Below are 61743 nucleotides of genomic sequence, written 5' to 3' on the forward strand. Positions count from 1 at the left end.
ATAATCTGGTCTTATGAATTCTGCTAATAATTATAACAATGCTGATATCCACTCACCCTGTCAACCTTGTGAAACAAGGTTTTTTACCTTCAACAATATGAATATGTCGCACCCTGAAATTGCTGCATGCGGCAGATACCCCAGTCCACCTGCCCCCCCCACCCTCCACTTCCCCGTACATGCAGCTCTGATTACAGAAAACGTATAATGCCAAAAGAACCGACTCTTGTGATTCATCATTACAGTGCATGACATTAGCAATTTGCTGAAAGCCAAAAAAAACTTCTTCTAAAGGCACTTTCCAGACAGCAATAACAGACTGAATAGTACTGTAATGACTGTATAGTGAGTGCTTTTGGGGTTCCATTTTGTGAGAAATAGAACAACAACTGCTTTTGTTGATGTTTTATGTAATACATAATTGCAGCAATAATGCAAGGTGATAAGAGCGATGGCAGTGGTGAAAGAATCACAGTAAGCTTTAGAGAGAGCCTGTATGGGTGGACACTCAGGTATGTGACCCTGTGGTAGGGTGAAGGAGGTCAGAAAACAGCTGGTTACATTAGTCTTAATGGTCTCTTCAGTGGATGGACGGGAGAAGGAAGTGAAACCATCAAAGGTTGATTAAGGCCCACATGCCACAATAAATTGAGTGGGAACACCAGTAATCAAGAGGCAATGATTGAGCTCTGCAGTGAAGTTTTCAACAGCTTTACCATAGACAGTGATCATAGTTCCACCTCACAAGTCAAGATTATATGTGCAAACAACACCAAACATTCTTTTATAGTCAGTGCAATAGTTAAAATAGCTCTGATAGCTGCAGATGGAATTGACCCACATTGCCAAGAAAAATGTCTCCAGGAGGGCAATGAAAAAGACAGGGGAGATGCATAAGAGAGTTTGTAGTTCAGCCAGGTGGCAGAAAAGTGCTACACTTCCACTGGAGTACTATGCTATCAGTGTTCCATGGAGGCATGAAGGAACCAAGGAGACAGGTCATGTTGCAGGGCTGCCTGCTCCCTCTGGTTGTGAGGATGTGTCATCAATACACATTTGTTTTGAATCATGGTTTGTAGAGGTGTCCAGAAACACATAGTCCACCATGGACGCTACGAACATGCACAGTCTGGCTCCATGGTAGCCATCTGGATGTCCACTATTTATTGTCCTTGTCCTTGTACTCACCCTCCTAATCCTCCTCATGGTACTCATGTTACTCATCCTCCTCATTCTCAGAAGGTTTTGCCTTCTTCAAGGGCTTGTATGCCCCAGTTTATGGGACAGAGGAGGAACACAAAGTCCTACAACCTGCAACATGTGGCTCCTTCAACCACTGACTGGCTTCTGGTTGCAGGTCAGGAGAGTCCTGGGAAGGGAGCATCCAAAGAGATCCCTCCCTTACAGGGAATGCTGGAGGAGAGTGTTGTTTATCCAGCCAAGGGTTGGAGACTGATGTTCACAGTGGGTAGGAAGTCAGCACTCCCAAACTTTGTGTGGGCAGCTGTAAGAGGAGGACCTTGAGCCTCATGGCGAAGTAGAAGACATGGAGAGTGAGAGTACGGGCATAACAGAGGATGAAGTTATAGCCCTAGCCTACAAGCTAACCACAGTCTTACATGTAGGATGTATAGCACCATATTTCTTCTTGGCATCTTGTCAGTTTGTAAGTCAATCTAAGGGCTCGTATTCTGGAATTTTCTTTTCCCACTGGACAAATATAGAGCCCAGTGAACAAAGGGAATCATGCTCCCCATAAGTGACACAGCCACAGTGATAGCGCAAAGTGTGCTCGAATCTAACTTACATCGACGATCAGTATAAATGGAACTGCCACTGCAACACAAAAACATTTGTTCAAATTGCAAACATTTGTTCAAATTGCAAACATTTGTTCAAATTGCAAACATTTGTAGCACCTTGTGGGAGGAGGAACATACACCTTGTCACTGCAGTGATACACCATCAACGTTCTCAGGCAACAAATCGACTTCAAAAGCAAAGATGAAGTTTCCAGTATCCACTGTGTTGTCTTACATCCTCCACAACCAACATCATAGGTATACTGCAGTGAAGACTAGACATCAATATCAGTTTAATGTGTGGGCTGGAATCTTAGGTCTGGTAGGACTGTATGTTTTCCTAGTACAGCTTACAGTTGCTGCCTACTTGATGACAGGCCCTGGCTAATGAGGAACATGTGACTTATGTCTGATGGAGCACCATTACATTCCAGTCTCAGTGTTCTGATTGTATTGAATGGATGGACAGGTGGAGAGAACCAGTTCTGTGGCCTGCACGTTCTTCAAACTGTAATCTTTTGCAGTATTATCTCTGGGGATAGCTTAAAAACTGGTTCATCCACCTGATCACAATGCACAAATGATACATCAATGTGACACAGAAGACCACAAAAGCATTCAAAACTATTTGAAATTGTGCAACAGTTCACTATTTGATGAGTACATACATATTCAGAAAGAAGCAGGTGATATTTAAGCATTTATTATAAGTCTCTATTTTGCTACAAAAATTTCGTTAGTAACTCAAAAACAACAGTTTTTTGAAATGTGTATACATAACCTGTTTTATTTCTTTTTCCATAATACACCTTTCCCCAAAGTTTTTGGAAGTAGCTATGCAGGTAAGTTAAAGACATCAATACAAATATATTTTGCTGCAGATAGAGAATTGAATAATTTTTACTAAGTATGTAGGTGAACTGAATATATTTAAGTACTGAATTGGAATAGTGTAGTTTTTCATGTGGTGTTATGGTGTTGGGTAGTTGTACCAAGTTCCTGAGGTCATCAATACCATTTCTTTTCTTTGTAGGGTTTCTATATTGTATAATTTTCTGAGGGATGTTTATTATTCTTATGTTAGTTTGTCTCCATCCAAAACTCTCAGTCCCTTGTGGCAGTCTCATACATTAAATTAATGGATGTTATGGACTGAAATGATTTTCAAGTGGACAATATTTGTTTCTTCATGCCATAACAGCGAGGGTGTGATGTACCTATCACAGTTTTTAATTTGTTTTCTCTTCCTTTGCGAAGTTTATGTGTCTGTATTCCTTACAGAAATGTGTTACATAGGTATCATATGACCTGTCAGAACGAGTTTAATGCTTAAGAACTAAATATGTGATTAAGAGGGTGTCCTATATGTAGGATGTCTGTCGTGTATCATAATTACATTTGTGGGACACACTTATAGGGAAATTGATGACATTTCAAAGTAAATAGAAGTTAGCGCTACATGAAACAAACGTTTCAGCAATCACGTAGTATTATATATCATGAACACTTTTACATGTACACCACGTTTCACTTTACATATCTTTTGGTTTTTGCATGGGAAAGGTTGCAGTCAGACTGTTTCTCTTGGACCATCACACAGTGATCTCTTCTGTGAATTCTGGAGTCTTGATGCTCTGTCTTTGATGGCTTCCTTTTACACATGCATATTTAGGCATTTGTTTCCAGGGAGGAAGTTACAATATGGCATCAAAATTCAAGATGCACCAGTTTCTCATTATCTATGTACATGTCACGCATTTTGTTCAGCTGTATGACTGCAGTGCACTATTAAAGTGAAGTATCATTTTTTTCCCTCTGACAAATGTTCTGTACAGGCTTATGTTATCATCAGCACAATTAAGTCCTCCTGCATTTTCATAGCAAAGATAAATCATTTGAGGTTGTTAGATCATTATTTTTTCTTTTCACTCTTCAAAAATATTTTTCACTTTGTGAAGTGGTTTTACTGTTGTGGAGCTGGAAAAATTGTGACCACGCTATTCCAATTTCATCTGGTAACTACTATATTGCTTGGCTTGTGACTCTCGAAATTAATTGTTTCCAGAGCTGATTTCTTCCTCTTCTTCTTGTTCAGTAGGGGCATCTGAGATCAGCTTCCATTCGATTGTCCATGCATCTTGGATTCCTTTATCATATAATTTAATAAGGAAGGAAAATGATGTGATGCAATTGTCAAAACCAGGGGAAAATAGTATTTCCCCAAACTCAGCAACACTGAATAATACTGACAAATGATACTTGCTCCTAAGCCCAAGTGTTTGTAGTTCTGCAGTATGGTGGTACTTTAATTTGGGCAAGGATACATATTTTTTAAAGTATCAAGTCCTCGCAGCTTCAGTCCAAGTTTTGTAGCCACACTATACTTTTTTTTCTACAATGAACTGCCTGCACCAATTTTTACTGAAATATGGCACCATTCTTTTATCAGTGCTCTGATTTCCTTCATGGAATGTATTGATTGTTTTGGAATCATTTGACAAGCAAGTGAAATAACTGCCTCATGTCAGTCAGCCTGTTTGGCTTATTTAGATCATCACTGTCACGTAAGTAATAAGTCTACTTTAGTTACTATGATTTTGAATCCACAATGGGAAAAAAGATGCAGCAACATGTTCTGCCGCAATTCTTCAGTATAACTGCTAACTGAAATTACTTCAATAAATGACCTAATTTCAATTGAAGTCACATCACTAAGTCTAATAAACTGGAAACATATTGGTATGTGACTGTAACAGTCATTATTAAAAAATGACCAGTCATTTGAAAAGGTCTTGAATTGTTGGGAACATAATATTGTTGACACCAATCTTAATTAAACTCAGCCAAGTTACCTTTCTCCCAGTACCACTATTTTCATTCTGTCTGCTTTCCCTTGCACTTACCATTTCTCCTCTTGCTCTGTTCATTCTCAGTGTGTTCACATTCAATGACTAGTTGTTCTCTTTTAACACATTCAATTACTCGATCTTCTTTACCAGTTCTCAATTGTTTCCCTTGAAAATTATCTAAATCTGCAATAGTTTCATCACCTGAATCATCACCAGTCACACCATTTCAGGAATAAGCCAGACAGAGTGCTGTTAGTGAAAGTTGCCTGATGCTGTTCATAGTGTCATCACTCTATACATCATTTCCAAGGATTCTCTCAAACTGATCCAAATTGAAACACATATATAACAAAAATTATAGTACATTAACATTTACTATAAATGAACTCCCTTTTTGTGACTGGGACACTATATATAGTAGGGCAATATATGACACTGAACGCTGTGTATCACTGTTGGCAACATACTATTTTAACACAACATAATAAATTGTTTTGTTTTCAGGTTTTGGATATAAAACTAACAGATTCAAACAAATAAAGTGTTTATTACACAAATGTGTTTGTACAGAATGAGGTACGATTCTGCCTGTTTCGAAGCATGACACACACACACACACACACACACACACACACACACACACACACACACACACACACACGCGCGCGGAAATTACTCAAATATGATTTATGATGCCAGTGAACTCCACTGGAACAAAGCTACATGTAAAACATTGCTATGAAATAGAGGAACACAAAATACTAGATCCAAAGGGAATGACAAGCTTACCTAAGATAACATGTAGCTTAAACAACAGATGTCCGTGCACTACAAGTTATCATCAGGTGCCACAGTCATGCCACAGGTAAGGTCTGGTGGGTATGGTGGCAAAGCTGCGGGGCCAGCCGTACCAGGTGCGATCGGCCAGTCCACTCGGGCGCAAAAAACTACTGGGGTCATATTAATCCAAGTCAGAACTACAAAAAACAGACAAAGAGAGGAGTTAAACAACTATATGTCAGCCCCAAATGGTCAGAATAAGAGACCACTAGAAATGGACATGTAAAAAAGGCTAAAAAAACACCATACAGAAATGTATGTCATAAACTAAAAATTAAATGGTCTTCGACTTATTGCTTTGCAGATAAAATGTAAAAGGCAGTTACAGCCCGCAAACAACGATGGCTAAAAAGGCACTAATGATATGCTGCTGAATTACAATAATCTCATCCCCACTGGTGAGATGGTGAGAAAACACCATCCATGATGCTGGGAGAGGCTTCATAAACTGAAGAGTGTTCCCATGAAGCGAGCACCATTTGTGATGGAAAAGGGACACCACTGCCCGACAAACGACAACAAAGACCATCGGAGGGAATATAGTAACTAGTGGGCTGATGTATGAGGACTGCAGCTGCAACTAACACGTGCAATTAGCTGGGCGCAAGGCATTTCACTCGCAAAGACCTGTGTTCACAAGGCACAGTGCTCATGAGGTACTGCGCTCCGAAGGCAGTGCAGTTTGACAGAACCATCAGGTGTGGTTGTGAGGCAGTGTACTCGGCCAGACACAAGAGATTCAGTGGAGATGCTGTGCAGGAAGCCATGACATTCAGGGTGGGTCGTGAGGCTGTGCAGTCGAAAGGCCTTACGGTGCGGTTGTGGCAGTGTGGTCAGCCCAGACAATGGGGTGGGGTCAAAGGCAGCGCAACGGCCATGCCCTTCCGGTGTGGTTGTGAAGCAGTGGAGTCCGCCAGTCCCTTCAGGTGCGGTCATGAGGCAGTGTGATCAGCCAGGCCCATCAGGTGAGCTTGTGAGGTGATGAAGTCGACCAGCCCCATCAGGTGGGGTCGTTGGGCTGTGTGGTCATGTGGTCAGGCTAGGCCCATGTGGGGGAGCACAGTGAGACGGTGCACTCAGCACAGCGCATCATGTGGTGTATGAGTTAATGCAGACGGCATGGCCCACCTGGTGGAGTCTAAGGCGGTGAAGCCAACACGGCCCATTAAGTGAGAATGTGGAGCAGTGGGGTTGTAAAGCAGTGGGCTCTGCGAAGCCCATAAAGTGAGGTTGTGAGGGGGGCATTTGGTGAGGCCCATCAGGTAAGGACATGATGATGCACAATTGGCCAGGTCCATCAGGTGGGATCATGACAAGGTGCAGTCGTCCAGACCCATTAGGTGGGGTCGTGAGGTGGCACGGTCGGCCAGGCAAATCAGGTAGGGACAAGAGGCAGTGCGGTCGGTGAGGCACATCTGGAAGGGTTGTGACGCAGTGTGACCAGCCAGCCCCATCAATTGGCATCATGCTTCAGTGCGGCACTGCAATCAAACTAGTATATAGGATGAAGTCATGAGGCGGTGCAGTACTGCACTCATCTAGGCCCATCAGTTGGGCCCGTCATGTGGTCTGGCAGTGTGGACGGCTGGGCCAATCATGTGGGGTCGTGAGGTTAAGAGTTGGCATGGCATATCAGGTGTGGACACGAGGCAGAGCAGTCAGCATCGCCCAACAGGTATGGTTGTGGGGCAGTACGGCAGTGTGGTCTGCAGGCACATCAATTGCGACATGAGGCACAGTGGTCAGCCAGGCCCATCAGGTAGGGTTGTGCGACGGAGTGGTTGGCAAGGCAAACCCTGTGCAGTACTGTGGCAGACTAGTGGGCCAGGCAAGTTCAGTGGGGGAACTAGGCATAACGGTTGGCCAGGATAAGGAGATGTGGCCGCTAGGCAAAGTATTGGGCAGAGACCATCAGGTGGGGTTGCGAGGACGTGCATTTGGCCAAGCCGATCGGGGGGGGGGGGGGGGGGGGGGCGTGAGGCAGGGTGGTCAGCACGGCCCATTAAATAGGGTGGTTACATGGAATGGCAGTGCAGTCAGGAGACCCATCAAGAGTGGTCGTGAGCTGGTGACACAGTGTGCTTGGCCAGACCCATCAGGTGGGGCAGTGAGTCAGTCCTGCAGTGCAATCGGTCAGACCCATCGTTTGTGGTCTTGAGGTGGAGCAGCAGAGCGGTGTCACAGGCCCATCATGTGTTGTCTTTATGTGCTGCTGTGAACGAGGGAAAACTGGAGGTGCGCCAAGGCAGATCACTCCTACAGGACTATCAGGAGCGGTCGCAAGTAACAGTGATCAGCCATGCCCATCAGGTGAGGCAGAGAGACAGAGCAGTCAGCCAGTCCGATCGAGAGGCATTGTGATCAGCCAGGCTCATCAAATGTTGTCACAATCCAGACCAGTCAGCCTGGCCAATCAAGTACGATTGGGAGACATGGCGGTCAGCCAGGCCCAACAGTTGCTGTCAGGAAGCAGAATAGTCAGCCAGGCCCAACAGTTGCTGTCAGGAAGCAGAATAGTCAGCCAGGCCCAACAGTTGCTGTCAGGAAGCAGAATAGTCAGCCAGGCCCAACAGTTGCTGTCAGGAAGCAGAGTAGTCAGCCAGGCCCAACAGTTGCTGTCAGGAAGCAGAGTAGTCAGCCAGGCCCAACAGTTGCTGTCAGGAAGCAGAGTAGTCAGCCAGGCCCAACAGTTGCTGTCAGGAAGCAGAATAGTCAGCCAGGCCCAACAGTTGCTGTCAGGAAGCAGAATAGTCAGCCAGGCCCAACAGTTGCTGTCAGGAAGCAGAATAGTCAGCCAGGCCCAACAGTTGCTGTCAGGAAGCAGAATAGTCAGCCAGGCCCAACAGTTGCTGTCAGGAAGCAGAATAGACAGCCAGGCCCAACAGATGCACTCATGAGGAGGTGCAGCAGTGTGGTATGCAAGGTCCATCAGGTAAGGCCGTATGGCAAACCGTTCAGACAGTCAAATCCCATGAGTTTGGAGGCTGTACGGTCGGCGGGCCGTGTCCTGACGCAGTGCGGTCGGCGAGGCCCGTCGGGCTGTGTCCTGACGCAGTGTGTTCGGCGAGGCCCGTCGGTACGTGTCCTGATGCAGTGAGGTCGGCCAGGCCTGTCGGGCATCTGATTGTGGATGCCACCTGGCCCATAGGCTGTATTGTGGCACTGTGCCAGGGCGCTGTGGAGTTCCCACAGACTAAATGGGCGTTATACGCCTCAGGGCGGCGAGAAGCAAAAGAAAGCCGTTTTTCTATCGCACAGCGTTTTAGCGCGTGAAATGTAGGTGGGTAATGCCCCGATGCAGAGGCCCGAAAATAGTGCTGTGCAAAATGCTCGGCGATTGCATTGGCATCGGTGGATAGCGCCCCGTTGATGGTAAGCTCTGGAACACCTGTAGAGTGCTGCAATTCAAAGATGCATCCAATGTTCATCCACACCTGGGAGGCCTTTTGATCAGCTGCCGGGCCTGAGCACGGAGAAGTTTGAATAAAATGAGGTTCTCCAAAGATGGGTACCGCTTATGTTGCTGAAGAGCCTGCCGACGTTCTGTAATGGCTGCAGCGACCACCGGAGACCATGAAGGCACTGACTTTCGCTGGGGGCACCCTAACGAGCGAGCAATGGCATGTTCCACAGCGGAAACAATCGCAATCGCTGCAGTCAGTGCCCCAAGCGCCACATCGATGGTACCCTGGGGAAGAGATTCTACAGCGGCAGTAGAGGAGAATGTGTCCCAGTTTGCCTTGCTAAATACCCATCTAGGCAAGCGTTCATGGGAGCGACGCTGGGGTAGTGAAAGAGAGTTGGGAAAAAGGTCACTACCACACAAGTCGTCATGGACTCTCCAGTGGACCGATGGTACAAGCCCTCGGCTGCACAAAGACAGGTCTATGGCCAAGAGCATGCCACGCGCCACACTGAAATGTATGGCGGCGCCAGTTTTTAAGAGGCAGAGGTCGAATTGGGAGATGAGATTCTCAACCTCTCTGCCTCGGGCAGTAACCTTTGTTCCACCCCAAAGGCGATTGTGGGCATTAAAATCCCCCAGGAGAAGAAAAGGCGTGGGGAGTTGGTCGACAAGTGCAGCCAATACAGTCAGGGAGACTGTACCACCTGAAGGGAGATAGACACTGCAGACGGTTATGACCTGGGTAGTCTTTACGTGGATGGCCACAGCTTCCAATGATATTTCGAAGGCCCCAGAGCACTATATAAACAGGTAAGGACATACATGCAGGATCCACCTGACACACTATTGTAAGTGCTATGATTGCAGTAATAACCCCTTTATCCACGAGGACAGGGGTCCGCATTGCTGGGAACCATGTTTCATTGAGGGCAATGCAGAAAGCAGGTGTCATGCTTAGAAGCTGCCGTAGCTCAGAAAGATGGCTAAGATAACTGCCACAATTCCATTGGAGGATTGTACAAAGCGTGTGCTGTAGGGGCATCAAGGCACAGAAAAAGCAAATTACTTCACAGAGTCATATGTTGCCTCCGACTAAGTGACAGAGCAGGCTGTTGCCCCTCCGGCCGAGCAGCCAGGCGGGGGCTGGTGCCCCTCCGGCCGAGCAGCCAGGCGGGGGCTGGTGCCCCTCCGGCCGAGCAGCCAGGCGGGGGCTGGTGCCCCTCCGGCCGAGCAGCCAGGCGGGGGCTGGTGCCCCTCCGGCCGAGCAGCCAGGCGGGGGCTGGTGCCCCTCCGGCCGAGCAGCCAGGCGGGGGCTGGTGCCCCTCCGGCCGAGCAGCCAGGCGGGGGCTGGTGCCCCTCCGGCCGAGCAGCCAGGCGGGGGCTGGTGCCCCTCCGGCCGAGCAGCCAGGCGGGGGCTGGTGCCCCTCCGGCCGAGCAGCCAGGCGGGGGCTGGTGCCCCTCCGGCCGAGCAGCCAGGCGGGGGCTGGTGCCCCTCCGGCCGAGCAGACAGGCGGGGGCTGGTGCCCCTCCGGCCGAGCAGCCAGGCGGGGGCTGGTGCCCCTCCGGCCGAGCAGCCAGGCGGGGGCTGGTGCCCCTCCGGCCGAGCAGCCAGGCGGGGGCTGGTGCCCCTCCGGCCGAGCAGCCAGGCGGGGGCTGGTGCCCCTCCAGCCGAGCAGCCAGGCGGGGGCTGGTGCCCCTCCGGCCGTGCAGCCAGACGGGGGCTGGTGCCCCTCCAGCCGAGCAGCCAGATGGGGGCTGGTGCCCCTCCAGCCGAGCAGCCAGACGGGGGCTGGTGCCCCTCCAGCCGAGCAGCCAGACGGGGGCTGGTGCCCCTCCAGCCGAGCAGCCAGACGGGGGCTGGTGCCCCTCCAGCCGAGCAGCCAGACGGGGGCTGGTGCCCCTCCAGCCGAGCAGCCAGACGGGGGCTGGTGCCCCTCCAGCCGAGCAGCCAGACGGGGGCTGGTGCCCCTCCAGCCGAGCAGCCAGACGGGGGCTGGTGCCCCTCCAGCCGAGCAGCCAGACGGGGGCTGGTGCCCCTCCAGCCGAGCAGCCAGACGGGGGCTGGTGCCCCTCCAGCCGAGCAGCCAGACGGGGGCTGGTGCCCCTCCAGCCGAGCAGCCACAGGGGGCTGGTGCCCCTCCAGCCGAGCAGCCACAGGGGGCTGGTGCCCCTCCAGCCGAGCAGCCACAGGGGGCTGGTGCCCCTCCAGCCGAGCAGCCACAGGGGGCTGGTGCCCCTCCAGCCGAGCAGCCACAGGGGGCTGGTGCCCCTCCAGCCGAGCAGCCACAGGGGGCTGGTGCCCCTCCAGCCGAGCAGCCACAGGGGGCTGGTGCCCCTCCAGCCGAGCAGCCACAGGGGGCTGGTGCCCCTCCAGCCGAGCAGCCACAGGGGGCTGGTGCCCCTCCAGCCGAGCAGCCACAGGGGGCTGGTGCCCCTCCAGCCGAGCAGCCACAGGGGGCTGGTGCCCCTCCAGCCGAGCAGCCACAGGGGGCTGGTGCCCCTCCAGCCGAGCAGCCGCAGGGGGCTGGTGCCCCTCCAGCCGAGCAGCCACAGGGGGCTGGTGCCCCTCCAGCCGAGCAGCCACAGGGGGCTGGTGCCCCTCCAGCCGAACAGCCAGAGGGGGCTGGTGCCTCTCCAGAGGAGCAGCCACAGGGGGCTGGTGCCTCTCCAGAGGATCAGCCACAGGGGGCTGGTGCCTCTCCAGCCGAGCAGCCAGAGGGGGCTGGTGCCTCTCCAGCCGAGCAGCCAGAGGGGGCTGGTGCCTCTCCAGCCGAGCAGCCAGAGGGGGCTGGTGCCTCTCCAGCCGAGCAGCCAGAGGGGGCTGGTGCCTCTCCAGCCGAGCAGCCAGAGGGGGCTGGTGCCTCTCCAGCTGAGAGGTGTGGATGGATGTCCATAGTTGTTCAGGATCCTCTGCTCCCAAATCGGGTGTTTTGGGAGCAGTGGAAGAGAGCGTTGCCCCTACCAGCATTGGGGCTGGCGTAACTTTACTGTTCTGTGGGCCAACTGAGAAGGGAGTCTTGCAGTAACTGGTGGCGGTACAGTTGCAGCAGCATAACTCCTCAACAGAGATGTGGGGTTGAGCTGTTCTAGCTTCTTCCTTGCCTCTTAGTAAGTTAAATGGTCCAGGGTCTTAATTTCTTGTATCTTCGGCTCTCTTTGGTAGTCAGCACAGTCTGGCGAGCAGTGAGAATGATGCTTCCCGCAGTTAATGCAGGTGGGAGGCGGAGCACATGGAGCATTAGGATGTGAAGATTGTCCACAATCACGCCACGTGGGGCTGGCAGTACATCTGGAGGACATATGTCCTAATTTCCAGCACCGGAAGGATCACATAGGGGGCGGGACATAGGGCTTGACATCGCACCGGTAAATCATGACCTTGACCTTCTCAGGCAAGCAGTCACCCTAAAATGCCAGGATGAAGGCACCCTATTATCCTTGGGCCCCATAAAGACACTACGGATGAAGTGCACACCTCGTCGTGCCAGGTTCTCCCGCAGCTCATCATCAGACTGTAGCAGAAGATCTCTATGAAAGGTAATCCCCTGGGCCAAACTTAAGGACTTATGGGGAGTGACGTTAATGGGGATGTCACCGAGCTTGTCACAGGCAAGTAACGCCTCTGACTGTGTAGGTTATACGTCTTGTATCAGAATAGTCCAATTCCTCTTACTGGAAAAAGATGCCACTTTCCCAATCTTATCTTCAAAATGGTGAACAATGAAGAGAGGCCTAGTTTTGGTTGTGGTGGTTGTTGGAATGTTTAAGGGGGACTAAACAGCTAAGGTCATCAGTCCCCCATTCCAAAAACAGGCGAGACGAAAATGTGCAGAGCAGGTAAAACCCCCAAGGTATAGGAGACTCCCACCCCCCCCCCCCCCTCCCCAGTCACTGAAAGATCGCAAATGCCGCAAAGAACACTACAGACAAGAAGAGGACAGATGAACACCACACAGTAAGAAACAGAAGAAAAGAAGAGGGCCGGAGACTGGTTGACCGACCATGAGAACAAAACAAAGGGAAAGAGTAAACCATCCGACTACACACTAAAGTTTGCAACCAACGAAGAGTGACTCGAGGACAAGAGACACAGAAAGGGAAAGGTGCAAAAACCTCCTAAATGGAACCATAAAAAGGACTACCATGGATAAAATTTAAAACATCGTCAGCCATGGAGGCATCGTCGCACACAACCAAAGGCAAAGTGTCTGGGAGATTAAAAGACTGCTGGAGGGTACGCAATATGGGACACTCCAACAAGATGTGGGCGACCGTCAGCCGGGACCCACACCGGCACCGGGGGGGATGGGGGGGGGGGGGGGGGGGGGGGGATGCTCCTGACGCAGAAACAGCCGTGCGTCAGTTAGGTATGTCCGATGCGGAGCCGACACAGGAAAACAGAGTCCTTGCGAAAAGCCCACAGGGAGGACCGCCACACATCGGTCGTCTCCTTAACAGAACGCAGTTTATTCGGCGATGTCAGGCTACGCCACTCATCATGCCACATCCCAACCACTTTATGGTGCAACAACAGCTGCAGATCATGAGTTGGGAGGCCGATCTCAAAAGCGGGGGCGTCAATCCCCCTTTTGTCCAGCCTGTCGACACATTCGTTCCCCGGGATGCCAACGTGACCTGGCGTCCAAACAAAGACCACTGAGCGACCAGAGCGAGTAATGGCTAAAACAGACTCCTGAATAAAGGATACCAGAGGAGAAGAGAGATAGCAGCAGTCGATAGCCTGGAGGCTGCTCAGAGTGTCACTGCAGATGACAATGGACGTACCTGAGCATGAACGCATATGCTCAAGAGCGCGCAAATGGCCACCAGCTCTGCAGTAAAAATACTGCAGCCAGCTGGCAAGGAGCGCTGTTCAACATGGGCAGCGTGAGCAAAAGCGTAGGCAGTACGAAGATCAACCAGGGAACCATCAGTGTAGACAGTCTCTCGGCCTGAAAATGAGGCGAGGAGCGGAAGAAAATGGCGACGGAGGGCCACAGGCGGGACCGAGTCCTTGGGTCCTCCTGCCAAGTACAGACGGACAGACGGCAGGGGCATACACCAGGGAAGCGTGGGTGCATGGACCCGGAAGGGAGGCAGAAGAGAGAATTACCCCAGTTCTGACAGCATGGACTGGACGCTAACAGCAATGGAAAGCCCAGACCTAGGTCGCCGTTAGGGCATCAAAGACAAGTCCTAAGAAGCGGCTAGTGTCCACCACTTCAAACAGGTGGCCATCGAGGTAAAGTTCAGGAGGAGGGTGGACCGACCAACGCCTGCAGAAGTGCATAACTCGAGTATTGGTTGCTGAGAACTGAAAACCATGAGTCAGAGCCCATGATGCTCCCTTGCGAATGGCTACTTGGAGCCCGCGTTTGGCGGCTCCTGTAGTCGTTGATCTAAATGAGATGCTGAAGTCGTTGGCATACAAAGAAGGAGACACCGACGACCCCACGGCTGCAGCCAGACCATTAATAGCCACTAGAAATAAGGAGACGCTCAACACTGAGCCCTGCGGGACCCATGGAACCCATTTTCCTGTATATAAGATGAACTAGAGGCGGCACTGAGTCGCACCCGGAAAGAGTGGCGCAGTAAAAAGTTTTGAAGAAAAGTTGGGAGCTGACCACGAAGACCCCACTCATGCAATGTAGCAAGGATGTAATGCCTCCATACGGTGTCATATGCCTTCCGCTGATAAAAAAATACAGCAATGAGATGCTGACGGCGGGCAAAGGCCATACGGATAGCAGATTGCAGCTGCACCAAATTGTCCACAGCAGACCGGCGCCGACAGAAGATACCCTGGGATGGAGTGAGGAGACCGCATGACTCAAGGACCCAACAGACACGCTGCCCCACCATACGTTCGAGCAATTTGCACAAAAGGTTGGTGAGGGTAATGGGACAATAGCTGTCCACCGCCGGAGGGTCTGCACCGAGCTTCAAGATGGGGACAGTAACACCCTCTCGCCATTGCGACGGAAACACGCCCTCGCTCCAAATGCGGTTAAAGATGGTGAGGATGTGTCTCTGGCAGTCCCTGGAGAGATGCTTCAGCATCTGCGCGTAGATGCAATCTGGTCCTGGTGCTGTATCAGGGCAATCGTTGAGGGCAGCAAGGAATTCCCTCTCACTGAAAGGAATATTTTATTTTTCAGAACGACGGGCGCAGAAGGATAATGGCGTTCGCTTGGCTCGCTCCTTTAAGGAGCGAAAGGCAGGGAGGTAAGTTGCAGTCGCAGAGCTGGTAGCAAAGTGTGTGGCAAGGTGGTCAGCAATGGCGGCAGCGTTCGTGCAGACAGCGCCGTCCAGGGAGATTCCATTGACACCAATAGGGGTCTGGTAGCCATAAATCGGCTGGATGCGGGACCACACGAGCGAGGGGGAGACACAGGAGCCCAAGGATGAGAGATACCTCTCCCAGCACTCCTGCTTACGCCGGGCAATAAGACGACGGGCCAAGGCACGTAGCCTCTTAAAGGCGATGAGGGCCTCCAGAGACGGGTGCCGCTTATGACGCTGGAGAGCTTGCCTACGGTCGTGAATAGCCTCAGAAATCTCCGGCGACCACCGCGGGACAGCCATCCTGTGAAGGAGTCCAGAAGAGCCGGGGATGGCAGCCTCAGCCACAGAAATGATTGACGTGGTCAAGACACGGACAACCTCGTCAATGTCACCATGTGGGGGAGAAGAAATGGTGGCAGTGGAAGTGAAAGCCGGCCAGTCAGCCCTGTTGAGAGCCCAGTGGGGCAGGCGCCCAGAAGAATGACACTGGGGCAGTGACAAATAGATGGGAAAATGGTCACTACCACACAGGTCAGGATGCATCCCCAGTGGAGAGATGGGATAAGTTTGGGGCTGCAAAGAGAGAGATCAATGGCCGAGAATGAGCCATGGGCCATACTGAAATGCCTGGGAGCACCAGTGTTCAAGAGGCTAAGGTCGAGCTGAGCCAACACATTCTCCACGGCACGACCGCGGTCATCGGAGACAGTCCCACCCCATGGAGTATTGTGGGCATTGAAATCGCCCAGAAGCAGCAATGGGGGCTGGGAGTTGAGCCATGTCGTGGGAGCTCCCCATCCAGAGGAATGAAAACAGAGCAAACAGTAATAGCCAGCGAGAGCACTACCCTGACAGCGACTGCCTCTAAAGGCGTCAGAAGGGGTACGGGCGAGCTACAGACAGAGTAGTGAACAATGAGCCAAACTCCACCTGACGATCGTTGACAGGCCGCGCAGTTTTATAGTATACCCAATAACCGCGAAGGGCGGGGGTCCACATTGCTGGAAACCAAGTTTCCTGCAGAGCAATGCAGAGAACAGGGGAAACACTCAGAAGCATCCGGAGCTCAGGCAGGTGGCGGAAATTACCTCCACAATTCCACTGGAGAATGGAAGCAGGAAGGGACTAGCAGGGCGTGAAGGCGACTAAGAGGCAGACGGCGTCTCAGAGCCAACGGCTGCCACTGGGGAGCGTCAGCTGCGTCCATAGGAAAGGCCCCCGACGGTTCTGTGAGGGCGAGATCTGCGCCAGAGGCGAGGATCTCCACCTCATCCCCAGAGCCAGAACTATGTACAGCAGGCAGTACTGAAACCGCCGGAACGTCCTTCTTCTTGGACACGTTCCGTTCCTTCTTCTCGCATCTGTCCTTTGGGTTAGAGGGCTGGGAGAGCTTCCCTGAAGGAGCGGCGGAGGCTGACGACGACACAGAAGCCCTACGACCAGCAGGTGCCGAAACCTTCAGCCACTGGCTGACATCCGGCTGGGTAGGAGAAGAAGCGAAGGAAGGGAGAGCCCCCAAGGGACCCCTTCCGCGAGAGAGGAACCGGCCGAGGCAACGACTTCGGAGAAGTCGGGGGAGGGATCGAGCCCCCCAGTTTTTGAGCAGATGTCACTCCCGAAGTATGTGCGGGGGGAGTGACAGAAGATGGTTTGCCCCAACTGCTAAGGGGGCAACAGAGGAAGGCTTGCCCCCAGACGCTGAGGGGGGGGGGGGGGGGGGGGGGGGACACACAGAGATGCAAAGACCCGAGGGCCCATTGAAGGCAGAACAGAAGAGGCGACAACAGCCGCCCACGAGGGCGACGATAATGTGGCTGCAGCATAAGAAGTTCGAAGAGGGACAGTATGCAACCTTTCAAATTTCAGTTTTGCCACACCCCCAAGTAAGCCGGTCCAGGGTCTTAATTCCATTATTTTCCGCTCCTTATGAAGAACAGGGCAGTCCGCCGAGCATGGAGAGTGGTGTTCCCCACAGTAGGCACATACAGGCGGAGGCACAAATGGAGAATCTGGATGAGAGGGGCGTCAATCTCGACATGTGGCGCTGCATGGGCAACGGGAGGACATATGCCCAAACTTCCAGCACTGGAAGCACCACATGGCGGGAGGGACATATGGCTTGACGTCACAACGGTAAACCATTACCTTGACTTTCTCTGGCAATACAGCACCCTCGAAGGCCAAGATAAAGGCACCGGTGGCCACCCTGTTAGTCTTGGGTCCTCTTTGTACACGACGGACAAAATGTACAGCACGTCATTCCGAGTCTGCTCTCAGCTCGTCGTCGTATTGTAACAATAGGTCACGATGGTAAATAATCCCCTGAACCATATTTAAGCTACTGTGGGGAGTGACGGTAACAGGGACGTCACCCAGCTTATCACACAAGAGCAATGCCCGTGACTGTGCTGAGGAGGATGTCTTGAGCAGGATGGACCCATTCCTCATTTTAGACAACCCTGCCACTTCCCCAAACTTATCCTCCACATGTTCCACAAGAAACAGAGGCTTTGTCATAAGAAAGGAGTCTCCATCAGTCCTGCTGCAGACAAGGTATTGTGGTACGTAAGGCTCCGGCTTGGCACTAGATCTGCGTGCCTCCCACGGCGCAGCCAATGAGGGGAACGACTGAGGGTCGTATTGTGCAGCATCAAAGTCAACTATGTATCGCCTAGAGACGCTGGTGACCATGCGACCACCAGCTTAGTGTGATTTATTGCGCTTCATTGCGCCACATCCGCCCAGACGCCACCTACTCCAAACAAGGGCTCTCCCCAAGGACGCCACCCAGCCAAAGCAACGGGTACCTGGCTGATATCCCATTGACCGGAGTCCCCGTGCCCTGACAAAATGGGCATGCATGGAGAGGAAACGGCTCTGGCATCTGTAGTGTGGTCCCTGCGTGCTCAGGGGGCTACCACCAAGAGGGTACATGACGACCCCACCACAACGGACTGGCTACCGTGCTGGATTTTAGGTGTTGAAATGGTCCACAGTTGTCGTGGGCGGTAAGAAGGGGATTGCGCACAAGACGAGAAGGAGGCAACCCAGAAGACACAGGGTGTAAATCCCACCACACAACAATAGATAGCATGCAAGATTGTGGTGCACGATGGACCAATAGAAAAACGCCACGTAAGGCATCCTTCCCAAATGGCACGCACTAACAATTGAAATTTTGAAATTGGAGGTCAAACCTGAGAGCGGACCATCACATAGGGACGAAACTTTTGAGACTCCTTTTAGTCGCCTCTTATGACAGGCAGGAATACCGCGGGCCTATACTTACCCCCGAACCAACAGGGGGGGAGAGGCTTAGTCCCAAAGACGAACCCCCATTGGTATTGCGGTGAATCTGGCTAATGTCTGTCCGCAGCCCTGTATATCTCCCATGGCGTGGCTAGGGAATCTAACGATTTGGGGTTATATCTGACAGCATTAAATTCTGTCTTTCAACGTTTAGAGACGTTGGCGTTCGTTCCCTCACTGGACTGAAACTTCACCCTCTTCACTGAGGGGCATCTGCGCTGATGCCACCCTCTGCGACGAGGTGCTCTCCCATTTGCGTCACACAGCCACAGCAAAGGACACCTGGCAGGATGGCCATTGCCGGGAGTACTGATACCCCAGGGAGATGAGCATCTAGCCTTTGGCTTATGTGGGGAGGTGTCTGCTCAGGCATCGGCAGTACGATCCCTGTGTTGTTAGGGGGCTACAACATAGAGGGTACATGACAACCCCACCAAAACGGACTGGTTACCGTGCTGGATTCTGGGTGCCATGGGTAGTCCATAGTGATCGTGGGTGCAGATGGTGACACACTAAGGGCGTTACGTACACAATCCAACAGCTGTGTATGTCCAAAATGAAGGATGGAGGGTGCAGTGACGACACCAAGACAATAAAGTGTGCCAAGGTCTTGTGGCACAGAGGACTCAAGGTGCACCACGTAAGGTGTCCTTCCTCAAAAGATTTGTAGTTCCGCTGAATTTGGAAAAATGGAGGTCAAACCCCAATGGGGACCATCTTATTAAAAGCTAAAACAGTTGAGACTCCTTTTAGTCGCCTCTTACGACAGGCAGGAATACCGTGGGACTATGCTTACCCCCGAACCTGCACGGGGACAGGTTCATTTGTAATGCAGTGCTATCCACCAAGCCCATCTGATGCAGTCATAATACAGTACTGTCCGCTAGGCCCATCAGGTGCGGTTGTAAGGCAACAATGTCAGCCAGGCCCGTGAAGCAGTGCTGTCGGCCAGGCCCATCGGGTGCAGACGAGAGGCAGTTGCGTTCGGCCAGGCCCATCGGGTGCAGACGAGAGGCAGTTGCGTTCGGCCAGGCCCATCGGGTGCAGACGAGAGGCAGTTGCGTTCGGCCAGGCCCATCGGGTGCAGACGAGAGGCAGTTGCGTTCGGCCAGGCCCATCGGGTGCAGACGAGAGGCAGTTGCGTTCGGCCAGGCCCATCGGGTGCAGACGAGAGGCAGTTGCGTTCGGCCAGGCCCATCGGGTGCAGACGAGAGGCAGTTGCGTTCGGCCAGGCCCATCGGGTGCAGACGAGAGGCAGTTGCGTTCGGCCAGGCCCATCGGGTGCAGACGAGAGGCAGTTGCGTTCGGCCAGGCCCATCGGGTGCAGACGAGAGGCAGTTGCGTTCGGCCAGGCCCATCGGGTGCAGACGAGAGGCAGTTGCGTTCGGCCAGGCCCATCGGGTGCAGACGAGAGGCAGTTGCGTTCGGCCAGGCCCATCGGGTGCAGACGAGAGGCTGTTGCGTTCGGCCAGGCCCATCGGGTGCAGACGAGAGGCAGTTGCGTTCGGCCAGGCCCATCGGGTCCAGACGAGAGGCAGTTGCGTTCGGCCAGGCCCATCGGGTCCAGACGAGAGGCAGTTGCGTTCGGCCAGGCCCATCGGGTCCAGACGAGAGGCAGTTGCGTTCGGCCAGGCCCATCGGGTCCAGACGAGAGGCAGTTGCGTTCGGCCAGGCCCATCGGGTCCAGACGAGAGGCAGTTGCGTTTGGCCAGGCCCATCGGGTGCAGACGAGAGGCAGTTGCGTTCGGCCAGGCCCATCGGGTGCAGACGAGAGGCAGTTGCGTTCGGCCAGGCCCATCGGGTGCATACGAGAGGCAGTTGCGTTCGGCCAGGCCCATCGGGTGCAGACGAGAGGCAGTCGCGTTCGGCCAGGCCCATCGGGTGCAGACGAGAGGCAGTCGCGTTCGGCCAGGCCCATCGGGTGCAGACGAGAGGCAGTCGCGTTCGGCCAGGCCCATCGGGTGCAGACGAGAGGCAGTTGCGTTCGGCCAGGCCCATCGGGTGCAGACGAGAGGCAGTTGCGTTCGGCCAGGCCCATCGGGTGCAGACGAGAGGCAGTTGCGTTCGGCCAGGTTGGTTGGTTGGTTGGTTTGTGGGGGTTAAAGGGACCAGACTACTTAGGTCATCGGTCCCTTGTTCCACGACCATAATAATACACGAAGAAAGGTCCAACAAGCAATAAACACATAACGGAGACGACAAGGGACGACACAGTACAAGAAAGACATAGACGAAGACCAGAGAAAAGAGATTAAAAGACACACAGAGTGCGACGGTCATTGGCCGACCATGAAAATAAAACTGGAAAGGCCAACAACCAAGGGACACATTAAAACACCACAAACTAAAACCCCAGGCCAAAAGCCACAGTCGACACTAAAAAAAATAAAAAGGGACTCTCATATTGAATGATAAAAACCCCCTGCTCGAATAAAACGGAGAACTAAGTCAGCCATAGTAGAGTCATCGGTTAAAAGAGCAGGGAGTGTATCAGGCAGCGCGAACGTCTGCCTGAGGGCAGTTGAAAGTGGGCAGTCGAGTAAGACGTGTACCACGGTCAGGGCCAATCCGCAGCGACAGAGAGGCGGGTCGTCACGGCACAAGAGATACGCGTGCGTGAGCCGGGTATGTCCTATGCGGAGCCGGCAGAGGACGACAGCGTCCTTGCGAGACCCCCGCATGGAGGAGCGCCACACACTGGTTGTCTCCTTGACTGCCCGAAGTTTGTTGGGAGAGGGCAGGGTGCGCCACTCATCACGCCAAGCAGCAAGGACCTTCTGCCGCAATACGGATCGGACGTCACTCTCTAAAAGACCGATCTCCATGGCCGGGGAACTGACCGCCTGTTTCGCCAGTTCGTCAACCCGCTCGTTACCCGGGATGCCGACGTGACCCGGGGACCAAACAAAGGTGACAGAGCGGCCGCAACGGACGAGAGTATGGAGGGACTCCTGGATGGCCATCACCAGACGGGAACGAGGGAAACACTGGTCAAGAGCTCGTAAACCGCTCAGGGAGTCACTACAGATGACAAAGGACTCACCTGAGCGGGAGCGGAGAAACTCTAGGGCACGATAGATGGCAACCAACTCGGCAGTGTATACACTGGAGCCAGCTGCCAATGACCGTTGCTCACAAAATCCCGTAGAGTGAGAGCGTAACCAGTGTGACCAGAGACTACCGAACCGTCGGTGTAGGCCACCGCCGCGTTCGGAAACTCGGCCAGGATGGAAAGAAAGCGGCGGCGGAGGGCCTCCGGAGGCACTGAGACCTTCGGACCGTGTGCCAAGTCGAGCCGAAGGCACGGTCGGGGCACACTCCACGGGGGCAGACGGAGATTGGCCCGGAAAACAGGCGGCAGAGGAAAAAAGTCAAGGCCACGGAGAAGGTCCCGGAGGCGAACCGCAATGGGACACCCTGACCGGGGCCGCCTGTCTGGAACATGGACGATCGAGCGCGGGAACAGGAGACGGTAGTTTGGATGCCCTGGCATGCTATACACGTGCGCGGCATAGGCGGCCAGAAGGCGGTCACGCTGGAACCGCAATGGAGGGACACCAGCCTCCACAAGTATGCTGTCGACGGGGCTTGTCCGGAACGCTCCCGTGGCGAGGCGGATCCCGCAGTGGTGTATGGGATCCAGCAATCGCAACGCTGAAGGCGAGGCAGAACCGTATGCCACACACCCATAATCAAGGCGGGACTGGATCAGCGCTTGATATAGGTGGAGGAGGGTGGACCGGTCGGCACCCCACCTGGTGTGGCTTAAGCAACGGAGAGCGTTTAAGTGCCGCCAGCATGTTTGCTTCAGCTGCCTAATATGGGGCAGCCAAGTCAACCGGGTATCGAACACCAGTCCCAAGAACCGATGCGTCGCGACCACAGCAAGAGGTTCACCGTCAAGGTAAAGGCGCGGCTCAGAGTGAACCGTGCGACGCCGGCAGAAATGCATAACGCAGGTCTTCGCGGCCGAAAACTGGAAGCCGTGCGCTACAGCCCATGACTGCGCCTTGCGGATGGCACCTTGCAGCTGCCGTTCAGCAGCGGCGATGCCACTGGAGCTGTAATATAGGCAGAAGTCGTCCGCATATAAAGAAGCCGCGACGGACGACCCCACCGCCTCAACAAGCCCATTGATGGCAATTAAAAACAGGGACACACTGAGGACAGACCCCTGTGGGACCCCGTTCTCCTGGACCCGGGAGGAACTATGCGACGCAGCTACTTGCACGCGGAAGGAACGATACGAAAGAAAATTCTGAATAAAAATCGGGAGCGGGCCCCTAAGGCCCCACCCATGAAGTGTGGCCAGGATGTGATGGCGCCAAGTCGTATCGTATGCCTTCCGCATGTCGAAGAAGACGGCAACCAGATGTTGGCGGCGTGCAAAGGCTGTACGGATGGCAGACTCCAGGGAGACCAGATTATCAACGGCAGAGCGGCCTTTAAGGAACCCACCCTGAGACGGAGCCAGAAGGCCCCGAGACTCGAGGAGCCAACTCAACCTCCGGCTCACCATACGTTCCAGCAACTTGCAAGGAACGTTGGTGAGGCTTATGGGGCGATAGCTGTCCACCTCCAGCGGGTTCTTGCCAGGTTTCAATACGGGGAGGACTATGCTTTCCCGCCATTGAGACGGGAAAACACCCTCGACCCAGACGCGATTGAAAAGATCTAGGAGGCGTCGCTGGCAAGGCACTGAGAGGTGTTTCAGCATCTGGCTGTGAATGCGGTCTGGTCCAGGAGCCGTATCAGGGCAAGCAGAAAGTGCGCTCTGGAATTCCCATTCGCTGAAAGGAGCATTGTACGACTCCGCGCGGCGCGTGTGAAAGGAAAGCCTCCGACTTTCCAACCGCTCTTTCCGGGAGCGGAAGGCCAACGGGTAGTTCGTTGACGCGGAACACTGAGCAAAATGCTCTGCCAACCGGTCCGCAATCGTGTCGGAGTCGGTGCACACTGCTCCATTCAGCGAAAGCCCAGGGACAGAGACAGGTGGCCGATAGCCTTGGAGTCGCCGAATCTTGGCCCAAACCTGCGATGCAGAGGTACGGACGCCAATGGTGGAAACATAACGTTCCCAGCACTCCTGCTTCCGTTGGCGAATAAGGCGTCGGGCTCGGGCGCGGAACTGTTTAAAAGCAATGAGGGTCTCCAACGACGGGTGCCGCTTATGGCGCTGAAGAGCCCGCCGGCGATCTCGAATCGCCTCTGCGATCTCGGGCGACCAGTCCTTCGCCGAGGTGCCCCGGATGGACAGGGAATCGCAGATGCCGCCGCAGAAACGATGCTGGTGGTGACCGACTGAACCACCGCATCAATCGGATCAGTGGAAGGAGGTGCGATCACTGCGACAGATGTAAATAAGTCCCAATCAGCCTTATTCAGAGCCCATCTGGAGGGGCGTTCAGAAGAGTGACGCTGTGGCAGTGACAGAAAGATGGGGAAATGGTCACTACCACATAAGTCGTCATGGACCCTCCAGTGGATGGATGGTGAAAGTCCGGGGCTGCAAATAGAAAGGTCAATGGCCGAAAACGAGCCATGGACCGCACTAAAGTGGGTCGCCTCTCCCGTGTTTAAAAGGCAGAGGTCAAGCTGTGACAGAAGAGTCTCGACATCTCTGCCCCGGCCAGTAATCGCGGCGCTACCCCACAAGGGGTTATGGGCGTTAAAGTCGCCCAGCAACACAAAGGGAGGCGGCAGTTGTCCTATCAATGCAGCCAACACATGACGAGAGACATCACCATCCGGCGGAAGGTACAAACTGCAGACAGTAATAGGCTGAGGCGTCCACATCCTTACAGCGACAGCCTCTAAGGGTGTATGAAGAGGCACACACTCGCTGTAGATAGAGTTAAGGACGTAGACGCAGACTCCACCAGACACCCTCTCATAAGCTGCCCGGTTCTTATAATAACCCCGATACCCTCGTAGGGCAGGGGTCCGCATTGCCGGAAACCACGTTTCCTGGAGGGCAATGCAGAAGAAAGGGTGACGGCTGACGAGTTGGCGGAGCTCAGCAAGGTGGTGGAAAAAACCGCTGCAGTTCCACTGGAGAATCACTTTGTCCATGGGCGAAATAGGCGTGAAGGGACCGAGGAGGCAGATCACGTCACTGGGTCACCTGCTGTCACCGATCGAGGACCAGTACAATCGGCGTCCTTGGCGTCTGAGGGTATGGCGAGATCCAGGTCCTCAGCGGACGCCATGATCTCCACCTCATCCTCAGACGCAGAGCCTGTATGGAGCGGTGGGGCGGATGCCACCGCGCGTTCCTTGGCCTTAGAGGCCTTCTTCTTCTTCGTCTTCTCTCTCTGCTCCTTGGGCTTTACTGGCTGGGAGGGCTCCACCGAGTCAGTCTCCGGGACGGAGGAGGAGTGGGAAGCCCTGCGACCAGCCGCTGGCCTGCTTTTCAGCCATTGGCTGACGCCACCCTTCCCAGAGGTGGAAACCTGGGAAGGGAGGGACCCGAGGGATCCCTTGCGAGAGAGAGTCGCCGAAGAAGTCGGACGCTTCTCCGGCTTAGAGTTGGGGACTTGTGTCCCCGATGGTTGGGGGGTTGTTGCTCCTGAGGTAGGTGGTGCAGGAGCAACAGATGGGGAAGTGCCCCCCACCATCAAGGGGGCAGGTGTAGTATTCCGGCTCAGAGGGTTCAGTGGAATCGGTACAGCAGATGACAAAACTACTGTTTTGGCAGCGGTGGCATAGGAGCTGGTCAGAGCCACAGGATGTAGCCTCTCGTATTTCCGCTTAGCCTCAGTATAGGTCATGCGGTCCAGGGTCTTATATTCCATGATCCTTCGTTCTTTCAGTAGAACCTTGCAGTCTGGCGAGCAAGGGGAATGGTGTTCGCCGCAGTTCACACAGATGGGAGGCGGCGCACATGCAGTATTAGGATGTGAAGGGCGTCCACAATCTCTGCATGTCATGCTGGAAGTACACCGAGATGACATGTGGCCGAACTTCCAGCATTTGAAACACCTCATCGGGGGAGGGATATAGGGCTTCACATCACATCGGTAGACCATCACCTTGACCTTGTCGGGTAGGACGTCACCCTCGAAGGCCAAGATGAAGGCACCGGTGGCTACCTGATTATCCCTCGGACCCCGATGGACGCGCCGGACGAAGTGAACACCCCGCCGTTCTAAATTGGCGCGTAGCTTGTCGTCTGACTGCAAGAGTAGGTCCCTATGGAATATAATGCCCTGGACCATGTTGAGACTCTTATGGGGTGTGATCGTGACGGAAACATCCCCCAACTTGTCACAAGCGAGTAACCGCCGTGACTGTGCAGAGGATGCCGTTTTGATCAATACTGCCCCAGAGCGCATTTTGGACAAGCCCTCCACCTCCCCAAACTTATCCTCCAAGTGCTCGACAAAAAACTGAGGCTTGGTCGCCATAAACGATTCCCCATCGACTCGTGTACAGACTAAATAGCGAGGTGAATAAGGTTCGCTGCCAACCGTAGCCTTTCGTTCCTCCCATGGTGTGGCCAGGGAGGGGAACGATTGTGGATCATATGCCTGAGCGTTGTATTGAGGCCGAGAACGCTTAGAGACTGCTGGCGGCTGGCCGCCAGCAAGAGATGATGTACCACGCTTCATCGCGGGTCATCCGCCCTGATGCCACCTACTCCAACCAAGGGCCCTCCCCACGGACGCCACCCAGCCTCAGCAACGACCACCTGGCGGGATGGCCATTGCCGGGAGTCCCGATGCCCCAAGGAGACAGGCATCTACTCCTTGGCATACGCGGGGAGTTAACGGCGCAGGCATCAGTAGAGCGATCCCTGTGTTGTCAGGGGGCTACAACCGACAGGGTACATGGCGGCCCCACCACAACGGACTGGCTACCGTGCTGGATTTCAGGTGAAATGTAGTCCATGATCGTCATTGGCGCATAAAGCGACACAGCAGAGCAGACTGCAAAAAACCGCACCCAAGAACAAAGCCACGCCCTAGAGATGGTGAGTGGGCGGGACAGCTATGCGACGACGACCAACCAAGCTAGAGATGGTAATGAGCGATGGACACATTGCACCTTGTAAGGCGCCCTTCCCCAATCAGCTCGCTCTTCGGAAGAATTTAGAAGATGGAGGTCAAACCCGGTAGGGGACCATCACATAAGGCCGAAACGTTTGAGACTCCTTTTAGTCGCCTCTTACGACAGGCAGGAATACCGTGGGCCTATTCTTACCCCGGAACCCACAGGGGGGGGGCGTTCGGCCAGGCCCATCGGGTGCAGACGAGAGGCAGTTGCGTTCGGCCAGGCCCATCGGGTGCAGACGAGAGGCAGTTGCGTTCGGCCAGGCCCATCGGGTGCAGACGAGAGGCAGTTGCGTTCGGCCAGGCCCATCGGGTGCAGACGAGAGGCAGTTGCGTTCGGCCAGGCCCATCGGGTGCAGACGAGAGGCAGTTGCGTTCGGCCAGGCCCATCGGGTGCAGACGAGAGGCAGTTGCGTTCGGCCAGGCCCATCGGGTGCAGACGACAGGTAGTGCGTTCGGCCGGGCCCATCAAGTGCAGACGACATGTAGTGCATTCGGCCGGGCCCATCAAGTGCAGTCGCGATCAGTGGTTTCGGCCAGCCCCATCAAGTGCAGTTGTGGGGAAGTGTGGTCGGCCCTGCCTATCAAGTGCAGTTGTAGGGCAGTGTGGTCGGCCATGCCCATCAAGTGCAGTGATGAGGTAATGCTTTCGGCCTGGTCCATCAGATCCGGTAGTGACACAGTGGATTTGGCCAGGCCCATTAGATGTAGTCCTGTGGTTGGAGAAGCCAGCCCCATAAGTTACATTTAGAAAGGCCAATCCGGCGATTCCGTGTAGTCATTTAGGCCAATGAGGTGTGGTCGTAATGAAGTGGGGTCATCTTAGCCCACCAGGTGCGGCCTTGAAGCATTACGGTCGGCCAGCCGCATGAGGTGCAGTCGTGTGGCAGTGCTGTCGGCAAGTCCCATCAGGTGCAGTCGTGAGGGACTGCTATCGGCAAGGCCCAACAGGTTCAGTTGTGAGGCAGTGCTGCCGGCAAGGCAGTGCTGTCTCCCTGGCCCATCACATTCCAGCGTGAAGCAGAGCTGTTGGCCAAGCAAATCATGTGTGGACATGAGGCAATGTGGTCGGCCAGGCCAATCGTGTGCTGCCATCAGGCAGTGTGGTCCGCAGGCTCATCAAGTGCAGTCGGGAGGCAGTGCGTTCGCCCTAGCCTATCAAGTGCAGACGAGAGGCAGCGCGTTCGGCCAGGCCCATCAAGTGCAGACGAGAGGCAGTGCGTTCGGCCAGACCTATCAAGTGCAGACGAGAGGTAGTCCGTTCGGCCCGGCCCATTAAGTGCAGACGAGAGGCAGTCCGTTCGGCCAGGCCCATCAAGTGCAGACGAGAGGCAGTGCATTCGGCGAGGCAGATCAAGTGAAGACGAGAGGCAGTGCGTTCGGCCAGGCCCATCAAGTGCAGACGAGAGGCAGTGCATTCGGCCAGGCCCATCAAGTGCAGACGAGAGGCAGTGCATTCGGCCAGGCCCATCAAGTGCAGACGAGAGGCAGTGCATTCGGCCAGGCCCATCAAGTGCAGACGAGAGGCAGTGCGTTCGGCCAGACCTATCAAGTGCAGACGAGAGGCAGTCCGTTCGGCCCGGCCCATCAATAGCAGATTAGAGGCAGTCTGTTCGGCCCGGGCCATCAAGTGCAGACGAGAGGCAGTCTGTTCAGCCCGGCCCATCAAGTGCAGACGAGAGGCAATCCGTTCTTCCCGGCCCAGCAAGTGCAGACGAGAGGCAGTGCATTCGGCCAATCCCATCAAGTGCAGACAAGAGGCAGTGCATTCAGCAAATCCCATCAAGAGCAGACGAGAGGCAGTGCATTCGGCCAGGCACATCAAGTGCAGACGAGAGGCAGTGTATTCGGCCAGGCCCATCAAGTGCAGATGAGGGGCTGTGCATTCGGCCAGGCCCATCAAGTGCAGATGAGGGGCTGTGCATTCGGCCAGGCCCATCAAGTGCAGATGAGGGGCTGTGCATTCGGCCAGGCCCATCAAGTGCAGACGAGAGGCAGTGCATTCGGCCAGGCACATCAAGTGCAGACGACAGGTAGTGCGTTCGGCCAGGCCCATCAAGTGCAGACGACTGGTAGAGCGTTCGGCCAGGCCTATCAAGTGCAGTCGCGATCAGTGGTTTCGGCCAGGCCGATCAAGTGCAGTTGTGGGGAAAGGTGGTCGGCCATGCCCATCAAGTGCAGTTGTGGGGCAGTGAGTTCGGCCATGCCCATCAGGTTCAGTTGTGAGGTAGTGCTCTCGGCAAGGCAGTGCTGTCTCCCTGCCCCATCACATTCAAGCGTGAAGCAGAGCCGTTGGCCAAGCACATCATGTTTGGACATGAGGCAATGTGGTTGGCCAGACCCATCGTGTGCTGCCATCAGGCAGTGTGGTCCGCCAGGCCCATCAAGTGCAGACGAGAGGCAGTGCGATCGGCCAGGCCCATCAAGTGCAGACGGGAGGCAGTGCGTTCGGCCAGGCCCATCAAGGGCAGACGGGAGGCAGTGCGTTCGGCCAGGCCCATCAAGTGCAGACGGGAGGCAGTGCGTTCGGCCAGGTTGGTTGGTTTGTGGGGGTTAAAGGGACCAGACTACTTAGGTCATCGGTCCCTTGTTCCACGACCATAATAATACACGAAGAAAAGTCCAACAAGCAATAAAAACATAACGGAGACGACAAGGGACGACACAGTACAAGAAAGACATAGACGAAGACCAGAGAAAAGAGATTAAAAGACACACTGAGTGCGACGGTCATTGGCCGACCATGAAAATAAAACTGGAAAGGCCAACAACCAAGGGACACATTAAAACACCACAAACTAAAACCCCAGGCCAAAAGCCACAGTCGACACTAAAAAAAATAAAAAGGGACTCTCATATTGAATGATAAAAACCCCCTGCTCGAATAAAACGGAGAACTAAGTCAGCCATAGTAGAGTCATCGGTTAAAAGAGCAGGGAGTGTATCAGGCAGCGCGATCGTCTGCCTGAGGGCAGTTAAAAGTGGGCAGTCTAGTAAGACGTGTACCACGGTCAGGGCCAATCCGCAGTGACAGAGAGGCGGGTCGTCACGGCACAAGAGATACGCGTGCGTGAGCCGGGTATGTCCTATGCGGAGCCGGCAGAGGACGACAGCGTCCTTGCGAGACCCCCGCATGGAGGAGCGCCACACACTGGTTGTCTCCTTGACTGCCCGAAGTTTGTTGGGAGAGGGCAGGGTGCGCCACTCATCACGCCAAGCAGCAAGGACCTTCTGCCGCAATACGGATCGGACGTCACTCTCTAAAAGACCGATCTCCATGGCCGGGGAACTGACCGCCTGTTTCGCCAGTTCGTCAACCCGCTCGTTACCCGGGATGCCGACGTGACCCGGGGACCAAACAAAGGTGACAGAGCGGCCGCAACGGACGAGAGTATGGAGGGACTCCTGGATGGCCATCACCAGACGGGAACGAGGGAAACACTGGTCAAGAGCTCGTAAACCGCTCAGGGAGTCACTACAGATGACAAAGGACTCACCTGAGCGGGAGCGGCGAAACTCTAGGGCACGATAGATGGCAACCAACTCGGCAGTGTATACACTGGAGCCAGCTGCCAATGACCGTTGCTCACAATAATCCCGTAGAGTGAGAGCGTAACCAGTGTGACCAGAGACTACCGAACCGTCGGTGTAGGCCACCGCCGCGTTCGGAAACTCGGCCAGGATGGAAAGAAAGCGGCGGCGGAGGGCCTCCGGAGGCACTGAGACCTTCGGACCGTGTGCCAAGTCGAGCCGAAGGCACGGTCGGGGCACACTCCACGGGGGCAGACGGAGATTGGCCCGGAAAACAGGCGGCAGGGGAAAAAAGTCAAGGCCACGGAGAAGGTCCCGGAGGCGAACTGCAATGGGACACCCTGACCGGGGCCGCCTGTCTGGAACATGGACGATCGAGCGCGGGAACAGGAGACGGTAGTTTGGATGCCCTGGCATGCTATAAACGTGCGCGGCATAGGCGGCCAGAAGGCGGTCACGCCGGAACCGCAATGGAGGGACACCAGCCTCCACAAGTATGCTGTCGACGGGGCTTGTCCGGAACGCTCCCGTGGCGAGGCGGATCCCGCAGTGGTGTATGGGATCCAGCAATCGCAACGCCGAAGGCGAGGCAGAACCGCACGCCACACACCCATAATCAAGGCGGGACTGGATCAGCGCTTGATATAGGTGGAGGAGGGTGGACCGGTCGGCAGCCCACCTGGTGTGGCTTAAGCAACGGACAGCGTTTAAGTGCCGCCAGCATGTTTGCTTCAGCTGCCTAATATGGGGCAGGCAAGTCAACCGGGTATCGAACACCAGTCCCAAGAACCGATGCGTCGCGACCACAGCAAGAGGTTCACCGTCAAGGTAAAGGCGCGGCTCAGGGTGAACCGTGCAACGCCGGCAGAAATGCATAACGCAGGTCTTCGCGGCCGAAAACTGGAAGCCGTGCGCTACAGCCCATGACTGCGCCTTGCGGATGGCACCTTGCAGCTGCCGTTCAGCAGCGGCGATGCCACTGGAGCTGTAATATAGGCAGAAGTCGTCCGCATATAAAGAAGCCGCGACGGACGACCCCACCGCCTCAACAAGCCCATTGATGGCAATTAAAAACAGGGACACACTGAGGACAGACCCCTGTGGGACCCCGTTCTCCTGGACCCGGGAGGAACTATGCGACGCAGCTACTTGCACGCGGAAGGAACGATACGAAAGAAAATTCTGAATAAAAATCGGGAGCGGGCCCCTAAGGCCCCACCCATGAAGTGTGGCCAGGATGTGATGGCGCCAAGTCGTATCGTATGCCTTCCGCATGTCGAAGAAGACGGCAACCAGATGTTGGCGGCGCGCAAAGGCTGTACGGATGGCAGACTCCAGGGAGACCAGATTATCGACGGCAGAGCGGCCTTTACGGAACCCACCCTGAGACGGAGCCAGAAGGCCCCGAGACTCGAGGAGCCAACTCAACCTCCGGCTCACCATACGTTCCAGCAACTTGCAAGGAACGTTGGTGAGGCTTATGGGGCGATAGCTGTCCACCTCCAGCGGGTTCTTGCCAGGTTTCAATACGGGGAGGACTATGCTTTCCCGCCATTGAGACGGGAAAACACCCTCGACCCAGACGCGATTGAAAAGATCTAGGAGGCGTCGCTGGCAAGGCACTGAGAGGTGTTTCAGCATCTGGCTGTGAATGCGGTCTGGTCCAGGAGCCGTATCAGGGCAAGCAGAAAGTGCGCTCTGGAATTCCCATTCGCTGAAAGGAGCATTGTACGACTCCGCGCGGCGCGTGTGAAAGGAAAGCCTCCGACTTTCCAACCGCTCTTTCCGGGAGCGGAAGGCCAACGGGTAGTTCGTTGACGCGGAACACTGAGCAAAATGCTCTGCCAACTGGTCCGCAATCGTGTCGGAGTCGGTGCACACTGCTCCATTCAGCGAAAGCCCAGGGACAGAGACAGGTGGCCGATAGCCTTGGAGTCGCCGAATCTTGGCCCAAACCTGCGATGCAGAGGTACGGACGCCAATGGTGGAAACATAACGTTCCCAGCACTCCTGCTTCCGTTGGCGAATAAGGCGTCGGGCTCGGGCGCGGAACTGTTTAAAAGCAATGAGGGTCTCCAACGACGGGTGCCGCTTATGGCGCTGAAGAGCCCGCCGGCGATCTCGAATCGCCTCTGCGATCTCGGGCGACCAGTCCTTCGCCGAGGTGCCCCGGATGGACAGGGAATCGCAGATGCCGCCGCAGAAACGATGCTGGTGGTGACCGACTGAACCACCGCATCAATTGGATCAGTGGAAGGAGGTGCGATCACTGCGACAGATGTAAATAAGTCCCAATCAGCCTTATTCAGAGCCCATCTGGAGGGGCGTTCAGAAGAGTGACGCTGTGGCAGTGACAGAAAGATGGGGAAATGGTCACTACCACATAAGTCGTCATGGACCCTCCAGTGGATGGATGGTGAAAGTCCGGGGCTGCAAATAGAAAGGTCAATGGCCAAAAACGAGCCATGGACCGCACTAAAGTGGGTCGCCTCTCCCGTGTTTAAAAGGCAGAGGTCAAGCTGTGACAGAAGAGTCTCGACATCTCTGCCCCGGCCAGTTATCGCGGCGCTACCCCACAAGGGGTTATGGGCGTTAAAGTCGCCCAGCAACACAAAGGGAGGCGGCAGTTGTCCTATCAATGCAGCCAACACATGACGAGAGACATCACCATCCGGCGGAAGGTACAAACTGCAGACAGTAATAGGCTGAGGCGTCCACATCCTTACAGCGACAGCCTCTAAGGGTGTATGAAGAGGCACACACTCGCTGTAGATAGAGTTAAGGACGTAGACGCAGACTCCACCAGACACCCTCTCATAAGCTGCCCGGTTCTTATAATAACCCCGATACCCTCGTAGGGCAGGGGTCCGCATTGCCGGAAACCACGTTTCCTGGAGGGCAATGCAGAAGAAAGGGTGACTGCTGACGAGTTGGCAGAGCTCAGCAAGGTGGTGGAAAAAACCGCTGCAGTTCCACTGGAGAATCACATTGTCCATGGGCGAAATAGGCGTGAAGGGACCGAGGAGGCAGATCACGTCACTGGGTCACCTGCTGTCACCGATTGAGGACCAGTACAATCGGCGTCCTTGGCGTCTGAGGGTATGGCGAGATCCAGGTCCTCAGCGGACGCCATGATCTCCACCTCATCCTCAGACGCAAAGCCTGTATGGAGCGGTGGGGCGGATGCCACCGCGCGTTCCTTGGCCTTAGAGGCCTTCTTCTTCTTCGTCTTCTCTCTCTGCTCCTTGGGCTTTACTGGCTGGGAGGGCTCCACCGAGTCAGTCACCGGGACGGAGGAGGAGCGGGAAGCCCTGCGACCAGCCGCTGGCCTGCTTTTCAGCCATTGGCTGACGTCACCCTTCCCAGAGGTGGAAACCTGGGAAGGGAGGGACCCGAGGGATCCCTTGCGAGAGAGAGTCGCCGAAGAAGTCGGACGCTTCTCCGGCTTAGAGTTGGGGACTTGTGTCCCCGATGGTTGGGGGGTCGTTGCTCCTGAGGTAGGTGGTGCAGGAGCAACAGATGGGGAAGTGCCCCCCACCATCAAGGGGGCAGGTGTAGTATTCCGGCTCAGAGTGTTCAGTGGAATCGGTGCAGCAGATGACAAAACTACTGTTTTGGCAGCGGTGGCATAGGAGCTGGTCAGAGCCACAGGATGTAGCCTCTCGTATTTCCGCTTAGCCTCAGTATAGGTCATGCGGTCCAGGGTCTTATATTCCATGATCCTTCGTTCTTTCAGTAGAACCTTGCAGTCTGGCGAGCAAGGGGAATGGTGTTCGCCGCAGTTCACGCAGATGGGACGCGGCGCACATGCAGTATTAGGATGTGAAGGGCGTCAACAATCTCTGCATGTCATGCTGGAAGTACACTGAGAAGACATGTGGCCGAACTTCCAGCATTTGAAACACCTCATCGGGGGAGGGATATAGGGCTTCACATCACATCGGTAGACCATCACCTTGACCTTTTCGGGTAGGACGTCACCCTCGAAGGCCAAGATGACGGCACCGGTGGCTACCTGATTATCCCTCGGACCCCGATGGACGCGCCGGACGAAGTGAACACCCCGCCGTTCTAAATTGGCGCGTAGCTCGTCGTCTGACTGCAAGAGTAGGTCCCTATGGAATATAATGCCCTGGACCATGTTGAGACTCTTATGGGGTGTAATCGTGACGGAAACATCCCCCAACTTGTCACAAGCGAGTAACCGCCGTGACTGTGCAGAGGATGCCGTTTTGATCAATACTGCCCCAGAGCGCATTTTGGACAAGCCCTCCACCTCCCCAAACTTGTCCTCCAAGTGCTCGACAAAAAACTGAGGCTTGGTCGCCATAAACGATTCCCCATCGACTCGTGTACAGACTAAATAGCGAGGTGAATAAGGTTCGCTGCCAACCGTAGCCTTTCGTTCCTCCCATGGTGTGGCCAGGGAGGGGAACGATTGTGGATCATATGCCTGAGCGTTATATTGAGGCCGAGAACGCTTAGAGACTGCTGGCGGCTGGCCGCCAGCAAGAGATGATGTACCACGCTTCATCGCGGGTCATCCGCCCTGATGCCACCTACTCCGACCAAGGGCCCTCCCCACGGGCGCCACCCAGCCTCAGCAACGACCACCTGGCGGGATGGCCATTGCCGGGAGTCCCGATGCCCCAAGGAGACAGGCATCTACTCCTTGGCATACGCGGGGAGTTAACGGCGCAGGCATCAGTAGAGCGATCCCTGTGTTGTCAGGGGGCTACAACCGACAGGGTACATGGCGGCCCCACCACAACGGACTGGCTACTGTGCTGGATTTCAGGTGAAATGTAGTCCATGATCGTCATTGGCGCATAAAGCGACACAGCAGAGCAGACTGCAAAAACCGCACCCAAGAACAAAGCCACGCCCTAGAGATGGTGAGTGGGCGGGACAGCTATGCGACGACGACCAACCAAGCTAGAGATGGTAATGAGCGATGGACACATTGCACCTTGTAAGGCGCCCTTCCCCAATCAGCTCGCTCTTCGGAAGAATTTAGAAGATGGAGGTCAAACCCGGTAGGGGACCATCACATAAGGCCGAAACGTTTGAAACTCCTTTTAGTCGCCTCTTACGACAGGCAGGAATACCGTGGGCCTATTCTTACCCCCGAACCCACAGGGGGCGTTCGGCCAGGCCCATCAAGTGCAGACGGGAGGCAGTGCGTTCGGCCAGGCCCATCAAGTGCAGCCGTGAGGCAGTGCGTTCGGCCAGGCCCATCAAGTGCAGACGAGAGGCAGTGCGTTCGGCAAGGCCCATCAAGTGCAGACGAGAGGCAGTGCGTTCGGCCAGGCCCATCAAGTGCAGACGAGAGGCAGTGCATTCGGCCAGGCCCATCAAGTGAAGACGAGAGGCAGTGCGTACGGCCAGGCCCATCAAGTGCGGATGAGAGGCAGTGCGTTCGGCCAGGCCATCAAGTGCAGACAAGAGGCAGTGCGATCGGCCAGGCCCATCAAGTGCAGACGAGAGGCAGTCCGTTCGGCCCGGCCCATCAAGTGCAGACGAGAGGCAATCCGTTCGGCCCGGCCCAGCAAGTGCAGATGAGAGGCAGTGCATTCGGCCAATCCCATCAAGTGCATACGAGAGGCAGTGCATTCGGCCAATCCCATCAAGTGCAGACGAGAGGCAGTGTATTCGGCCAGGCCCATCAGGTGCAGATGACGGGCTGTGCATTCGGCCAGGCCCATCAAGTGCAGACGAGAGGCAGTGCATTCGACCAGGCCCATCAAGTACAGACGACAGGTAGTGCGTTCGGCCAGGCCCATCAAGGGCAGACGACTGGTAGAGCGTTCGGCAAGGCCTATCAAGTGCAGTCGCGATCAGTGCTTTCGGCCAGGCCCATCAAGTGCAGTTGTGGGGAAAGGTGGTCGGCCATGCCCATCAAGTGCAGTTGTGGGGCAGTGTGGTCGGCCATGCCCATCAGGTTCAGTTGTGAGGTAGTGCTCTCGGCAAGGCAGTGCTGTCTCCCTGCCCCATCACATTCAAGCGTGAAGCAGAGCCGTTGGCCAAGCACATCATGTGCGGACATGAGGCAATGTGGTTGGCCAGACCCATCGTGTGCTGCCATCAGGCAGTTGCGTTCGGCCAGGCCCATCGGGTGCAGACGAGAGGCAGTTGCGTTCGGCCAGGCCCATCAGGTGCAGACGAGAGGCATTTGAGTTCGGCCAGGCCCATCAAGGGCAGACGACTGGTAGAGCGTTCGGCAAGGCCTATCAAGTGCAGTCGCGATCAGTGCTTTCGGCCAGGCCCATCAAGTGCAGTTGTGGGGAAAGGTGGTCGGCCATGCCCATCAAGTGCAGTTGTGGGGCAGTGTGGTCAGCCATGCCCATCAGGTTCAGTTGTGAGGTAGTGCTCTCGGCAAGGCAGTGCTGTCTCCCTGCCCCATCACATTCAAGCGTGAAGCAGAGCCGTTGGCCAAGCACATCATGTGCGGACATGAGGCAATGTGGTTGGCCAGACCCATCGTGTGCTGCCATCAGGCAGTTGCGTTCGGCCAGGCCCATCGGGTGCAGACGAGAGGCAGTTGCGTTCGGCCAGGCCCATCGTGTGCAGACGAGAGGCATTTGCGATCGGCCAGGCCCATCGTGTGCAGACGAGAGGCATTTGCGTTCGGCCAGGCCCATCGGGTGCAGACGAGAGGCAGTTGCGTTCGGCCAGGCCCATCGGGTGCAGACGAGAGGCAGTTGCGTTCGGCCAGGCCCATCGGTTGCAGACGAGAGGCAGTTGCGTTCGGCCAGGCCCATCGGGTGCAGACGAGAGGCAGTTGCGTTCGGCCAGGCCCATCGGGTGCAGACGAGAGGCAGTTGCGTTCGGCCAGGCCCATCGGGTGCAGACAAGAGGCAGTTGCGTTCGGCCAGGCCCATCGGGTGCAGACGAGAAGCAGTTGCGTTCGGCCAGGCCCATCGGGTGCAGACGAGAGGCAGTTGCGTTCGGCCAGGCCCATCGGGTGCAGACGAGAGGCAGTTGCGTTCGGCCAGGCCCATCGGGTGCAGACGAGAGGCAGTTGCGTTCGGCCAGGCCCATCGTGTGCAGACGAGAGGCAGTTGCGTTCGGCCAGGCCCATCGGGTGCAGACGAGAGGCAGTTGCGTTCGGCCATTCCCAACGGGTGCAGACGAGAGGCAGTTGCGTTCGGCCATTCCCAACGGGTGCAGACGAGAGGCAGTTGCGTTCGGCCATTACCAACGTGTGCAGACGTGAGGCAGTTGCGTTCGGCCAGGCCCATCGGGTGCAGACGAGAGGCAGTTGCGTTCGGCCAGGCCCATCATGTGCAGACGAGATGCAGTTACGTTCGGCCAGGCCCATCGGGTGCAGACGAGAGGCATTTGCGTTCGGCCAGGCCCATCGGGTGCAGACGAGATGCATTTGCGTTCGGCCAGGCCCATCGGGTGCAGACGAGAGGCATTTGAGTTCGGCCAGGCCCAAAGGGTGCAGACGAGAGGCAGTTGCGTTCGGCCAGGCCCATCGGGTGCAGACGAGAGGCAGTTGCGTTCGGCCAGGCCCATCGGGTGCAGACGAGAGGCAGTTGCGTTCGGCCAGGCCCATCGGGTGCAGACGAGAGGCAGTTGCGTTCGGCCAGGCCCATCGGGTGCAGACGAGAGGCAGTTGCGTTCGGCCAGGCCCATCGGGTGCAGACGAGAGATAGTTGCGTTCGGCCAGGCCCATCGGGTGCAGACGAGAGGCAGTTGCGTTCGGCCAGGCCCATCGGGTGCAGACGAGAGGCAGTTGCGTTCGGCCAGGCCCATCGTGTGCAGACGAGAGGCATTTGCGTTCGGCCAGGCCCACCGTGTGCAGACGAGAGGCATTTGAGTTCGGCCAGGCCCATCGGGTGCAGACGAGAAGCAGTTGAGTTCGGCCAGGCCCATCAAGGGCAGACGACTGGTAGAGCGTTCGGCAAGGCCTATCAAGTGCAGTCGCGATCAGTGCTTTCGGCCAGGCCCATCAAGTGCAGTTGTGGGGAAAGGTGGTCGGCCATGCCAATCAAGTGCAGTTGTGGGGCAGTGTGGTCGGCCATGCCCATCAGGTTCAGTTGTGAGGTAGTGCTCTCGGCAAGGCAGTGCTGTCTCCCTGCCACATCACATTCAAGCGTGAAGCAGAGCCGTTGGCCAAGCACATCATGTGCGGACATGAGGCAATGTGGTTGGCCAGACCCATCGTGTGCTGCCATCAGGCAGTTGCGTTCCGCCAGGCCCATCGGGTGCAGACGAGAGGCAGTTGCGTTCGGCCAGGCCCATCGTGTGCAGACGAGAGGCAGTGCGTTCGGCCAGGCCCATCAAGTGCAGACGAGAGGCAGTGCATTCGGCCAGGCCCATCAAGTGAAGACGAGAGGCAGTGCGTACGGCCAGGCCCATCAAGTGCGGACGAGAGGCAGTGCGTTCGGCCAGGCCATCAAGTGCAGACAAGAGGCAGTGCGATCGGCCAGGCCCATCAAGTGCAGACGAGAGGCAGTCCGTTCGGCCCGGCCCATCAAGTGCAGACGAGAGGCAATCCGTTCGGCCCGGCCCAGCAAGTGCAGATGAGAGGCAGTGCATTCGGCCAATCCCATCAAGTGCATACGAGAGGCAGTGCATTCGGCCAATCCCATCAAGTGCAGACGAGAGGCAGTGTATTCGGCCAGGCCCATCAGGTGCAGATGACGGGCTGTGCATTCGGCCAGGCCCATCAAGTGCAGACGAGAGGCAGTGCATTCGACCAGGCCCATCAAGTACAGACGACAGGTAGTGCGTTCGGCCAGGCCCATCAAGGGCAGACGACTGGTAGAGCGTTCGGCAAGGCCTATCAAGTGCAGTCGCGATCAGTGCTTTCGGCCAGGCCCATCAAGTGCAGTTGTGGGGAAAGGTGGTCGGCCATGCCCATCAAGTGCAGTTGTGGGGCAGTGTGGTCGGCCATGCCCATCAGGTTCAGTTGTGAGGTAGTGCTCTCGGCGAGGCAGTGCTGTCTCCCTGCCCCATCACATTCAAGCGTGAAGCAGAGCCGTTGGCCAAGCACATCATGTGCGGACATGAGGCAATGTGGTTGGCCAGACCCATCGTGTGCTGCCATCAGGCAGTTGCGTTCGGCCAGGCCCATCGGGTGCAGACGAGAGGCAGTTGCGTTCGGCCAGGCCCATCGTGTGCAGACGAGAGGCATTTGCGTTCGGCCAGGCCCATCAGGTGCAGACGAGAGGCATTTGAGTTCGGCCAGGCCCATCGGGTGCAGACGAGAGGCAGTTGAGTTCGGCCAGGCCCATCAAGGGCAGACGACTGGTAGAGCGTTCGGCAAGGCCTATCAAGTGCAGTCGCGATCAGTGCTTTCGGCCAGGCCCATCAAGTGCAGTTGTGGGGAAAGGTGGTCGGCCATGCCCATCAAGTGCAGTTGTGGGGCACTGTGGTCAGCCATGCCCATCAGGTTCAGTTGTGAGGTAGTGCTCTCGGCAAGGCAGTGCTGTCTCCCTGCCCCATCACATTCAAGCGTGAAGCAGAGCCGTTGGCCAAGCACATCATGTGCGGACATGAGGCAATGTGGTTGGCCAGACCCATCGTGTGCTGCCATCAGGCAGTTGCGTTCGGCCAGGCCCATCGGGTGCAGACGAGAGGCAGTTGCGTTCGGCCAGGCCCATCGTGTGCAGACGAGAGGCATTTGCGATCGGCCAGGCCCATCGTGTGCAGACGAGAGGCATTTGCGTTCGGCCAGGCCCATCGTGTGCAGACGAGAGGCATTTGCGTTCGGCCAGGCCCATCGGGTGCAGACGAGAGGCAGTTGCGTTCGGCCAGGCCCATCGGGTACAGACGAGAGGCAGTTGCGTTCGGCCAGGCCCATCGGGTGCAGACGAGAGGCAGTTGCGTTCGGCCAGGCCCATCGGGTGCAGACGAGAGGCAGTTGCGTTCGGCCAGGCCCATCGGGTGCAGACGAGAGGCAGTTGCGTTCGGCCAGGCCCATCGGGTGCAGACGAGAGGCAGTTGCGTTCGGCCAGGCCCATCGGGTGCAGACGAGAGGCAGTTGCGTTCGGCCAGGCCCATCGGGTGCAGACGAGAGGCAGTTGCGTTCGGCCAGGCCCATCGGGTGCAGACGAGAGGCAGTTGCGTTCGGCCAGGCCCATCGGGTGCAGACGAGAGGCAGTTGCGTTCGGCCAGGCCCATCGGGTGCAGACGAGAGGCAGTTGCGTTCGGCCAGGCCCATCGGGTGCAGACGAGAGGCAGTTGCGTTCGGCCATTCCCAACGAGTGCAGACGAGAGGCAGTTGCGTTCGGCCATTCCCAACGGGTGCAGACGAGAGGCAGTTGCGTTCGGCCATTACCAACGGGTGCAGACGTGAGGCAGTTGCGTTCGGTCAGGCCCATCGGGTGCAGACGAGAGGCAGTTGCGTTCGGCCAGGCCCATCATGTGCAGACGAGATGCAGTTACGTTCGGCCAGGCCCATCGGGTGCAGACGAGAGGCATTTGCGTTCGGCCAGGCCCATCGTGTGCAGACGAGATGCATTTGCGTTCGGCCAGGCCCATCGGGTGCAGACGAGAGGCATTTGAGTTCGGCCAGGCCCATCGGGTGCAGACGAGAGGCAGTTGCGTTCGGCCAGGCCCATCGGGTGCAGACGAGAGGCAGTTGCGTTCGGCCAGGCCCATCGGGTGCAGACGAGAGGCAGTTGCGTTCGGCCAGGCCCATCGGGTGCAGACGAGAGGCAGTTGCGTTCGGCCAGGCCCATCGGGTGCAGACGAGAGGCAGTTGCGTTCGGCCAGGCCCATCGAGTGCAGACGAGAGGCAGTTGCGTTCGGCCAGGCCCATCGGGTGCAGACGAGAGGCAGTTGCGTTCGGCCAGGCCCATCGAGTGCAGACGAGAGGCAGTTGCGTTCGGCCAGGCCCATCGGGTGCAGACGAGAGGCAGTTGCGTTCGGCCAGGCCCATCGGGTGCAGACGAGAGGCAGTTGCGTTCGGCCAGGCCCATCGGGTGCAGACGAGAGGCAGTTGCGTTCGGCCAGGCCCATCGGGTGCAGACGAGAGGCAGTTGCGTTCGGCCAGGCCCATCGGGTGCAGACGAGAGGCAGTTGCGTTCGGCCAGGCCCATCGTGTGCAGACGAGAGGCATTTGCGTTCGGCCAGGCCCACCGTGTGCAGACGAGAGGCATTTGAGTTCGGCCAGGCCCATCGGGTGCAGACGAGAAGCAGTTGAGTTCGGCCAGGCCCATCAAGGGCAGACGACTGGTAGAGCGTTCGGCAAGGCCTATCAAGTGCAGTCGCGATCAGTGCTTTCGGCCAGGCCCATCAAGTGCAGTTGTGGGGAAAGGTGGTCGGCCATGCCCATCAAGTGCAGTTGTGGGGCAGTGTGGTCGGCCATGCCCATCAGGTTCAGTTGTGAGGTAGTGCTCTCGGCAAGGCAGTGCTGTCTCCCTGCCCCATCACATTCAAGCGTGAAGCAGAGCCGTTGGCCAAGCACATCATGTGCGGACATGAGGCAATGTGGTTGGCCAGACCCATCGTGTGCTGCCATTAGGCAGTTGCGTTCGGCCAGGCCCATCGGGTGCAGACGAGAGGCAGTTGCGTTCGGCCAGGCACATCGTGTGCAGACGAGAGGCAGTGCGTTCGGCCAGGCCCATCAAGTGCAGACGAGAGGCAGTGCATTCGGCCAGGCCCATCAAGTGAAGACGAGAGACAGTGCGTACGGCCAGGCCCATCAAGTGCGGACGAGAGGCAGTGCGTTCGGCCAGGCCATCAAGTGCAGACAAGAGGCAGTGCGATCGGCCAGGCCCATCAAGTGCAGACGAGAGGCAGTCCGTTCGGCCCGGCCCATCAAGTGCAGACGAGAGGCAATCCGTTCGGCCTGGCCCAGCAAGTGCAGATGAGAGGCAGTGCATTCGGCCAATCCCATCAAGTGCATACGAGAGGCAGTTCATTCGGCCAATCCCATCAAGTGCAGACGAGAGGCAGTGTATTCGGCCAGGCCCATCAGGTGCAGATGACGGGCTGTGCATTCGGCCAGGCCCATCAAGTGCAGACGAGAGGCAGTGCATTCGACCAGGCCCATCAAGTACAGACGACAGGTAGTGCGTTCGGCCAGGCCCATCAAGGGCAGACGACTGGTAGAGCGTTCGGCAAGGCCTATCAAGTGCAGTCGCGATCAGTGCTTTCGGCCAGGCCCATCAAGTGCAGTTGTGGGGAAAGGTGGTCGGCCATGCCCATCAAGTGCAGTTGTGGGGCAGTGTGGTCGGCCATGCCCATCAGGTTCAGTTGTGAGGTAGTGCTCTCGGCGAGGCAGTGCTGTCTCCCTGCCCCATCACATTCAAGCGTGAAGCAGAGCCGTTGGCCAAGCACATCATGTGCGGACATGAGGCAATGTGGTTGGCCAGACCCATCGTGTGCTGCCATCAGGCAGTTGCGTTCGGCCAGGCCCATCGGGTGCAGACGAGAGGCAGTTGCGTTCGGCCAGGCCCATCGTGTGCAGACGAGAGGCAGTTGCGTTCGGCCAGGCCCATCGTGTGCAGACGAGAGGCATTTGCGTTCGGCCAGGCCCATCAGGTGCAGACGAGAGGCATTTGAGTTCGGCCAGGCCCATCGGGTGCAGACGAGAGGCAGTTGAGTTCGGCCAGGCCCATCAAGGGCAGACGACTGGTAGAGCGTTCGGCAAGGCCTATCAAGTGCAGTCGCGATCAGTGCTTTCGGCCAGGCCCATCAAGTGCAGTTGTGGGGAAAGGTGGTCGGCCATGCCCATCAAGTGCAGTTGTGGGGCAGTGTGGTCAGCCATGCCCATCAGGTTCAGTTGTGAGGTAGTGCTCTCGGCAAGGCAGTGCTGTCTCCCTGCCCCATCACATTCAAGCGTGAAGCAGAGCCGTTGGCCAAGCACATCATGTGCGGACATGAGGCAATGTGGTTGGCCAGACCCATCGTGTGCTGCCATCAGGCAGTTGCGTTCGGCCAGGCCCATCGGGTGCAGACGAGAGGCAGTTGCGTTCGGCCAGGCCCATCGGGTGCAGACGAGAGGCAGTTGCGTTCGGCCAGGCCCATCGGGTGCAGACAAGAGGCAGTTGCGTTCGGCCAGGCCCATCGGGTGCAGACGAGAAGCAGTTGCGTTCGGCCAGGCCCATCGGGTGCAGACGAGAGGCAGTTGCGTTCGGCCAGGCCCATCGGGTGCAGACGAGAGGCAGTTGCGTTCGGCCAGGCCCATCGGGTGCAGACGAGAGGCAGTTGCGTTCGGCCAGGCCCATCGTGTGCAGACGAGAGGCAGTTGCGTTCGGCCAGGCCCATCGGGTGCAGACGAGAGGCAGTTGCGTTCGGCCATTCCCAACGGGTGCAGACGAGAGGCAGTTGCGTTCGGCCATTCCCAACGGGTGCAGACGAGAGGCAGTTGCGTTCGGCCATTACCAACGTGTGCAGACGTGAGGCAGTTGCGTTCGGCCAGGCCCATCGGGTGCAGACGAGAGGCAGTTGCGTTCGGCCAGGCCCATCATGTGCAGACGAGATGCAGTTACGTTCGGCCAGGCCCATCGGGTGCAGACGAGAGGCATTTGCGTTCGGCCAGGCCCATCGTGTGCAGACGAGATGCATTTGCGTTCGGCCAGGCCCATCGGGTGCAGACGAGAGGCATTTGAGTTCGGCCAGGCCCAAAGGGTGCAGACGAGAGGCAGTTGCGTTCGGCCAGGCCCATCGGGTGCAGACGAGAGGCAGTTGCGTTCGGCCAGGCCCATCGGGTGCAGACGAGAGGCAGTTGCGTTCGGCCAGGCCCATCGGGTGCAGACGAGAGGCAGTTGCGTTCGGCCAGGCCCATCGGGTGCAGACGAGAGGCAGTTGCGTTCGGCCAGGCCCATCGGGTGCAGACGAGAGATAGTTGCGTTCGGCCAGGCCCATCGGGTGCAGACGAGAGGCAGTTGCGTTCGGCCAGGCCCATCGGGTGCAGACGAGAGGCAGTTGCGTTCGGCCAGGCCCATCGTGTGCAGACGAGAGGCATTTGCGTTCGGCCAGGCCCACCGTGTGCAGACGAGAGGCATTTGAGTTCGGCCAGGCCCATCGGGTGCAGACGAGAAGCAGTTGAGTTCGGCCAGGCCCATCAAGGGCAGACGACTGGTAGAGCGTTCGGCAAGGCCTATCAAGTGCAGTCGCGATCAGTGCTTTCGGCCAGGCCCATCAAGTGCAGTTGTGGGGAAAGGTGGTCGGCCATGCCAATCAAGTGCAGTTGTGGGGCAGTGTGGTCGGCCATGCCCATCAGGTTCAGTTGTGAGGTAGTGCTCTCGGCAAGGCAGTGCTGTCTCCCTGCCACATCACATTCAAGCGTGAAGCAGAGCCGTTGGCCAAGCACATCATGTGCGGACATGAGGCAATGTGGTTGGCCAGACCCATCGTGTGCTGCCATCAGGCAGTTGCGTTCCGCCAGGCCCATCGGGTGCAGACGAGAGGCAGTTGCGTTCGGCCAGGCCCATCGTGTGCAGACGAGAGGCAGTGCGTTCGGCCAGGCCCATCAAGTGCAGACGAGAGGCAGTGCATTCGGCCAGGCCCATCAAGTGAAGACGAGAGGCAGTGCGTACGGCCAGGCCCATCAAGTGCGGACGAGAGGCAGTGCGTTCGGCCAGGCCATCAAGTGCAGACAAGAGGCAGTGCGATCGGCCAGGCCCATCAAGTGCAGACGAGAGGCAGTCCGTTCGGCCCGGCCCATCAAGTGCAGACGAGAGGCAATCCGTTCGGCCCGGCCCAGCAAGTGCAGATGAGAGGCAGTGCATTCGGCCAATCCCATCAAGTGCATACGAGAGGCAGTGCATTCGGCCAATCCCATCAAGTGCAGACGAGAGGCAGTGTATTCGGCCAGGCCCATCAGGTGCAGATGACGGGCTGTGCATTCGGCCAGGCCCATCAAGTGCAGACGAGAGGCAGTGCATTCGACCAGGCCCATCAAGTACAGACGACAGGTAGTGCGTTCGGCCAGGCCCATCAAGGGCAGACGACTGGTAGAGCGTTCGGCAAGGCCTATCAAGTGCAGTCGCGATCAGTGCTTTCGGCCAGGCCCATCAAGTGCAGTTGTGGGGAAAGGTGGTCGGCCATGCCCATCAAGTGCAGTTGTGGGGCAGTGTGGTCGGCCATGCCCATCAGGTTCAGTTGTGAGGTAGTGCTCTCGGCGAGGCAGTGCTGTCTCCCTGCCCCATCACATTCAAGCGTGAAGCAGAGCCGTTGGCCAAGCACATCATGTGCGGACATGAGGCAATGTGGTTGGCCAGACCCATCGTGTGCTGCCATCAGGCAGTTGCGTTCGGCCAGGCCCATCGGGTGCAGACGAGAGGCAGTTGCGTTCGGCCAGGCCCATCGTGTGCAGACGAGAGGCATTTGCGTTCGGCCAGGCCCATCAGGTGCAGACGAGAGGCATTTGAGTTCGGCCAGGCCCATCGGGTGCAGACGAGAGGCAGTTGAGTTCGGCCAGGCCCATCAAGGGCAGACGACTGGTAGAGCGTTCGGCAAGGCCTATCAAGTGCAGTCGCGATCAGTGCTTTCGGCCAGGCCCATCAAGTGCAGTTGTGGGGAAAGGTGGTCGGCCATGCCCATCAAGTGCAGTTGTGGGGCACTGTGGTCAGCCATGCCCATCAGGTTCAGTTGTGAGGTAGTGCTCTCGGCAAGGCAGTGCTGTCTCCCTGCCCCATCACATTCAAGCGTGAAGCAGAGCCGTTGGCCAAGCACATCATGTGCGGACATGAGGCAATGTGGTTGGCCAGACCCATCGTGTGCTGCCATCAGGCAGTTGCGTTCGGCCAGGCCCATCGGGTGCAGACGAGAGGCAGTTGCGTTCGGCCAGGCCCATCGTGTGCAGACGAGAGGCATTTGCGATCGGCCAGGCCCATCGTGTGCAGACGAGAGGCATTTGCGTTCGGCCAGGCCCATCGTGTGCAGACGAGAGGCATTTGCGTTCGGCCAGGCCCATCGGGTGCAGACGAGAGGCAGTTGCGTTCGGCCAGGCCCATCGGGTACAGACGAGAGGCAGTTGCGTTCGGCCAGGCCCATCGGGTGCAGACGAGAGGCAGTTGCGTTCGGCCAGGCCCATCGGGTGCAGACGAGAGGCAGTTGCGTTCGGCCAGGCCCATCGGGTGCAGACGAGAGGCAGTTGCGTTCGGCCAGGCCCATCGGGTGCAGACGAGAGGCAGTTGCGTTCGGCCAGGCCCATCGGGTGCAGACGAGAGGCAGTTGCGTTCGGCCAGGCCCATCGGGTGCAGACGAGAGGCAGTTGCGTTCGGCCAGGCCCATCGGGTGCAGACGAGAGGCAGTTGCGTTCGGCCAGGCCCATCGGGTGCAGACGAGAGGCAGTTGCGTTCGGCCAGGCCCATCGGGTGCAGACGAGAGGCAGTTGCGTTCGGCCATTCCCAACGGGTGCAGACGAGAGGCAGTTGCGTTCGGCCATTACCAACGGGTGCAGACGTGAGGCAGTTGCGTTCGGTCAGGCCCATCGGGTGCAGACGAGAGGCAGTTGCGTTCGGCCAGGCCCATCATGTGCAGACGAGATGCAGTTACGTTCGGCCAGGCCCATCGGGTGCAGACGAGAGGCATTTGCGTTCGGCCAGGCCCATCGTGTGCAGACGAGATGCATTTGCGTTCGGCCAGGCCCATCGGGTGCAGACGAGAGGCATTTGAGTTCGGCCAGGCCCATCGGGTGCAGACGAGAGGCAGTTGCGTTCGGCCAGGCCCATCGGGTGCAGACGAGAGGCAGTTGCGTTCGGCCAGGCCCATCGGGTGCAGACGAGAGGCAGTTGCGTTCGGCCAGGCCCATCGGGTGCAGACGAGAGGCAGTTGCGTTCGGCCAGGCCCATCGGGTGCAGACGAGAGGCAGTTGCGTTCGGCCAGGCCCATCGAGTGCAGACGAGAGGCAGTTGCGTTCGGCCAGGCCCATCGGGTGCAGACGAGAGGCAGTTGCGTTCGGCCAGGCCCATCGAGTGCAGACGAGAGGCAGTTGCGTTCGGCCAGGCCCATCGGGTGCAGACGAGAGGCAGTTGCGTTCGGCCAGGCCCATCGGGTGCAGACGAGAGGCAGTTGCGTTCGGCCAGGCCCATCGGGTGCAGACGAGAGGCAGTTGCGTTCGGCCAGGCCCATCGGGTGCAGACGAGAGGCAGTTGCGTTCGGCCAGGCCCATCGGGTGCAGACGAGAGGCAGTTGCGTTCGGCCAGGCCCATCGTGTGCAGACGAGAGGCATTTGCGTTCGGCCAGGCCCACCGTGTGCAGACGAGAGGCATTTGAGTTCGGCCAGGCCCATCGGGTGCAGACGAGAAGCAGTTGAGTTCGGCCAGGCCCATCAAGGGCAGACGACTGGTAGAGCGTTCGGCAAGGCCTATCAAGTGCAGTCGCGATCAGTGCTTTCGGCCAGGCCCATCAAGTGCAGTTGTGGGGAAAGGTGGTCGGCCATGCCCATCAAGTGCAGTTGTGGGGCAGTGTGGTCGGCCATGCCCATCAGGTTCAGTTGTGAGGTAGTGCTCTCGGCAAGGCAGTGCTGTCTCCCTGCCCCATCACATTCAAGCGTGAAGCAGAGCCGTTGGCCAAGCACATCATGTGCGGACATGAGGCAATGTGGTTGGCCAGACCCATCGTGTGCTGCCATTAGGCAGTTGCGTTCGGCCAGGCCCATCGGGTGCAGACGAGAGGCAGTTGCGTTCGGCCAGGCACATCGTGTGCAGACGAGAGGCAGTGCGTTCGGCCAGGCCCATCAAGTGCAGACGAGAGGCAGTGCATTCGGCCAGGCCCATCAAGTGAAGACGAGAGACAGTGCGTACGGCCAGGCCCATCAAGTGCGGACGAGAGGCAGTGCGTTCGGCCAGGCCATCAAGTGCAGACAAGAGGCAGTGCGATCGGCCAGGCCCATCAAGTGCAGACGAGAGGCAGTCCGTTCGGCCCGGCCCATCAAGTGCAGACGAGAGGCAATCCGTTCGGCCTGGCCCAGCAAGTGCAGATGAGAGGCAGTGCATTCGGCCAATCCCATCAAGTGCATACGAGAGGCAGTTCATTCGGCCAATCCCATCAAGTGCAGACGAGAGGCAGTGTATTCGGCCAGGCCCATCAGGTGCAGATGACGGGCTGTGCATTCGGCCAGGCCCATCAAGTGCAGACGAGAGGCAGTGCATTCGACCAGGCCCATCAAGTACAGACGACAGGTAGTGCGTTCGGCCAGGCCCATCAAGGGCAGACGACTGGTAGAGCGTTCGGCAAGGCCTATCAAGTGCAGTCGCGATCAGTGCTTTCGGCCAGGCCCATCAAGTGCAGTTGTGGGGAAAGGTGGTCGGCCATGCCCATCAAGTGCAGTTGTGGGGCAGTGTGGTCGGCCATGCCCATCAGGTTCAGTTGTGAGGTAGTGCTCTCGGCGAGGCAGTGCTGTCTCCCTGCCCCATCACATTCAAGCGTGAAGCAGAGCCGTTGGCCAAGCACATCATGTGCGGACATGAGGCAATGTGGTTGGCCAGACCCATCGTGTGCTGCCATCAGGCAGTTGCGTTCGGCCAGGCCCATCGGGTGCAGACGAGAGGCAGTTGCGTTCGGCCAGGCCCATCGTGTGCAGACGAGAGGCAGTTGCGTTCGGCCAGGCCCATCGTGTGCAGACGAGAGGCATTTGCGTTCGGCCAGGCCCATCAGGTGCAGACGAGAGGCATTTGAGTTCGGCCAGGCCCATCGGGTGCAGACGAGAGGCAGTTGAGTTCGGCCAGGCCCATCAAGGGCAGACGACTGGTAGAGCGTTCGGCAAGGCCTATCAAGTGCAGTCGCGATCAGTGCTTTCGGCCAGGCCCATCAAGTGCAGTTGTGGGGAAAGGTGGTCGGCCATGCCCATCAAGTGCAGTTGTGGGGCAGTGTGGTCAGCCATGCCCATCAGGTTCAGTTGTGAGGTAGTGCTCTCGGCAAGGCAGTGCTGTCTCCCTGCCCCATCACATTCAAGCGTGAAGCAGAGCCGTTGGCCAAGCACATCATGTGCGGACATGAGGCAATGTGGTTGGCCAGACCCATCGTGTGCTGCCATCAGGCAGTTGCGTTCGGCCAGGCCCATCGGGTGCAGACGAGAGGCAGTTGCGTTCGGCCAGGCCCATCGGTTGCAGACGAGAGGCAGTTGCGTTCGGCCAGGCCCATCGGGTGCAGACGAGAGGCAGTTGCGTTCGGCCAGGCCCATCGGGTGCAGACGAGAGGCAGTTGCGTTCGGCCAGGCCCATCGGGTGCAGACGAGAGGCAGTTGCGTTCGGCCAGGCCCATCGGGTGCAGACGAGAGGCAGTTGCGTTCGGCCAGGCCCATCGGGTGCAGACGAGAGGCAGTTGCGTTCGGCCAGGCCCATCGGGTGCAGACGAGAGGCAGTTGCGTTCGGCCAGGCCCATCGGGTGCAGACGAGAGGCAGTTGCGTTCGGCCAGGCCCATCGAGTGCAGACGAGAGGCAGTTGCGTTCGGCCAGGCCCATCGGGTGCAGACGAGAGGCAGTAGCGTTCGGCCAGGCCCATCGGGTGCAGACGAGAGGCAGTTGCGTTCGGCCAGGCCCATCGGGTGCAGACGAGAGGCAGTTGCGTTCGGCCATTCCCAACGGGTGCAGACGAGAGGCAGTTGCGTTCGGCCATTACCAACGGGTGCAGACGTGAGGCAGTTGCGTTCGGCCAGGCCCATCGGGTGCAGACGAGATGCAGTTACGTTCGGCCAGGCCCATCGGGTGCAGACGAGAGGCAGTTGCGTTCGGCCAGGCCCATCGGGTGCAGACGAGAGGCAGTTGCGTTCGGCCAGGCCCATCGGGTGCAGACGAGAGGCAGTTGCGTTCGGCCAGGCCCATCGGGTGCAGACGAGAGGCAGTTGCGTTCGGCCAGGCCCATCGGGTGCAGACGAGAGGCAGTTGCGTTCGGCCAGGCCCATCGGGTGCAGACGAGAGGCAGTTGCGTTCGGCCAGGCCCATCGGGTGCAGACGAGAGGCAGTTGCGTTCGGCCAGGCCCATCGTGTGCAGACGAGAGGCATTTGCGTTCGGCCAGGCCCACCGTGTGCAGACGAGAGGCATTTGAGTTCGGCCAGGCCCATCGGGTGCAGACGAGAAGCAGTTGAGTTCGGCCAGGCCCATCAAGGGCAGACGACTGGGAGAGCGTTCGGCAAGGCCTATCAAGTGCAGTCGCGATCAGTGCTTTCGGCCAGGCCCATCAAGTGCAGTTGTGGGGAAAGGTGGTCGGCCATGCCCATCAAGTGCAGTTGTGGGGCAGTGTGGTCGGCCATGCCCATCAGGTTCAGTTGTGAGGTAGTGCTCTCGGCAAGGCAGTGCTGTCTCCCTGCCCCATCACATTCAAGCGTGAAGCAGAGCCGTTGGCCAAGCACATCATGTGCGGACATGAGGCAATGTGGTTGGCCAGACCCATCGTGTGCTGCCATCAGGCAGTTGCGTTCGGCCAGGCCCATCGGGTGCAGACGAGAGGCAGTTGCATTCGGCCAGGCCCATCGTGTGCAGACGAGAGGCATTTGCGTTCGGCCAGGCCCATCGTTTGCAGACGAGAGGCATTGCGTTCTGCCAGGCCCATTAAGTGCAGACGGAGGCAGTGCGTTCGGCCAGGCCCATCAGTGCAGATGAGAGGCAGTGCATTAAGCCAGGCCCATCAAGTGAAGACGAGAGGCAGTGCATTCGGCCAGGCCCATCAAGTGCAGACGAGAGGCAGTCCGTTCGGCCCGGCCCATCAAGTGCAGACGAGAGGCAGTCCGTTCAGCCCGGCCCATCAAGTGCAGACGAGAGGCAATCCGTTCTTCCCGGCCCAGCAAGTGCAGATGAGAGGCAGTGCATTCGGCCAATCCCATCAAGAGCAGACGAGAGGCAGTGTATTCGGAAAGGCCCATCAAGTGCAGATGAGGGGCTGTGCATTCGGCCAGGCCCATCAAGTGCAGACGAGAGGCAGTGCATTCGGCCAGGTCCATCAAGTGCAGACGACTGGTAGAGCGTTCGGCCAGGCCTATCAAGTGCAGTCGCGATCAGTGGTTTCGGCCAGGCCCATCAAGTGCAGTTGTGGGGAAAGGTGGTCGGCCATGCCCATCAAGTGCAGTTGTGAGGTAGTGCTCACGGCAAGGCAGTGCTGTCTCCCTGCCCCATCACATTCAAGCGTGAAGCAGAGCCGTTGGCCAAGCACATCATGTGCGGACATGAGGCAATGTGGTTGGCCAGACCCGTCGCGTGCTGCCATCAGGCAGTGTGGTCTGCCAGGCCCATCAAGTGCAGTCGGGAGGCAGTGCGTTCGGCCAGGCCCATCAAGTGCAGACGAGAGGCAGTGCGTTCGGCCAGGCCCATCGGGTGCAGACGAGAGGCAGTGCGTTCGGCCAGGCCCATCGGGTGCCGAAGAGAGGCAGTTGCGTTCGGCCAGGCCCATCGGGTGCAGACGAGAGGCAGTTGCGTTCGGCCAGGCCCATCGGGTGCAGACGAGAGGCAGTTGCGTTCGGCCAGGCCCATCGGGTGCAGACGAGAGGCAGTTGCGTTCGGCCAGGCCCATCGGGTGCAGACGAGAGGCAGTTGCGTTCGGCCAGGCCCATCGGGTGCAGACGAGAGGCAGTTGCGTTCGGCCAGGCCCATCGGGTGCAGACGAGAGGCAGTTGCGTTCGGCCAGGCCCATCGGGTGCAGACGAGAGGCAGTTGCGTTCGGCCAGGCCCATCGGGTGCAGACGAGAGGCAGTTGCGTTCGGCCAGGCCCATCGGGTGCAGACGAGAGGCAGTTGCGTTCGGCCAGGCCCATCGGGTGCAGACGAGAGGCAGTTGCGTTCGGCCAGGCCCATCGGGTGCAGACGAGAGGCAGTTGCGTTCGGCCAGGCCCATCGGGTGCAGACGAGAGGCAGTTGCGTTCGGCCAGGCCCATCGGGTGCAGACGAGAGGCAGTTGCGTTCGGCCAGGCCCATCGGGTGCAGACGAGAGGCAGTTGCGTTCGGCCAGGCCCATCGGGTGCAGACGAGAGGCAGTTGCGTTCGGCCAGGCCCATCGGGTGCAGACGAGAGGCAGTTGCGTTCGGCCAGGCCCATCGGGTGCAGACGAGAGGCAGTTGCGTTCGGCCAGGCCCATCGGGTGCAGACGAGAGGCAGTTGCGTTCGGCCAGGCCCATCGGGTGCAGACGAGAGGCAGTTGCGTTCGGCCAGGCCCATCGGGTGCAGACGAGAGGCAGTTGCGTTCGGCCAGGCCCATCGGGTGCAGACGAGAGGCAGTTGCGTTCGGCCAGGCCCATCGGGTGCAGACGAGAGGCAGTTGCGTTCGGCCAGGCCCATCGGGTGCAGACGAGAGGCAGTTGCGTTCGGCCAGGCCCATCGGGTGCAGACGAGAGGCAGTTGCGTTCGGCCAGGCCCATCGGGTGCAGACGAGAGGCAGTTGCGTTCGGCCAGGCCCATCGGGTGCAGACGAGAGGCAGTTGCGTTCGGCCAGGCCCATCGGGTGCAGACGAGAGGCAGTTGCGTTCGGCCAGGCCCATCGGGTGCAGACGAGAGGCAGTTGCGTTCGGCCAGGCCCATCGGGTGCAGACGAGAGGCAGTTGCGTTCGGCCAGGCCCATCGGGTGCAGACGAGAGGCAGTTGCGTTCGGCCAGGCCCATCGGGTGCAGACGAGAGGCAGTTGCGTTCGGCCAGGCCCATCGGGTGCAGACGAGAGGCAGTTGCGTTCGGCCAGGCCCATCGGGTGCAGACGAGAGGCAGTTGCGTTCGGCCAGGCCCATCGGGTGCAGACGAGAGGCAGTTGCGTTCGGCCAGGACCATCGGGTGCAGACGAGAGGCAGTTGCGTTCGGCCAGGCCCATCGGGTGCAGACGAGAGGCAGTTGCGTTCGGCCAGGCCCATCGGGTGCAGACGAGAGGCAGTTGCGTTCGGCCAGGCCCATCGGGTGCAGACGAGAGGCAGTTGCGTTCGGCCAGGCCCATCGGGTGCAGACGAGAGGCAGTTGCGTTCGGCCAGGCCCATCGGGTGCAGACGAGAGGCAGTTGCGTTCGGCCAGGCCCATCGGGTGCAGACGAGAGGCAGTTGCGTTCGGCCAGGCCCATCGGGTGCAGACGAGAGGCAGTTGCGTTCGGCCAGGCCCATCGGGTGCAGACGAGAGGCAGTTGCGTTCGGCCAGGCCCATCGGGTGCAGACGAGAGGCAGTTGCGTTCGGCCAGGCCCATCGGGTGCAGACGAGAGGCAGTTGCGTTCGGCCAGGCCCATCGGGTGCAGACGAGAGGCAGTTGCGTTCGGCCAGGCCCATCGGGTGCAGACGAGAGGCAGTTGCGTTCGGCCAGGCCCATCGGGTGCAGACGAGGGGCTGTGCATTCGGCCAGGCCCATCGGGTGCAGACGAGGGGCTGTGCATTCGGCCAGGCCCATCGGGTGCAGACGAGAGGCAGTTGCGTTCGGCCAGGCCCATCGGGTGCAGACGAGAGGCAGTTGCGTTCGGCCAGGCCCATCGGGTGCAGACGAGAGGCAGTTGCGTTCGGCCAGGCCCATCGGGTGCAGACGAGAGGCAGTTGCGTTCGGCCAGGCCCATCGGGTGCAGACGAGAGGCAGTTGCGTTCGGCCAGGCCCATCGGGTGCAGACGAGAGGCAGTTGCGTTCGGCCAGGCCCATCGGGTGCAGACGAGAGGCAGTTGCGTTCGGCCAGGCCCATCGGGTGCAGACGAGAGGCAGTTGCGTTCGGCCAGGCCCATCGGGTGCAGACGAGAGGCAGTTGCGTTCGGCCAGGCCCATCGGGTGCAGACGAGAGGCAGTTGCGTTCGGCCAGGCCCATCGGGTGCAGACGAGAGGCAGTTGCGTTCGGCCAGGCCCATCGGGTGCAGACGAGAGGCAGTTGCGTTCGGCCAGGCCCATCGGGTGCAGACGAGAGGCAGTTGCGTTCGGCCAGGCCCATCGGGTGCAGACGAGAGGCAGTTGCGTTCGGCCAGGCCCATCGGGTGCAGACGAGAGGCAGTTGCGTTCGGCCAGGCCCATCGGGTGCAGACGAGAGGCAGTTGCGTTCGGCCAGGCCCATCGGGTGCAGACGAGAGGCAGTTGCGTTCGGCCAGGCCCATCGGGTGCAGACGAGAGGCAGTTGCGTTCGGCCAGGCCCATCGGGTGCAGACGAGAGGCAGTTGCGTTCGGCCAGGCCCATCGGGTGCAGACGAGAGGCAGTTGCGTTCGGCCAGGCCCATCGGGTGCAGACGAGAGGCAGTTGCGTTCGGCCAGGCCCATCGGGTGCAGACGAGAGGCAGTTGCGTTCGGCCAGGCCCATCGGGTGCAGACGAGAGGCAGTTGCGTTCGGCCAGGCCCATCGGGTGCAGACGAGAGGCAGTTGCGTTCGGCCAGGCCCATCGGGTGCAGACGAGAGGCAGTTGCGTTCGGCCAGGCCCATCGGGTGCAGACGAGAGGCAGTTGCGTTCGGCCAGGCCCATCGGGTGCAGACGAGAGGCAGTTGCGTTCGGCCAGGCCCATCGGGTGCAGACGAGAGGCAGTTGCGTTCGGCCAGGCCCATCGGGTGCAGACGAGAGGCAGTTGCGTTCGGCCAGGCCCATCGGGTGCAGACGAGAGGCAGTTGCGTTCGGCCAGGCCCATCGGGTGCAGACGAGAGGCAGTTGCGTTCGGCCAGGCCCATCGGGTGCAGACGAGAGGCAGTTGCGTTCGGCCAGGCCCATCGGGTGCAGACGAGAGGCAGTTGCGTTCGGCCAGGCCCATCGGGTGCAGACGAGAGGCAGTTGCGTTCGGCCAGGCCCATCGGGTGCAGACGAGAGGCAGTTGCGTTCGGCCAGGCCCATCGGGTGCAGACGAGAGGCAGTTGCCTTCGGCCAGTCCCATCGGGTGCAGACGAGAGGCAGTTGCCTTCGGCCAGTCCCATCGGGTGCAGACGAGAGGCAGTTGCGTTCGGCCAGGCCCATCGGGTGCAGACGAGAGGCAGTTGCCTTCGGCCAGGCCCATCGGGTGCAGACGAGAGGCAGTTGCCTTCGGCCAGGCCCATCGGGTGCAGACGAGAGGCAGTTGCGTTCGGCCAGGCCCATCGGGTGCAGACGAGAGGCAGTTGCGTTCGGCCAGGCCCATCGGGTGCAGACGAGAGGCAGTTGCGTTCGGCCAGGCCCATCGGGTGCAGACGAGAGGCAGTTGCGTTCGGCCAGGCCCATCGGGTGCAGACGAGAGGCAGTTGCGTTCGGCCAGGCCCATCGGGTGCAGACGAGAGGCAGTTGCGTTCGGCCAGGCCCATCGGGTGCAGACGAGAGGCAGTTGCGTTCGGCCAGGCCCATCGGGTGCAGACGAGAGGCAGTTGCGTTCGGCCAGGCCCATCGGGTGCAGACGAGAGGCAGTTGCGTTCGGCCAGGCCCATCGGGTGCAGACGAGAGGCAGTTGCGTTCGGCCAGGCCCATCGGGTGCAGACGAGAGGCAGTTGCGTTCGGCCAGGCCCATCGGGTGCAGACGAGAGGCAGTTGCGTTCGGCCAGGCCCATCGGGTGCAGACGAGAGGCAGTTGCGTTCGGCCAGGCCCATCGGGTGCAGACGAGAGGCAGTTGCGTTCGGCCAGGCCCATCGGGTGCAGACGAGAGGCAGTTGCGTTCGGCCAGGCCCATCGGGTGCAGACGAGAGGCAGTTGCGTTCGGCCAGGCCCATCGGGTGCAGACGAGAGGCAGTTGCGTTCGGCCAGTCCCATCGGGTGCAGACGAGAGGCAGTTGCCTTCGGCCAGTCCCATCGGGTGCAGACGAGAGGCAGTTGCCTTCGGCCAGTCCCATCGGGTGCAGACGAGAGGCAGTTGCCTTCGGCCAGTCCCATCGGGTGCAGACGAGAGGCAGTTGCCTTCGGCCAGGCCCATCGGGTGCAGACGAGAGGCAGTTGCCTTCGGCCAGGCCCATCGGGTGCAGACGAGAGGCAGTTGCCTTCGGCCAGGCCCATCGGGTGCAGACGAGAGGCAGTTGCCTTCGGCCAGGCCCATCGGGTGCAGACGAGAGGCAGTTGCCTTCGGCCAGGCCCATCGGGTGCAGACGAGAGGCAGTTGCGTTCGGCCAGGCCCATCGGGTGCAGACGAGAGGCAGTTGCGTTCGGCCAGGCCCATCGGGTGCAGACGAGAGGCAGTTGCGTTCGGCCAGGCCCATCGGGTGCAGACGAGAGGCAGTTGCGTTCGGCCAGGCCCATCGGGTGCAGACGAGAGGCAGTTGCGTTCGGCCAGGCCCATCGGGTGCAGACGAGAGGCAGTTGCGTTCGGCCAGGCCCATCGGTTGCAGACGAGTGGCAGTTGCGTTCGGCCAGGCCCATCGGGTGCAGACGAGAGGCAGTTGCGTTCGGCCAGGCCCATCGGGTGCAGACGAGAGGCAGTTGCGTTCGGCCAGGACCATCGGGTGCAGACGAGAGGCAGTTGCGTTCGGCCAGGCCCATCGGGTGCAGACGAGAGGCAGTTGCGTTCGGCCAGGCCCATCGGGTGCAGACGAGAGGCAGTTGCGTTCGGCCAGGCCCATCGGGTGCAGACGAGAGGCAGTTGCGTTCGGCCAGGCCCATCGGGTGCAGACGAGAGGCAGTTGCGTTCGGCCAGGCCCATCGGGTGCAGACGAGAGGCAGTTGCGTTCGGCCAGGCCCATCGGGTGCAGACGAGAGGCAGTTGCGTTCGGCCAGGCCCATCGGGTGCAGACGAGAGGCAGTTGCGTTCGGCCAGGCCCATCGGGTGCAGACGAGAGGCAGTTGCGTTCGGCCAGGCCCATCGGGTGCAGACGAGAGGCAGTTGCGTTCGGCCAGGCCCATCGGGTGCAGACGAGAGGCAGTTGCGTTCGGCCAGGCCCATCGGGTGCAGACAGAGGCAGTTGCGTTCGGCCAGGCCCATCGGGTGCAGACGAGAGGCAGTTGCGTTCGGCCAGGCCCATCGGGTGCAGACGAGAGGCAGTTGCGTTCGGCCAGGCCCATCGGGTGCAGACGAGAGGCAGTTGCGTTCGGCCAGGCCCATCAAGTGGAGACGAGAGGCAGTTGCGTTCGGCCAGGCCCATCAAGTGGAGACGAGAGGCAGTTGCGTTCGGACAGGCCCATCAAGTGGAGACGAGAGGCAGTGCATTCGGCCATGCCCATCAAGTGCAGACGACTGGTAGTGCGTTCGGCCAGGCCCATCAAGTGCAGACGACAGGTAGTGCGTTCGGCCAGGCCCATCAAGTGCAGACGACAGGTAGTGCGTTCGGCCAGGCCCATCAAGTGCAGACGACAGGTAGTGCGTTCGGCCGGGCCCATCAAGTGCAGTCGCGATCAGTGGTTTCGGCCAGTCCCATCAAGTGCAGTTGTGTGGAAGTGTGGTCGGCCCTGCCTATCAAGTGCAGTTGTAGGGCAGTGTGGTCCGCCATGCCCATAAAGTGCAGTGATGAGGTAATGGTTTCGGCCTGGTCCATCAGATCCGGTAGTGACACAGTGGAGTTGGCCAGGCCCATTAGATGTAGTCCTGTGGTTGGACAAGCCAGCCAGATCAGTTACAGTCAGAAAGGCCAATCAGGCGATTCCGTGTAGTCATCCAGGCCATTGGAGTGTGGTCATAATGAAGTGGGTTCATCTTAGCCCACCAGGTGCGGCCTTGAGGCAGTAAGGTCGCCCAGCCGCATGAGGTGCAGTCGTGTGGCGGTGCTGTCGGCCAGCGGTATGAGGTGCAGTTGTGTGGCGGTGCTATCGGCCAGCGGCATGAGGTGCAGTCGTGCGGCAGTGATGTCGCCAAGTCCCATCAGGTGCAGTCGTGTGGCAGTGCTATCAGCAAGGCCCATCAGGTGCTGTCTCGAGGCAGTGATGTTGGCAAGGACCATCAAGTGCAGACGAGAGGCAGTGCGTTCTGCCAGGCCCATTAAGTGCAGACGGAGGCAGTGCGTTCGGCCAGGCCCATCAAGAGCAGACGAGAGGCAGTGCATTCGGCCAGGCACATCAAGTGCAGACGAGGGGCAGTGTATTCGGCCAGGCCCATCAAGTGCAGATGAGGGGCTGTGCATTCGGCCAGGCCCATCAAGTGCAGACGAGAGGCAGTGCATTCGGCCAGGCCCATCAAGTGCAGACGACAGGGAGTGCGTTCAGCCAGGTCCATCAAGTGAAGACGAGAGGCAGTGTGTTCGGCCAGGCCCATCAAGTGAAGACGAGAGGCAGTGTGTTCGGCCAGGCCCATCAAGTGAAGACGAGAGGCAGTGTGTTCGGCCAGGCCCATCAAGTGAAGACGAGAGGCAGTGCGTTCGGCCAGGCCCATCAAGTGCAGACGAGAGACAGTGCGTTCGGCCAGGCCCATCAAGTGCAGAGGAGAGGCAGTGCGTTCGGCCAGGCCCATCAAGTGCAGACGAGAGACAGTGCGTTCGGCCAGGCCCATCAAAAGAAGACGAGAGGCAGTGCGTTCGGCCAGGCCCATCAAGTGCAGACGAGAGGCAGTGCATTCGGCGAGGCCCATCAAGTGCAGACGAGAGGCAGTGCATTCGGCCAGGCCCATCAAGTGCAGACGAGAGGCAGTGCGTTCGGCCAGACCTATCAAGTGCAGACGAGAGGCAGTCCGTTCGGCCCAGCCCATCAAGTGCAGACGAGAGGCAGTCCGTTCGGCCCAGCCCATCAAGTGCAGACGAGAGGCAATCCGTTCTTCCCGGCCCAGCAAGTGCAGATGAGAGGCAGTGCAATCGGCAAATCCCATCAAGAGCAGACGAGAGGCAGTGCATTCGCCAGGCCCATCAAGTGCAGACGAGAGGCAGTGTGTTCGGCCAGGCCCATCAAGTGCAGATGAGAGGCAGTGTGTTCGGCCAGGCCATCAAGTGCAGACGAGAGGCAGTGCGTTCGGCCAGGCCATCAAGTGCAGACGAGAGGCAGTGCGTTCGGCCAGGCCATCAAGTGCAGATGAGAGGCAGTGCGTTCGGCCAGGCCCATCAAGTGCAGACGAGAGGCAGTGCGTTCGGCCAGGCCCATCAAGTGCAGACGAGAGGCAGTGCGTTCGGCCAGGCCCATCAAATGGAGACGAGAGGCAATGCGTTCGGCCATTCCCATCAAGTGGAGACGAGAGGCAGTGCGTTCGGCCATGTCCATCAAGTGCCGTGATGAGGCAATGCTTTCAGCCAGGTCCATCAGATCCGGTAGTGAAGCAGTGGAGTTGGCCAGGCCCATTAGATGTAGTCCTGTGGTTGGACAAGCCAGCCAGATCAGTTACAGTCAGAAAGGCCAATCAGGCGATTCCGTGTAGTCATCCAGGCCATTGGAGTGTGGTCATAATGAAGTGGGTTCATCTTAGCCCACCAGGTGTGGCCTTGAGGCAGTAAGGTCGCCCAGCCGCATGAGGTGCAGTCGTGTGGCGGTGCTGTCGGCCAGCGGTATGAGGTGCAGTTGTGTGGCGGTGCTATCGGCCAGCGGCATGAGGTGCAGTCGTGTGGCAGTGATGTCGCCAAGTCCCATCAGGTGCAGTCGTGTGGCAGTGCTATCAGCAAGGCCCATCAGGTGCTGTCTCGAGGCAGTGATGTTGGCAAGGACCATCAAGTGCAGACGAGAGGCAGTGCGTTCTGCCAGGCCCATTAAGTGCAGACGGAGGCAGTGCGTTCTGCCAGGCCCATTAAGTGCAGACGGAGGCAGTGCGTTCGGCCAGGCCCATCAAGAGCAGACGAGAGGCAGTGCATTCGGCCAGGCACATCAAGTGCAGACGAGGGGCAGTGTATTCGGCCAGGCCCATCAAGTGCAGATGAGGGGCTGTGCATTCGGCCAGGCCCATCAAGTGCAGACGAGAGGCAGTGCATTCGGCCAGGCCCATCAAGTGCAGACGACAGGTAGTGCGTTCGGCCAGGCCCATCAAGTGCAGACGACTGGTAGAGCGTACGGCCAGGCCTATCAAGTGCCGTCGCGATCAGTGATTTCGGCCAGGCCCATCAAGTGCAGTTGTGGGGAAAGGTGGTCGGCCATGCCCATCAAGTGCAGTTGTAGGGCAGTGAGGTCGGCCATGCCCATCAGGTTCAGTTGTGAGGTAGTGCTCTCGGCAAGGCAGTGCTGTCTCCCTGCCCCATCACATTCAAGCATGAAGCAGAGCCGTTGGCCAAGCACATCATGTGCGGACATGAGGCAATGTGGTTGGCCAGACCCATCGTGTGCTACCATCAGGCAGTGTGGTCCGCCAGGCCCATCAAGTGCAGTCGGGAGGCAGTGCGTTCGGCCAGGCCCATCAAGTGCAGAAGAGAAGCAGTGCGTTCGGCCAGGCCCATCAAGTGCAGCTGTGGGGCAGTGTGGTCGGCCATGAACATCAAGTGCAGTGGTGAGGCAATGCTTTCGGCCAGGTCCATCAGATCCGGTAGTGACACAGTGGAGTTGGCCAGGCCCATTAGATGTAGTCCTGTGGTTGGACAAGCCAGCCCCATCAGTTACAGTCAGAAAGGCCAATCAGGCGAATCAGTGTTTTCGTCAAGGCCAATGAAGTGTGGTTGTAATGAAGTGGTTTCATCCAAGCCCATCAGGTGCGGTCTTGAGGCATTACTGTCCGACAGTCGCATGAGGTGCAGTTGTGTGACAGTGCTGTCGGACAGGCCATTATGTGCATTCATGAAGCATTGCAGTCGGCCAGGACCACCACATGCAGTTGTGTCACAATATGTAGGCCTGGCTCATCAGTTGCAGTTATGAGGCTGTGCTGTCAGCCACGCCCATCATGTGCGATCGTGAGGCTGTGCTGTCAGCCACGCCGATCATGTGCGATCCTAAGGAGTGCTGTCAGCCACGCCCAACATGTGCAATTGTGAGGCTGTGCTGTCTGCCATCAGGTGCGGTCATGAGGCAGTGCTCTTAGCCAGTTCCCTCGGGTGTGGTCTTCTGTTAGTGCGTTCGGCCATCCCCATCGGTTGCGGTCAGGACGCAGTGTGATTGGCTAGACTCATCAGGTGTGGTTGAGGCAGTGCGGTCGGCCAAGCCCATGGGGTGTGGTCGTCAGGCAGTGACGTTGGCCAGGCCCATTAGGTGGGGTCGTAAGGCAACGATGTCGCTCAGGCCCGTGAGGAAGAGCTGTCGGCCAGGCACATCAGGTACGGTCGTAAGGCCGTGTGTTGTTCTAGAGTCATCAGGTGTGCTCATAAGGCAGTGCGGTAGGGGAAGCGCAATGGGTGTGGTAGTCTGGCTGTTAGGTAGGCCAGGTCCATCAGCTGGTCTCGGCCAGGCCCATCAGGTGTGCAGCGGCTTTCCACTGCAGTCAGCCAGGCGCCTCTGGTGAGTCGGCGATGCACTGCAATCAGGCAAGCCCATCAGGTGTGAGTCAGTGAGGCACTCCGGTCGGCCAGGAGGATCAGGTGCGGCAGCGAGGTAAGCCAGGCCCACATGATTCGGTCAGAAGTCAGCGCTGTTGGCATGGCCCATCAGGAGCGGTTGTGAGGTATTGCAGATGTCCAAGCCAATATTATGCAGTTGTGAGGCCGTGCTGCCAAGCCAGGCCCTGAGGGTGCGATAGGCCAGGCACATCAGGTTTGCGGCGATGAGGCACTGCAGTCTTGCAGGCCCATCAGTTTCGGTTGGGGAAATGAGGCACTGCAGTCTTGCAGGCCCATCAGTTTCGGTTGGGGAAATGAGGCACTGCAGTCTTGCAGGCCCATCAGTTTCGGTTGGGGAAATGAGGCACTGCAGTCTTGCAGGCCCATCAGTTTCGGTTGGGGAAATGAGGCACTGCAGTCTTGCAGGCCCATCAGTTTCGGTTGGGGAAATGAGGCACTGCAGTCTTGCAGGCCCATCAAGTGCAGTCGTGAGGACATGCCAATGTCCAGGCCTCTATCGTGCTGTTGTGAGGCAGTGTGGTCGGCGGGGCCCATCAAGTGCAGTCGTGAGGACATGCCAATGTCCAGGCCTCT

At 58.1% G+C, this 61743-nt stretch overlaps 2 protein-coding genes across 2 annotated transcripts; both read left to right on the forward strand.

The window, feature by feature from the left end:
- Nucleotides 1–28415: 28415 nt before the first annotated feature.
- LOC126364494 (polysialoglycoprotein-like) lies at nucleotides 28416–50945 on the forward strand. The gene is made up of 7 exons (XM_050008105.1): nucleotides 28416–28736; nucleotides 28885–29079; nucleotides 35216–35286; nucleotides 35504–35836; nucleotides 38477–38809; nucleotides 44623–44955; nucleotides 50570–50945. The coding sequence occupies exons 1-7, from the start codon at nucleotides 28416–28418 to the stop codon at nucleotides 50943–50945; spliced, it is 1962 nt and encodes a 653-aa protein (XP_049864062.1).
- Nucleotides 50946–57523: 6578 nt separating this feature from the next.
- On the forward strand, nucleotides 57524–58975 carry LOC126365824 (polysialoglycoprotein-like). The gene has a single exon (XM_049970900.1). It carries the CDS (start codon nucleotides 57524–57526, stop codon nucleotides 58973–58975), a length of 1452 nt encoding a protein of 483 aa, XP_049826857.1.
- The last annotated feature ends 2768 nt before the right edge of the window (nucleotides 58976–61743 follow it).

The sequence above is a fragment of the Schistocerca gregaria genome, chromosome 1, assembly GCF_023897955.1.
Source record: "Schistocerca gregaria isolate iqSchGreg1 chromosome 1, iqSchGreg1.2, whole genome shotgun sequence".
Lineage (NCBI taxonomy): Eukaryota > Metazoa > Arthropoda > Insecta > Orthoptera > Acrididae > Schistocerca > Schistocerca gregaria.

Coding starts and splice junctions, on each gene's coding strand:
- LOC126365824 (XM_049970900.1), top strand. CDS start 57,524: ATGAGGTGCAGTCGTGTGGCGGTGCTGTCGGCCAGCGGTATGAGGTGC.
- LOC126364494 (XM_050008105.1), top strand. CDS start 28,416: ATGAGGGGCTGTGCATTCGGCCAGGCCCATCAAGTGCAGATGAGGGGC. Junction 35,837..38,476: donor CCATCAAGTACAGACGACAG/GTAGTGCGTTCG, acceptor GCGTTCGGCCAG/GCCATCAAGTGCAGACAAGA. Junction 38,810..44,622: donor CCATCAAGTACAGACGACAG/GTAGTGCGTTCG, acceptor GCGTTCGGCCAG/GCCATCAAGTGCAGACAAGA.